Raw genomic sequence first — 71,725 nt, forward strand, 5'->3', positions numbered from 1 at the left:
TCTAAAACTACGCATTCTAAGGTGTAGTAGTTAAACCTACCAGAAGACACCCATTGCTCTTGTTTACAGTGCCTCCCCCACCCTACCCTTGCTCCAAATCACCTTTTTATTCCCTCGTATAAATGGCGTGCCATTCATTTACGCCACAATCGAGTGTCTAAGACGACTATTTTATGAAGTTCCCATCTTTGGTCCTCACGTAGACCACCTCTTTCTTCACCGATGCCGTTTGCCTTTCTGGTCGATCAGGTGTCTGAGCCAAGTCTGAGCCGGAATGTTCATTTTGAAAGCGAAAATGCCACCGGTCTGATTTTCATTTCTGATGTTTCGGGAGTGCGGCTAGCATTGCCTTTATTCAAGTTTCCCCAGTGAATCCCTTCCACTTTGTTTAGATTCGACCACCCTCTGCCGTTGACTGGCCACCAGCCGTTTTCCATTTCTTTACAGTTATGATTTTGACCCCAGGTGCTAAACTTAGAGCCATTATGAGCCTTGAGAGAATCCTCAATAGTCGCATCTGTTGAAGAAGTAAAATCCACTCATAAATGCTTTGAAACTTCAGCTCAATTTTTGTCACGATGCAAAAAACAAAATGGAAACAAGATGTTCGCTAATTTCCGAAAAATGAGTGGGAAAAATAAAAGCAAAAGAAAAAAGCAAACAATCGTGAACTGTATTGTGATATCTGGCTCAGCCCTCGCACTACAGGTCAGATCATCTGAAAGTAAATTGATCATTTGTAATTGATCATTTGAAAGTTTCAAAACCTTTGCTGAGGTTCGGGAACTCGTTAAAGGAAATTCAATACGAAAAATATATTTATTAGTGTAACATGCACCTATATGTGTGTTGTACTGTACTCACAAAGTGCTTATTCTAGAGTGAAACATATCCAACGAAAATAATCGAGGTGATGTATTGATAAACAGGCCAGATGATGTTAAGTTTCGGATAACTGTAATGAGCTCTCTTAGTTACATTATTGGCACTTCTCTATCCTCAAGCTTTGATTTCAAAACGGAGTAAACCAGTCAAAGCTAGTCAAGTCCTGAGAATGATGAATCTTAATCTTTTTGTCTGTCGACTGAAATGCATTACAATCATTTTCTTTTTCCTTTCTCCACTGAGATATTTGTTTGCTTTCGTTACACTACTTCATTTATGGTCATGCAACGAATCTACTTGTCATTATTGTTTTGTTGACTTACTTGATAAGTGGCCAATGTTCAGCCGGTACTCTTCGCTTTCATTTGCAATTCCAAACCACCCATATTCCGCGTAAAAAGTTTTTTCAGAATCTGCGTAAACATTTTTTACAGGATCTACCCCCAGTTCTACTCGAAGCTTGCTGTTTTTCTTCTCTCGGGTCAGCCAATGGATCTTATCCAGTCCGAGCCAAAATTCACCAGCCAGGAAACTTCCAAAACCATGTTTGTAGTCAGCCCGAGTGCAGTTGAAATCAACTGAACCACCTACTCTTCTCTGGAACACTGTCCAGCCTCCACCGTCTGTTGTCTGGTCACAATACACATCAAACGCGTCTGAGTGATCAGGTTTGATTGTATAAACACCACTGATTGTCTGGCCAGATTTGAGCAGCTCAAAACAATTCTTAACTGTTGAAGAAAAATACGAAAGTTTTGTCAACTAAGTTGCTCGCAAATTGGTTATATCAAATAAGTTGAAATTGTAAATCGGCCACCGTAACCAGTTAAAAAGCTGACGTTTCGAGCGTTAGCCCTTCGTCATTGCTCGTAAATAAGTGAGCAGAATGAAATGATCTTTAATGCTAAAACAGTATTGGTAAAACATAACTTAAGAGAGAAAGAAGAAAGATAAAAGAATGATTAAGGAATATAAAGAAAGATACAGGAATAAAAAGAAAATGAAGAAAAGGAAAAAAGAGAAGAACAAAAGCTCAAATTGGAGAAAAAAGAAACAGAGGATCATAGATGAGAAAGGTATTCCTTCCGTCAACCACATCCTCTATCTACATGACGATCGTCTTTGAGTAAACCTAGCTTTAACATTAGTTTTAGTGCGAAACACCCCACAAGCATGATTAATTTGTCTGCACAGCCTGTGCTTAGTAAAACTGATACACTGAAATTGAATTACACGAGTGTTACTTAAGCTCTTTATCGCAATGGTGTGGGAAGGTAATCTTACTTACATCTACGCGCTGAAGATACGATTGCCGTCATCAAAAGTAGTGTCCCAAACAGCAAAGTTGAAATTCTGAAAACGGAGTTCATCCTTTATAATGTGAAGCTCTTTCTTCCTTTAAGCTACTAAAGGTTATAATATGTAACAGTGACTGAAGAAACACCCGTATTTATAATGAAGAGTTCTTTGTTTTAGAATTGATTAGATATTTAGGCCATTGCCGCGAAAGCTATTTTTGTGCACAAAGGCTCGGTACTTGCATTGAAACATAAACATCAAAACTCAGTGAAAGATTGTTCAGAAGTATCTGGATCGACAACACCCCTTACCGTGGGCGATGTGTTTAAGCAGGAGTCTCTGTGGTGGGGCAGAGTTTGTCATTCAAAATCAGGGGCTTTACCGCCGGATGGGAAGAACAAAACATCTTACGCGATAAAGTGATCTCAATTTGATCCTCACAATCTGTGCCTAGCGTTTAGCATGACCAAGAAGTTATGCATTGTTGGCCATTGTCGGAAGAATACGTCATATTAAAGGCGTGCACAAGAGAATTAACAAATTTACTAGTATTTGTTACTGTAAGGTTTTTTTTTGCCGACAATATCGAATATTTGCTATCAATGAGTTCTCGATTATCACTTCCCGTGCTAGATAATTTGAAATAGATCATAACCGATTATAAACAGGGTCATGGGGATCTAAGTTCTCTCAGTTTATAATCTGTTGTCATTATGATGATTAAGATGATAAAGCCGCCTCCACAAGTTTTGCAGCGCTGGTCTTTCCAGAGTTAACTAGTAAATGTCGGTCTGTAAACAAACACCTGGAAAGAATGTTCAGCTAGTTAATCGGCTTAGTGAAAACATAGCCCACGTGTCAGCGGCATCGGGAACGCGACATTCTTCCTAATAAAAAAAAAACGCACACACACAAAGATAATATTACCCCCTTGACGTCTCACTTGACCGCCGAAGCGAAATCATGATTTAACTTAAGAGATCGAGATCGTTGTTCAAATCCATTGGTGAATTGCTCCATATTTCGTTCCATGATAATAGTCCCGACAGCTTGGGATTTTTCCCTGGTCGTTTCTTTTCACCTAAAGCTAAACCTGTTGTGTTATGAAGTTCATTAAAGTGCTACCCACGCAAGGTTACGTTTTTCATAAAGAATTTAATTAAAGGTATTCTTGATTAAAGCTTCAACCTCTTGTTGGTTTTTTTTAACCATCTTTAGATCAAAAGGAAAGTCGTGTAGACTCGAACAGACTTAAAAAAAAATTGTGTGATTTATCGATTCAATTTGGGATATCAGCTTTGGACTGTTACGTCACGAAAATAAAGGAAATAGTCGTCAACTCAAAAAGCTATTGTCTCAGCCATACAATAACAGAAGTTATTCGGGTGATATTTACCTTTTAGCAAATACAAAATACGGATTAACCAATTCTTACAGCTACTGAAAAAAACGCGCGAACAGCTGACAGAGTAAAGTTTCCGAGTGACTTTACAAGTCACGGATATTTCAATAAGGACAAGTTGCGGAGTGATATTTGACTGATGTTTACAGTTGACCGAGCAAGTGAGAACAATTGAATGAGTTATATCTATAAAAAGAATTATAAAAGACCACAAAAGGGTTATCAAAAATTGTAGGATCTCTTAGTCCAAGCGCTCTTTGAAATCCTATTTGTCGATTTTTAAGGCTGAAGTAAACAACGGTACCCCCTTAAAAACCTCATTGGTCCATTTTGCAGTTTGTGACGACCATCGAAAACACACGAGTCAAGCCGGATTTCTACTTGGTCTGCCTCACAGACATCCCACATAATTGCCAGCGAAAAAAAGAAATAAAGCAGATACTTTTTAGTCTTAAGTCACCACCGTGATGAGAGTGGCATCAACCTGTATCCTGCAAAGTTGCTTTATTCTAGACTTCTGCCCTTCATTAAAGCATGCAAAAATGTTCTATAATGTCAGTATTTGACACTTAGAACCTATCCTAACAACTTTTTTCGTATTTTTTTTTCCCGGAATGTTGCGACGGCTTCCAATCATTCTTTCTAAGTCTCGTACCTAGATTCCAAAGATTCCACGGAAAACGGTTGAAATTCATCTTATGCCGGAATGTTCTTTCTTCCTCGTACGCTTCGTGTTTTCAACAACTTATTCTGATGCTGTTTCCTTTTCATAGCAACAAAAACATGATCAGCGAAGCTTACGACGTCATTCCATTCTTTATGACTAAACGTTAAAACATTACGGTTATGTTACCCTTGCGGTAACTAAATATTTTGTGAGCCCACTCACGTCCCTCTTCCAGAGACAGCAGCGGAAATCATGCCCAGCTCTAGAACGACGTGAAACGCACGAATCACCGAACCGAGCAACATAAAATGTTTTGTTTGTTTTTTTATTTTATGAAAATAAAAGTGAGACGTTTAGTATCCAGCTTCTTGTGAGGCTGGATACTAATTTTCGACTATTATAAGTTATTTTAAAACTATAAAGTGATTTAATTCCGAGCACCTTAAAGGTTTTAAATCACTTCCGTTCTGTAGTCGAGTCAAATTCATTTGGTCCAGCATGGAAATAACAAGAAACTTTAGTAACGATCGCGTGTATTGTGAGCAGAAATACGATGTTAGTCACTCTTACAGGTCAAAGAGGTAACGCACTAATTCGGTCGTTTGCAAGAATTATCCTGTCTGTTGTGTGCACTCGTTTGTTTTGGTAGGCTATAAAAACTAACGCTTCTAACGCTTCTGGTCGTTTTCCTTTAACTATATGCAGAGTTGTTTTATTCGTGCCAGACGAATATTCTTTCGCCTCGCTTGCCGATGAAATCAGACATGTGATGGACTCTCTGACTTTTGGAGGCGGCTCATGGATATTGACTTGCTAATCTGAAAATAGATAAAAAAAAAATAAGTCAATGAGACTATCAGCAATTTAACAATAGTCGAGGGCACATGATAGCTAGAGGAAGCAAAAAGTGTCATCTAATTAAGTATGATTACTGTTATTTCTGTTGGAAGCCAAAAGATTTTCAGGGGCTCGAGCATCCATCTGCGTCCGTTCGTATTCAAACACTTCGTTCATGACGAACCCTTCTCATACATAATGGGAAACAGAGCTTTCGAAAATACCTTTGCAGGACGTCGATCCCACAAAAATGCACCAACTGCAAAAACAAATGTAGATACCACGAAAGCGATCACAGTCAAATGAAAAATTGTCAATTCGGTCCTTCCTGCCAGCGTACTTGATTCAGATTTCAGATCTAGAAAAAGGAAAATAGTTTGTTGACAGAGCTATTTATTCTGTAAAAAACTTGATTTTGAGATAGTTTTAATTGCTGCAGGTAGTTGAAGATAAAAGAAACAGTTTTTTTTAAAATGGCTTTCCTTCCTGTCAAAGAACAGAAGTTGCTTTTATTTAGGACAGGGACCATAGCAAACCACAACCTTCATACTAAGGAGAACGCAAGAGAATAACTCAATTAAAGAAGCAAAACGTTTTAAAATGGAGCCTTCTCATCGCAGCTCACTCTAAGACTAGGTTTACACTAGAGGAGAGTTTTTCGGATTCGTAAATGTTTCCGGATTCATCAATTTTGGAGTATTCGGATTCGTAGGCGTTTACACTGAAAGGATATTCGGATTCCTGACCGTTTACACACAACGACAACTCCGGGAACATTCGAAATGGAATGGTTACCAAGCCCAGTGTTGTTTCGTCGTTCGATCGCAAAGTGAAAATGCCTCCCCCAAAAAAGGCTAGAGTAGATCCAGATGCCACTGAGGCAAATTTGAGTTGGAAAGATCCCAAGCAGTCTACGTCGTCGGCGATTAAGTGTGGCTGACGTTAAACTTCCTTGCAATAATAATTTGCGTTTCTTCAGAAATACTGCGGTACACATGATAAAATTTATCGCCTGAACCTACAACAAGATTAGGCAACCGGAGACCGCCAGCAATGTTAGCACCAGATCCATTTTGGTTTCACCGCCAACTCAAAAGATTGCAGGTGCAAATAATATCCGGATTCGAAAAAAAAAGCGGTTACACGACAAAACTTTCCGGATTCAAAAGTTATCGGATTCAAAGTTCTCACTTTAAATTCCGGATTCAAAATCTCCGGAGACACGGCCAAACCGGGAAGTTTTTATTTCGGATTCGTCCACTTTCGTGTAAACGGCAGAATGAATCCGGTACTAAAACGTTTCGGATTCATCATGAATCCGGAACAATTTCCTCTAGTGTAAACCTAGTCTAGATCACCATCTTCTAATCACGAAGTTCTCCCAATCTCACGCACAGGGGACACTTGTTGCATTTTAATAAGTTTTTAAAAGAAGAGAGAGTTATCAGACACGTTTAAGTAGGGAATTAACCGTGGCCGTCAGACGCAATGGACGTAATTAAGCCAGACTTTAGAAGTGCCTAAGACTGAAATTTAAAATTAGTTTTTATCGACGTTGCCGTCAATGAGATTTTTTTTTTCGTGATTAAAGTTTGTAGCATGTTTCATCTTTATCCTTACTGGTGAACTTAATGTTTCTGTCGAAAGATTCAGAGTTTTAAATATATACAGCTAAGAAGGACAAATTGTCACCTCTGTATCATGCTAAAGCTACATCCGTGATTTTGTTACCTAAATCACTGACATGTAAGTTGACCTCGACTGAGGTCCTTTCACCAGCTATGTTATTTGCAATGCACTGATATTTTCCCCCATCTCTCTTCTTCACTTTTTTTTATAAATAGTTGGTAATGAGTAGTTTGTTCACGTCGTACACGAGTGATCTTTGCCCTTGAATTGAATTGGACAAAATATGAATTGTTGTTCTTGATCCACCTGCTGGTTGACAGGAGATGACCAGCGGTAATACAATTCAAAGTTACATCCGAACCGATGATAATGCTAAGGTTCCACCGATCTTCAACAATTTGAGGTACAGTCGGGGTGTCTGATGAATGAAAGTTGGTCGTTGGGGTGGATTGCGTCGAATGAGGATTATTGCCCCTTACACATGAGATGCTTGGCTTTGGATGACTCCTGGCGATGCAGATAAAAATTTCACCAAAACCAACAACAGCGTTTTGGTTCTTTGAATCCTTCGCATCTTGAATAGGTTGGAGGTCTGAGGAATGAAAAATGAGGCAAGTATTATTGCTATGGTAGCTACAGATTCGCAAACTCCTTTGCAACCAGACCAGAAGGAAGAAAGACAAGCCTAGAGTAGCCTAGGACAATGAAAAAGGTGGACAAGAGTCCTTGCTATTCGGTACTTCGTAGGTGAAAAATCAGTAGTTGTTTCTAATATTATAATGACTATAATGGAGATACGACCCGGCATAAGTTGTGGATCTTATTAAATTTCCCATTAAATTCAAGATTCTTGCGTTCCTCTTCACTTTTATGCCTTTTCTTTCCACTATGTATGGTGTTTTGTTTCTATCTCACCTTAGTAATATTCTGTTGGTCACTTCACGATGTAAGTAGCTTTTTACGGAGAAAAATATTTTCTCACTACTTCAAGATATGACTGGAGATAATAAGTAAAACATCCTCATATTCTCTTTCCTTATGAACTTTTCTTTTGACGAAACAAAAATATAAAGCTTTTAAGATAAATTATCTGCACCTTTTGAAAAAATCAGTTATCATTTCCAAAAGTAAAAGATGAATGCCTCTAACCTAACAAACTAACCTAAGAGAGACACTCTTGAGATCCTTTCTCCAGCGCTGTTATTAGCCACGCAGTGATATTTACCATTGTCTTCCAGTTCAGTTCCTGTCAACAAGAGCTGACTACGAACGGTTTTGTCGTCTAACACAATAACCTTCTCCTCTACCCTTGGGTCGGTTTGTAAAGCATATGGATCATCGTTCTTTTGCCAAGAGATGGTTGGCCTGAGACTACCAGTGGCTGTGCAGTTGAAAGTTACAATGGAACCGATAAGAGCACTTTGGTTCTTTGGATCTTCAATAATTTGAATGGTTTGGGTTTCTGAAGAACGAAAGTGAGACAGTAGCTAAAGTTTATACTATGAGAACAAAAACACATGAAGGAAACGTGACTTTAAGGGTGATTAAGGGATGGTTCAAGTGAAAGAGGCGTCGTCAACAGCTTGTTATACGTAAGGAAAGGTCATTATTTTTTTTTTATAGACAGATCAGAAGACTAAGACACCGGCGGACACAGAGACCAACAAGACAAATGAAAGACGAACAATTCTATTTGGTCTTTTATTAAAAATAACGAAACTTTCCTATGAGTTATTTTTCTTAAATTTTGTGTAGCTTTACTATTTCGCAATATTTCGAGAATGTAACGATTAAAATATCTGGGGTCAAAAGTTCATCTATAAAACCCAAGAAACGGACAGCTGATCAAACTGAAAATCTCATTTCGAAAACATGAGACGATGGAATGCTTCTAAAGTTGTGTCTGTCTCTGTTTCATTTTATCTCTCGGCCGGTGTTACTCAAATATTTATATTATATCTCCTTCCTGCTTTGTTGCCTACCTTTCGGACGAATTTCAACTGATTTTCTTCTACAGTGTGCGTGATAACCATTTCCTGCTTCACACATGTAGCTACCGAGTTGCTCTGCCGTCAGATGTTTCAACATCAAAGTACATCTATGTTTTAACACCATTCGTCTACCCTGCACACATCTATGTCCAACTGGCTTGCCCTGTGGGTCGTACCACTGAATGTACTCAGTCCATCTATCGTAATAGTGAGCATCAATGCCCCTGGGCTGCGCTAAACAAGTCAGGTTAACCGCTGTACCTATAGCTAGTTTCTTCGTTGGTGGACTTGCGGAAATCTCTACATCAGGTATTACTGGCGAAGGAAGAAAGAGAAATGCATTTAATCATCCTGTGGCACATGAAGAATTTGAATGCGGTTATTCTGAACTTGAAAAGACGTAGGCGGCAGAGCGGGAGGGCAGGGGGGCTCAAACAAAAATCTGGGGGGAGCTCAGCCCCCTCCAACGTTATGGTGCCGAAAGTATCGCTGGCTCAGCATAAAAATTGGGAACATAATCATTCTCGTGATCTTTTCACAAATCCTTTTATCAGCATCAACATATGACGAAATAATATGTTAGAAAACTTCTTTTGAACAGCTCCGGCATGCGTGCGAGAAGCTTATCAGCTGCAGCACTTCTCCATTAAACTAGGCTGCGCGTCTATAAGAAATTCGACGAGTAAATTTTGTCTGTGCGGGGAGCCCAATCGAATACTAAGCTGAAAATTTTTGACTGAGCCGCAAAAAATGGTAGTAGGTCACAAATCGATTACGGACACACTTGAAACTGTAAAGGTTGCAAAGAGATTTGCCAACGAACAACGCAAAGGGCATTTTGGAAAATTCGAGTTGGGTTATGCGCATGGTTGGGTAAAAGATAAGGCCCCCTACGTTTCAAAATGCTCCTCCAACTCTGAAAGATGAAATACTTCTCCGAGCAAAACCAAAAATACCTCCACAACTTACTTGTCAATCTAGTGTTGCAATTCGTGCCTGCGGCTCGAGGGAGATTCAGCAGACCACTTGTGACTATGAGGACCACCAGAAAAGGTTTAGAAGCGACAACTGACCAAGAACTGAGTTCCATTATAACACTTCGGCGAGTATAGCTGTGAGTCTTGATCAAGTGGCCTTGAAGAAAGATTGCTCGCTTAACATTGGAAAAGAGTATCATTCTTAAAGTAGTGTAACAGTCTTATTCATTATTGTCATGCTCATAATTCCTTTTTTTAACAGCTGAGTGGTCGAGAAAAATTGCTGACACTCGGGGAACGCCACCTGTAACGGTCAAAATTCGTTGCAGGTTTGTCAAAAACAAAACAAACACTAAACAAAACAACTGAATCGAAGAGCGTTTTTACTTGGGAGCGCACTCATGTACATGTTTTTGGTATGCTATCAAATGTTAGGGGTGGACCAGCTATCGAGCGCATTACGCTGGGCGAAAGGTACCAAGACTCAGTCGAACTGTCTTTTTCTTCTTTCCTTAATTAGTTAGTTTTCCAGCTCACAAGTTTACTTAGCTGACACTGGAGTAAACTTTTCTGGATTGACATTTTATTACATAATTATAATAAAACAAGAAATGGAACCTGAATGACTGTTGCCTTTTTTGAAACTTTATAAGATTCCACATAGAAATTTTTTCCAAATTAAAAGTACATTATTGGTTGTAAAGTTTGACTTTCAGAAAAGAGCGCCGACGATGCCGAAGTCAAGCACTTTTTTTCTCAACGATATTCGTCCTCCCGAGTACATGCACCTTGGTGGTCCTCCACTGTCTACAGTAATTCCACTAGACAGCTTTTTTTTTTAATTGGGATCGACTTGGCCGAGCAGGAAGGTCCAATAGTCCATCCAAACAGCACTTTAATTTTGCGATACATCAGCCGTTTCGCGGAGAATCCAATATTCAAGTTGCGATGTAACCACCAGAAGGCCACGAGGCAAACCTGACAAATTGCTATGAACGAGGGTGTGAGAAAATGGCAAACTCTAGGTAGGCAAGCCAGCGTTTCGAGGCTGTTAAGAAGTGCGAGTTACAGGGCGCCATCTTCAGGTTGAAGACAGTTTGGAGACCCATCCAGTGGCAAGAAGAATTTTAAGGAAACGAATGTCGGAAAACAGTATCGCATTTCTGTGATCGAATAATTTTTAAAGTCCTGATCGTGCTTTCTTGTCGAATTCATGAGAAACGAAATCCTTAAACACGTGACGATAATCTTTGCAAAACAACTCTTTGAATGTAGAACCGTCTTCACAGAAATCACATGATTTTTCATATTTTTGTAATATAGTTACCAAACTTGGATACGCTGTAACGGAAGTCCACATTGCGTGATGAAAACAATTTGCATGTGTGGAATTTAGTCAAGTTTAAGACAATGACAAAATTATTCGCGTTGCTTTTCTTTGTTTTAATTATTTGTTCAGCGTAAAACGTCGATCTTGAACAGTTTTGTCCGGTGCAGTTCGTTTAAGTTGACTTCATTCTGTGCAATGTGATAGGCTCCCACACTTTAATTCGTAATGGAGGTTTCTCGGTGATTTCTGCTGATAAACACTCACTTCAACTTTGGAATTCTGTCTCTACACTTCTGCACACTGTCTGCATTCTTTGCAATTCTCTGCTCTGCTCTCTGCTCACTGTCTATTATTCTAAGTAAGCTCTGAAGAACATCCCTATAAATTCACGGTTGATAGAAACTGGTCAGCATGCCAGCTGGCTGCAATTTCATGAGATTATCGAAATCAACTTTCGGTCAGGTAAATCAACATCTGACTGCGTTAGCCAAAAAAAGAACTTCATGTGGGTCCTAAGCAAGGTCAGTGGACAAGTTAAGCACGTCCACTTGTGAAAGATAGGCAAGACTGTCACGATTCGGAAACTCGTTTCTTCAGCTCAAACCTAAATAAACTTCGGAATTTGAATTCATACTGTAACAGTAAACTACATTCTAAATATAAACAAATGACCAAATCATACTTAAGCGAGTAACTAACTGACTAACGAATTATAAACGAACTAAGTACTTCATAACATTTTGAAGAACACCGATCACAATTTCTTTTGAGTTGTTAAATACTTGGTAAACAACGCACAATCAGATTAAAAGATGAATGGGTCATTTCGAAAATTTTGGCATGCCTCCATTTTTAGTCATTCTAATGATTCCATGTTAGGTTTCAAGATTACTACAGGGTCTTTTACTACAGACTGAGGAACAAAATACGAACCAGGTAAGAACTGAAGAATTATCAAAGCGAAGAAAGCATAGTGTTGGTTAAGAGGTAAGAATTTTTCAGCTCTACTAAAGTTGAATTCAGGATGTAAGGCTGTAGCCAGACTTCAGGACAAGACGAGGCAATTTTCGAGCGCCGAAGGCGCGAGCCACTAGGGGGGTCTGGGGGCATGCCCCCCAGAAAATTTTGAAATGTAGAGGTTCAGAAATGGTCTTTTAAGGATTTTTCGTGGCATTTTTCTTCAGAAAAGTCAATCTTCAAGAGAAAAAATTTAAAAAAAGGCCAAAATCAAGACGTGGCAATTGCCCCGTCTTGCCTCATGCTAGCTACGGCCCTGGGATGATACACTAGGTAGAAAGAGATGGAGTTGAAATACGATTGTGGCGTGTGAACTAGGCACTTACCTTGACTAACCTTCGAGCTCTGAGCACTTATTGATGAAACAGCTTTGAAACACTGTTTTGATGCTCCAACCTGCGAAAAACAGGATTTTTCTGGACGTGGGAGTAGAACGCCTTAAGAAATCTAAGTATTCCTTTAAGTCAATACGGTGATTAAACCGACAGGCAGCTTTTTCAGCCGTCAACAGTATACCACCCAGATAACAACTGAATGCTCCTCACGTGGTCCTGTGGTGTTTATCAATTCCAAATTGTAGCTTGTTCTTTAAAATCTGGGCTCACTCAGATATTCTACGAGGCAATTTTCGATGTAGTCTTGAGCAAAGGTGCCTACGCTGGATTGGTCACACTTTTAACTTAGGCAAAAAATAACAGATAAAGAAGTGTCAAGAGGAAGATCATTAACAGTCCTCCGCAGTAGTCTGTGGGCGTGCGAGCGTGCGAGCGTGCGAGCGTGCGAGCGTGCCCTTTTCGTTCCCAACGTGGCATTAGCTAAGAGTGACATATGAAACCTGTAAACTGGGTGCCCTGACACTTCAGTAATCTCATGATCCTTAACAAACAAAGTAATCAAATTTTTTTTAGATGAATTTAGTCAAATTTTCTAACCTAATCAAATTGGGAGCCGTAAGAAGATATGAGTCGGTTCACTTCTTCTGCAATGGTTCGCTTGTCAGAAATTCGACCACGTACTCAAAGGGTCTTTACTGAAGACTTTTTGCCTAATCAAACTTAACTGATTCTTCTTACTTATTGATAGAAACCAAACGGATGTTTACATGTTCTTTTACGTAGGAAGCTTTCTGTTATGACAACCAAAACAATCATTAAAGAAGGTTATGTTGACATAGCCAACATTTTCTCCCTCTAAATTTATTCAGCTCTCTGCTATGGAGATAGGAGAATATCGACGGAATTTGGAGCTCTCAAATGCAAGGGTCACAGAGACCGTGATTGTAAAACACTAAATCGCAGACGGTTTATTCGTCCTTATCCGAGAAGACTAGAACATCTATCCTTTTTTTGATGTAATATAAAGGTAGCAAATTCTCCTCAGTTGTTTTAAGACCCTGAGTGTTGGTCCGGCCGGGGCTTGAAGCCTCGCCCTCCCGCACAACAGTCCGGCGCTCTACCAATTGAGCTAAGTGATTCATAATGAGAAATGAATTTGTAAATAAAGCAAATTAAGAAATGCGTGTAACAGATTTGAACTGATCTTGGGAACCCGCGATAGCTACGGTATGGAACTCCGGAAGTTTCTTTTGACGACTTTGAATCTGGCATCCTCTGAACGTAATCAACTTTTCATAATAAGCAAATATAAGTCCGGATAGCTTAGTACACATGTGGGCTAATTATAAGAATTAACCCACTCTTTGCTCGCAGGATTTAGCAGACATTTATCGCCTGAGGAATATTCAATCCTCTATTCCTCTTCTCCGCAAGGACTTGACATTAAACAGTGGTGGAGGACTTTTATCCCTCATTATCATCGGGATTCAGGACTCTGATTCCAACCCTTCCGTTTCGGACGGAAACCCCCCGTTTTCGGAGATCGTTTCCGGCCTCCCGTTTTATCCACGTGCTCTTCCCCCTCCCTTTCTGTTTTTTTTTTTTAACTTTCCTGTAACAAAGAGAGATTTTTCCCCTTTACTAACAGTATTTTTAGCATGGTCTTTTCATGCTCGTTTGTGTTTCCCCGGTATTTCCTTTTGGACATCTACGCGCGAGCCTGCGGTTTCCTGAGCGCAATATTGCGGCATAAGATCAAGTAAATACCTTTGCCAAAAATGCAGCAGAAACCAGCTTTAACTGTATCCAGTTTAACAGGTTATCCAAGATAGTTTTCCACACACCAGGATCTCGAGATACAGGAAGTAGCAATTTAGAGGCCCTCCTTAGAGGCTTGCGTCCTTGGCCCTTGTGGTTCTCGCAAAAATTGGTCTTTCAGCTCGAATTGCTCGCAAAAATTACACGGGTGTTTGCTTGCTCGTGCTCGCAAAATTTTTGCAATTGCTCGCATGCTCGCATTCTCGTTAACATGTGCTCGATTGCTCGAAATTTCGTTAATCCTGCTTCGTAATTATTTATATTCATATCGGTGACTTTCACCCACGTGACACCACACTTGACAACGGTTGCTAACCGCCATCTTTGTGCCCCTTCAAAGGTAAACAATGATAGTAGATGTAGAAGAAGTGTGAGATATGGTGCATTGTATAGTCGTTGGTTGCGGTTCTAAAAACGGAAAACATAAAGGAAAATTTCATTGTATACCGAAGATTATTTCAAATCAAGGAGAAGAACACGAAGAGCTAACCAGAGAGCGAAGAACTCGTTGGATTTCTGCAGTTAGTCGAGGCGATACGAAGGAAAAGAGAGTGCTCGAGAGCGAACGCGTTTGCAGTCTACACTTTGTTTCAGGCAAAGCCGCTGCTGTTTGGGACAAATACAATGTTGACTGGGTGCCAACTGAAAACCTAGGCAAGCCGAAAGATTTACAGAGAAGCAAGGAGAAAGATCTACAAAGAGAAGCAGTAGAATGTAGGGCCGGACGAGCAAAAGATCAAAGGAAACGTTCTTTGGAGCGCCAAGAAATGGAAGCGGCTAAGAAAAGAAAGGAGCTAGATAAAAGCGGATCAATTATTCAGAAAATTGATTTTTGTATTGACTATTCATCTACTGGTAAGTTACTTTGCTCTGAGCCTTCTTACAGTAAAGATTTTTATGATGGCGAATGTGAGACGGTCGGTGAGACAACCTTACATACGGTCGAAAACTCAACTTCGACAGAGGACTTTGAAATAGTTTGCGAAGGCTCATCAAATACCGACACACAGATTGATGAATTCAACTACATGGTTACAAGCTCTGTTTATCGAGCTCCAGACGAAGGATTTTTTTATTCTTCGGATAAAATCCGTTTTTATACTGGATTACCTTCCTATGAAGTACTTATGGTAGTGTTTGAACATGTAGCTCCCCACATTGCACGAAAACATGCCTCTACAATCCTAAGTAGCTTCCAAGAATTTGTTATGGTTTTAATGAAGCTTCGTTTGGATATGCCATTCCAAGATTTAGCATACCGCTTTGTTGTGTCCCTTTCAAGTGTTTCAAGGATATTTACTTCCTGGATAGTTGCCATGGACTCCAGACTTTCTTGTTTTATTTATTGGCCTAATAGAGACCAGTTATGGAAAGCCATGCCAATGTGTTTTCAGTACACATTCGGACCAAAAGTGACTGTGATAAAAGACTGCTTTGAAGTTTTTATTGAAAAGCCATCGGATCTACTGGCTCGAGCTCAAACATTCAGCTCATACAAGCACCACAATACCATCAAGGTACTCGTAGGTATAACACCCCAAGGAACAATATCATTTGTTTCTCAAGCTTGGGGTGGGCGAACATCAGATAAGTTCATTGCAGAGAACTGTGGTATTTTAGACAAGCTAGTTCCTGGAGACACAGTAATAGCAGATAGAGGTTTCACGATTTCTGAAAGCGTGGGATTAAAAAATGGGAAGCTTGTCATTCCTGCTTTTACAAAAGGAAAGGCCCAACTAGATCCAGTTGATGTAGAAAGATCAAGAGGAATAGCTAGTGTCAGGATTCACGTTGAGAGAGTGATAGGGTTGCTGCGACGAAAGTATACCATATTGGAAGGTACACTACCTACAAAATTTTTAAGTAGCACACAGAGCCAGGAACCTCTAATTTACTGTATATTAAGAGTTTGTTCAGCCCTTGTCAATTGTTGCCCATCTATTGTACCATTAGGTTGACTTGACAATGAAAGCAAGGATTGGAGGACAAGATACTCATATGTTCCTTTTTTTAATACAATTTATATATTTTGATGTTTTAAAAATATTTTTATGGCTAGTCTAGTTGTGCTTTTAATTACATTTTTGACAACCGTATGGATAAATGAAACATTGTTCAAAAAGTCATTCTCATGCAGTCCCTTTCAATTATCAAGTGGAAAAAATGAAGCACTTAAGCATAATTAAGTTTTGCTTAAATCATTATTTGGCTATTCTGAAATGTTATCTTATCAATCCAGTTCTAACATAATTCTTAAAAACTTCCTGATACTTGTGCTTGAATTTAGAATATAATGAAACCATTTTGAATCAAAATGCTAATTGAGCTACATTTAGTAGCAACAAAAAAAGTACATATGACTGCCTGATTTTGGCTTACACTAAATTGACATCAATAATTTCCAGTTTTTGCTAAGATTTAATTTTAGACATTATATTGAACACCATCAGCCCTTAATCCTTGTTTGCTAACGTTATGGTTAAATTACTTTCAAATAATAATAAATGAGTGTGTTTTAATGAATTGACTTAACAAATGTCTTAGACATGTATTTGTAATATATATAAGATTTATTAATTGTTCCAAAACTAAAGGGGGAAGTGACAATAAATATACCTTATTAACCAAGCGTGAGGGCCGTACTGGGAGAATATCGGCCCGAGGTCTTGACAGTATGGACCGAGCGCAGCGAGGTCCGTACAAAAACGACCGAGGGCCGATATTCTTCCAGTACGGTCCCGAGCAAGCTTGGTTAATAAGAGATTTATTATACGACTGAAGTTCAAAGGGACACAAGAGCGGTGTCATTCGGGACCATTCGGGACTGTGCCCGGTCCAATACTTAGAGAATATTGACCGGCAATAGAGCATTTTGATTGGTTGATGTTAGTTATTGGCCCTCTGACTACCTGAGTCGTGTAATAAGTACATTTATTGCAAAGAAGCTATGGCATATTTATGTTTTCACCTAATTAGTACAAGTACTGTACCTAGATATACATGTGGACATTGCTATCAAAACTCTATATTGACTGAACATGTGTTTGACAATAATTTGTACACTTGTGTCAAATGCAACGTAGAATTACAATATGTGACAATTGTTTTCCTACTATTCTGTATGGCAACCAAACATCAGAAAAAAATCACAAGACATTCTTGCCTTTGCAGTAAATGGCACAATCTTATAAATTAGCTATTGTTATTATCTCTGTTACTAAGTAAATGGAAACATTCTTATCCTGCCACTTTTGAAACAAGCTAACAAATGGGAGCGCATTCTTGGAACATCAAAAGTAACGTGGCTGGGGTTTGTAGCAAAAGCTAGACATGTTGCAAAGGCAACAGAAAACACACCACAATCACTGCCATTATTTTGTTGCTGCACAGGTATTGAATTAAGACTGATCGAATGTCTCGCAGGGGTACTAAACCTGAGGGGACCCCGGGTTTTACAAGAAGTTTTGTTGACAAGTTGAGGTTTAGTACCCCCGCGAGTCTTGGTTTGCCAACATGACGAGGTTACCAAGCCGATTTCAACGGTCGTTGTGAAGTGTCTAAAAAGGACTCGGATGTCTACAAACGTTTTAACGTTTCACTGAGGACTCGAAGAGCCGCCTGGCGTCGATCGCAGGGCTGGGATTGTGCGGCTAGAGAATGGAAATGAAAGGTCAACCTTTGCCCTTGAATTCTGCGGTGGATTTGTGGCCGTGGGTACATTTTAGCTCGGGATTTTTTACTTCGTTCGGGAGGCTGTCTGGACAGAAGTGTTCGGCCTTTTCTTCTCTTTAAGAAGAGAAAACCAGGATTAAAAAAAACCGATTAAATCAAGTGAAATCGGTAAAATAACGACACCAGGAGCAAGCAACACACGTATGGAATAAGGTAAGCCGTTTTTATTTAATATTTTCACTTTTAACTATCTCTATGGCTATCTAGTAGAAAATCCCATACAAATCCCTATAAATCGATATGCAAATTGTGTTCCTTGTGTGGTTCTCAAAGAGAGCTTGGGCTGCCTGTGGTTACAGGAGAGTCTTTCATTCGTTGTGAATGGCGAACCTTTGCAACAACAACATGCTTTTCTAAAACCAGGTAACCTTTGACTGAAGCAACAAACCCGGATACCGCTTGATTGTAAGCTTCTAGACTCTTGTAATTTTTAAACTGTTCGGTCGTGTTATAACTTGTCTCTAAAACCAAGAAACTAAACAAGTCCAACTGTTCAACAGAGGTAAATTCTCTGCATCGAGCTCTTCTTCGGGGATCGTGACCGGATCAATGCCTATTTTCGCTATCTTTTCGATATATCGTTGCTTTACATCATCCTTAAGAGACACAGCATACTTGGATAGAACTGGTACCGACATTTAAGATCATTTAGAAGCGATTTTTAACATATGAATAAAGAATTACTATAGAACTAGCCTTGCTCAGCATATATTTCATACGTTAATAAACGAAATGACAAGAAACTAGATTTTGTTAAAATAATGAGTATTTTTGAGTTTTTCTTGTTTTTAATTATGTGCTCGTGGCTTCGTAATTAGGATATATCAACAAAGTTGAAATGGTAAATTGGCCACCGTAATGATTACAAAAGCTGACGTTTCGAGCGTTAGCCCTTCGTCGGAGCTATTTCGAAAATTAGTATATCTATATTTTTGTATTCACTTTTGTAACTGACATCTGTACCTTCGTAATTGTTATTTATTTTTTGTCATTAGAATAATATTACATTAATATGTAATTGACACGTTTCTCATACTACCTGCCTCGATTAGCTTCGCTATTTTGCAGGTAGTCTTTATTTATAACCTAAATTGTGAGTATAAATAAAGCTGTTGTTGACATTTCTTCTAGATAAGACTGCTGATAATGACTCTCATACGTACCATAATGGCACCAAGTTTGGCACTGCTAATACACGGCATAACGCAGCATTAGTAAGTGCAGGAGGCTGGTGGTACAATGAAACGAAATGCTCTGGCCGTTCAAACCTTAACGGTGCTTATCGGAGACCTGGAAACAGCAAACTTCATTGGGGACGTCTAGATTCTAGTGATGCTGTTTATGGCAGCACTCCCTCAACATCTGAGATGAAAATAAGACCAGTAAATTTTTCTGAAAGCTATCTTACCAATTAGTTCGTCCACCAATAATTTTTTATTCCCAAAGAGAAAAAATTCGATGTGAAAGAGTTGATCTTTTTTAAAATATCGTTAAACGATGTCAAAATTGATCAAGGTTCGCCATAGTGAAGTGATATATAATGTCGTCAAAATAAAGGAAAATATTTACACCATGCTTCTACCGTTATTTTTGCCGCCTCATGGAATTGCTAGTTGTCTCTTTAAAACGGTCTGTTATTATAAGTTCGAGTTCGCTAAATCGTTGAACTGGAAAAGGAACTTTTAGCTTCTCACTAATGCTACCCTTGCTTGTAGATGTCAATCGTCTCTCCTGACCGGGTTTGTCTGATACCCAACTAATCAGCTTGAGACTCTGCAATATTTATCGTTCTTTCCGACATGAAATATATCAGCAGGAAGTAGTTTGTGGGAAACATTTAGAGAGCCGGAGCAGTTCCCAGAAGAGCCTCACTTCAAATACATTTTTTATTTTGAGTTTTTCATCTCACAGGCAGCGCAAGCTCACTTCTAGAAAAGCGGACGTGACTCTTACCGTGTTGCACAACGTTTTATATTTATAAAGACACAAAACAAGACAATTTTTTTCTCTCTTTTAAGGCAAGCCGATAACATCCCATACAAATCTTTATAAATATAAAACGTTGCGCAACACGGTAAGAGTCACGTCCGCCGTTGCTAGTAGTGAGCTTGGGCTGCCTGTGATAAGATATCGTAATTTATCGCAAGCATTCCCCAAGTATTCAAAGCGCAATTGTCTAAAATTATACTTAACACCATTAAGCAACGTTCTAATGATTTTAGTCGATACTTGTAAATTGTGTTGCACTGTTTGGCTGATACTCAACTGATCACCTTATGTAACAGAGTCTCTGCAATATTTATCAATCTTTCCGAGATTAAATATGTCAGCAGGAAGTGGTTTATGGGGGAGATTAAGAGAGCCGGAGCAGCTCCCAGAATAGCCTTACATCTAATACATTTTTAGGTTAGTTTTGTCATCTTTCTACGCTCGTGGCATATACGATATCCTAATCTATCGCAAGCAGTCCCCATGCCTGCAAATTTAAAGACACTGCGCAATTACCCATTTTGATATTTAATACTGTTAAGGATACTCAAACGATTCATTCAGCCTAAGTGGAATTTGATATGTTCTTTACGAATTAATTTAGTTACGGATGTGGTTACGTTGTTGTCTATTCTCGATTGGTTTGTAATCAGATATTTTAGCGTCCCCACGCGCGTATAAAAGCCTCGTTTAGCGTCCCTTTAGCCAGTGTATGATTGTATTTCGCCTTGTCCATTCTATCTGTTCGACTCGCCGTTTTTGGTTCTTAACCTTTGGCACAAGCGGGACCGATATGTGAGTAATTTTGCTAGTTTCTTCCTTTGATTAGTTTACTTGTTTTGGGTGGAAGCAGGCTAACGTACAGAGTCGCACAATAATACAATTTATTGTTTTCAATCTAAAGGGGGCGAATCAAAGAATGAGACGCTAAGCTAGGAACGTCCACTTTGTTAATCTTACAATCGATTTAAATCTCGAGTTATTTTGATGTAGCTTATTATGATTTTCGAGTATTCCTGTTGATTGTTGTTAATTTTGATCGCGTTATCGACGGAGGCAGGTTAATTTTTCTAAGCGTTTTTGTTCACGAGTTACGCAACGTTTTAAGTAAATTGCATTGTTATTTCAATTTACGATCGTGATCGTGATTGCCTATCGTGGTTCGCTAATCGTTTATCATCATGAAATCACCGTTAACCGTCAACCTTGGTTTTCCGTGGTTATTGGTACTTGAAGCACACGACCTGTAAGATAGTCCCGTAGCATTAACACGCTTTAGCGACACCCTTCGACTTCGATCTCGTTTGTCGCAAGCGTCACAGTAAAATATCGTCACTTCATTTCGCCAATTGGTTATGAACCGTAATTGATCATCGCTTCAATTTTTTTTTTGCCTTTTTTTGTTATTTTGTACGACATGAAATTGGACAGACGCCTCCAACTGAGCCGGCAGGAAATCCGTTCGTTGGTTTGTTTCGTAGTGACTGAATCGTAAAACGCAGTTTGCGATGGCTTAAGTAAAGTTCTGTGGCACGCCGAAGTCGGAAGTACCACTAAGCGAACATATGATTCAATATTGTAACTGATGCAATTGCCTTTGACACGTCCGAATCATCAACGTGATTGTGCTTTTGAGCATAGACACACTTTTCAAAGAGGAGAGGATAAAAGAAGTAATGATATGTTCTATATGTCTCAGTGGAGCTTATTGAAGCTAAACACTACATTTCCACACCTTATTGATCTCGTCTAATCTGGATTAATTACGCAAATTGTTATCCAATTTTCAAGGTCAGGTAATCAAGGGTAGTCTTGAACAGAGAGTAAATCAAAGACGAAGTGATCCGTTATCTAGACTTACCGATAAAATTACAAAACAACTATTCGCTTACAGAATCTAAAAATAAAACTCAGGCATTCATTTATCTCTCGATCCTGCAAGTTTCTCAATCTCTCGCCTGGTAACTTTATTGATTTATCGAGGAAATGAAATAACTTAAAGAGACCATGTTACGCACGATGGTCAGCCGGCTGAGTTGAGTGGACCGTGTTTTCATCTCCGTGTGAAATGCAATACAATTTTACCGGCAATCTCGACAAGGTTACAGTTTTTCATCCAAGCTAGAGGCTATCTCAATGTACTTAATTAATGTTCAACAGAATAAGCCTGGCATTCTCCTAGGAATTGAAATTAAACGAATCTTCCAGCTTCACTCCTGGTTTAAGCAATTTAAACTTTACTTTTGAAAGATCAAAAATTAAGCACCTTGTTACCAGCACCAATATTTATTAAAGGCTGTTCTATTTCATTTTTAAATATACTTTAATATATCTTAATCGCTTCAAATCTGCTGTTTGTTACTCTAACTTAAGATCGTAAAAATTTTAGTCTTCCAAAGAAATTTAGTTTCTCCTTTTAAAGTGCAAAAGAAAGATTCAAAATTTACAATAAAAAATCTGCTCCTTACCTCTTTCCTATCATTGTTTTCATAAAATGTATTCCTACTTCAATTAAAACAAAAGCATTGAAAGCATTTCAATGGTTGGTTATATATCACCAACTGTTTTTTTATTCACTTTAATCTGCAATGCGTATAGTACTTACAATGCATAAAGTAGTTACAGACCCCTCAATTACATCTAGTCAGCAAAATGATAACCAAGAGATATTTAAGAAAAGTTCACAGGTGTGATCTTCATTTCAGTAGTCGTGGGAGCACTGCCAACAGCCATTTTGGGATGTAGATTTGCCCAATAGATCTCGCCCCCTCTACCAAGCTGATAGATTCCGTTGAGATTTGAGTAGAGAGGTTTTCCACAATTCTTACTGCTGTACGACCAACCTCCACCTAGCTTTTTTTGTTACACATCCAGGACCAGTGGGATCTCTATCTCAAGTACCAAATGGGAGGCCTTTGTGACGCCCGAGACCATCACGTTCAACATTGTTATCTGGATAAAGAGAAGTTGCAAAAAAAAGTACAAATACATCATTATAGGCCCAGTACCAAGAGGAATCTCTGGCCTCTGACATTATAATGCGCTATAAAGGCCGGACAGAGAGTTTTCGAGAATATTTAACCAATCAAATTGACTCGCCTGAACGATTGCCGAGGCTCAGCGTGTAGTTGCTATTCTTTTCCCCAATGGCAAACGACGCGTGTTCAGTGTAAACAACATTCATATTGCTCACTCCTAGATCTACTCGAAGCTTGTTTTCTGTCTCATTCTGCGTCAGGAGGTTAATCTTGTTAAGTCCGCGCCAAAATTCACCAATGAGGAAATTACCGAAGCCTTTTGTTTAGTCATCCCAGGTGCGGTTGAAATCAACAGAGCCATTCTGTCTCTTTTGGATGACTGTCCAGCCTCCACCAGCTGTTGTCTGGTCACAATATACATCAAAGGCACCTTTACCATCAGGGTCGATTGTATAAACACCACTTATGGTTTTTCCCCAATACTCATAAGCCCTTCTGTACAGCTCAGCACAGTTCTTAGCTGTTAAGGGATAAAAAATGAATTTTTAGAAGTACCAAGGAAACAGAATGTACGAGGAAAAGAAGAAAGAATAGGAAATCAAGTAAAGTAAATAATGCAACGAATAAACGATCGATAGAAAATTTTTTACAGTTCTGAACACGTGGAGAGCGCTACAGTGCAAGTAGAATTGTTCTCCGTAAGGAATTGCTGAATTCCAACGCCAACCTAGAAAACCATTCTGCCACTATGTAAACAACCGTCTTATTCAAGGAAATGTAATCCAAGGGTTATCATAATATACCAAAGCATAGATTCTTACTCACATTTCTAGGGTTCTGTGTTGTTGTTTTTGTAACTTATCGAAGCTGCACGAGTTGAAGGTAACAATTGAATCATGAAGAAGAGTGCCACACTGAGCAGCAAAGAAGAATTTTGTGAAGCAGACATGATACGATTCAATTCGTCTCCCAACCTTAAAGCTGTAGATCTCGAAATGTATATGCAACACAGTTGTAGATTGAAGAAATTTCAATTACTCAAACCTGTATTTCTACAGCAGTTTTCCACGTTAACGTAGCAGGACGTAGGAAATATAGACGCGATGAGAATGTGCTAAAAGAAAGGTGTGTTTCCCGGGTATTTTCCCCAATACTCATAAGGGAGAGGTTTCCTGGAATAAAAAGCATCCGTGTTTCTTTGCTTGTATTCACATAAGAGGTTCACAAAGATTTATGAAATATTTTGGGTCAAAATAAGCGTGAAGCTTGCTCTTCTTGTGTGAAAGATATCTCCTTTGCTCACACAAGCATCAAGCTAGCACAATTCTGAGGTGAAGCCTCATTAACCCTTACAAATAAATTAAGTGTTTCATCACTATCAGACTATGATTGTATGAAAGAGATAAGGACTTACAGAAATTAATTTATACATCGTGCGTGATTCATATGTAAAGAGATAATCAACGTATTCATGAGTCCTACGGGATGAAATCTTCATAATGTGCTTGCCATCATCTTCGTACCGCATTCTTGAGAGTTATCGTCACTGGAACACCCCTATATCAAAACTTTCTTAATATGATATTGAGATTGGAGTGTTTGGTAAATTTCTTAAGAGCTCGATCGGAATTCAGCGATAATACAATTAGCGGCAGACTAAACTTTGTTACGCTTGAACACTCCAATTACATAATGAGCGAGGCAAACACTCGACCGTTGACCTTTTAAAGTACCCAAGTATATTTTAAAACAAATATTTTCTAGCAACCGTTGTTATGGGGGCTGATCCAGTTGTGATAACTCACAAGTATGCCCCAAAAAGGTACACTTAGGAGTGTCACAATAGAGAGGAAGTTTAAACCATTTAACGTTCCAAAGATTATTTTATGATTGAGGTGAACTTTATTCAAGTAACACGTTCCGACATTTACGTTTTCGTCATTTTCACTGACTTCATAAGATTCGAACTGCACAAATGAATGAAATAAATCGATTAATATACAGAAGTCTTGTAGAACTTTCTGTTGTTAACTTCCATGAACCATTGCATGAAGGGAATCCTTGTAGAACATAGCATCTTCGGTATTACCCCTGATTTACGTACTCCAATTCGAACGCACGTAATAAAATAAGCTTCCCGATAGTATAAATAGTAGTTGCTCCGCAATCTATTAAAAATCGTGCTTTCCTGATAGGTATGTATACAAAGTTGAGTAATTGAAAAGTCTTAAGTCTATAACTGCTACAACGCAGATTCCAAGCTATAGAGATAACTTCCACCCCATCATGCCTGCTTTACAAAATTCTACCTCTCTGCTCAGTATGGCACTTTTGATTACCATTCAAGTTTTATCTTTAACTCGTGCTGTCCCGACAGAGCACAAAAACAGCATTAAAGGTGATAAAGATATCATTCATCAACGAAACAGAAAAAACAAGACAGGTAAGATTGTGAACTTCCATTCTGGCAACCTTCAAATCCTGATTTAGTTTTTTTCTAGAAGAGGACTCAACTTAAAAAAATTTTGGCTCGGACTTGACAAGATCTGTCGCCTGACACAAAACGAGACAAAAAACAAGCTACGGGTGGACCTTGGAGTGGGAGATATCGAAATTGTTTACGTTGAGCACGCTAGTTTTCACATTAGGGACGAGAATAGTGACTACACGCGGAATCTTGGAAATATTTTGAGTAAGTTGTTCTGTTTCTCTTAGTCAGTTATTTATTTGTCAAAAGTCTCTATTTATGCCTTTACTTTGCATATAGTCAACGTACCTTGAACACGAATGTCGCTGTGATGAACTTTACAAATGATCTATGTGCTCGTGAGTCCCCGATACCTAAATGGCAAAGCACTCGCCTGGTACACGAGGGTTGGAATCTAAGGCACCCCTGAGCTCTAATATAACTCTATCGAGATCACAAAAGCCTTAGTTCTGCCTGTGGCACAACGAAACATCCTACATTGCTTTGACATAAAAAAAAAGAGCTCCACACTTCGAAAATGTTTATGAGTGAAGAGATATTAATGAGACGAATGTGATATCTCTTTTAGATAACACTGTTGATAGAGACTCTCTTAAACACCATAATGGCACTAAGTTTGGCACCGCGGATACACGGTGTGGTCTCGTAACTGCTGGAAGCTTGTGGTACAATCAAACGAAATCATCATGTTTTGGCAAGTCAGCCCTTAACGGTGCTTATGGGAAAACTGGAAACGGAAACATTCATTAGAGAGGTCTAGATCTCAGCGATGCTGTTTGTGGTAGCACTCCCTCAACATCTGAACTGAAAATAAGACCAGTGAAATTTTCTTAAAGCTATCTATCCATTGGTTCATCCTCCAATAATTTTTATTCCCAAAGATAAAAATGTCGATATCAAAGGGAAAATTGCTAGCGCTTTAAGGTTAATACTTTTTTAAAAATATTGTTAAACGATGTCAAAATTGATCAAGGTTCTACATAGTGACGTGATACATGTGTACATTCGGCTTTGTCGTTAGAGTAAAGGAAGTATTTACACGATGCTCCTACCATTATACGTGCCGTCTCATGGAATTGCCAGTAGTTTCTTTAAAACAGGCTGATATAAGTTCGAATTCGCTAAATCGTTGAACTGGATTAGGAAATTCTAGCTTCTCGTTAATGTTAGCCTTGCATACAGCAGATTTCAATCAATCGTCTGTTCTTACCGGATTGAAAAATATGTCATCAGCCTTGCATAACGAAAAAAAACAAAAACAGAAAAAGAATAAAGGCAATCCGTGCATGTGTTTAAGAGCGGAATAATAAGGTTAACAAATGATAAAACCGTCCCCCCAGTGTATGAGTACACGGATTCACAATGATATTCTCCTTCATGGCGTTATGACTGCACGGAAGGACCTAAAAATTTATGATGTTTTGACTAATTAATTCTAGCATTATTTATTTCTTTGTGTATTTTCATATTATCATAAGCACTTGGTGAGCTGTTGAGCAGCACCCGTTTAAACAAAAATATGGCTTACAAATCTTAACTAAGTCTTATTTGTCATGTCAAGTCCTGAAAACGTTTGACTACGAATTACGTGTAAGAGCTAGGAAGGGGGGTAAGATTAAGTTTTTTTAAGTGCGGTAAGTAACAAATATTTGGGAAAAGTGTTCCTGATTCGCGCAATAGGCTACAACCCAAAATCATATGATGTTTCGATCAATATTTGGTTTCTCTTTTGACTCAAACGCTTGAACAGTAGAACTCGCTAAGCACCCTACTTACACAATCTAAGTGGCTAACACCCACCTAATCTACCTTTGGATCATTGGGCTCAAGCCGTTTTAAATTATCATCTAAGTCTTCCCAGTAGCTAATTAAATATGCAGAAACATTTCGACTAATAAATCCCTCACTCTTCGGTGAACAGGCCAAGGTGATCGCTGCGAAATGCGTCGGTTAAAGCCCGTCTTCCTTGATGTGAAGAATATTGGGCGCGATGGAAAGGAAACCACTGTATCGATTCCGCTGAGAGTGGATCTTGGGAAGCAGCCTCATAAGAGTACGGAGGAAAATAGTCAGGACGCCAACAGTCCAGTAGAACAAGATGTCCCTCTTGACGATCTCGACAAGCAGGAACTCTCAACTCAACAGCAAAATCGTGTTTTGAGTATCTCTGCTAACTTGGAAAAGGTACGGGAAAAGTTGCTGAATTCGTACATTGAAGAACAGCATCTTCCTGACAATACTAACTGTGTGAACTGTCAAAATAGTATCGCTACAACACGATGTGAATACGGTGGCCCTCGCCAGTACTTCTGTGTTGAATGTGCACGAGCTCTTCAGGTCAATCGAAACAAGTTTCATGTACTTGAGCAATGGAAGGTGTGTATGAATATTTTGGGGCCGGTTGTATTCTAGCTACTTTTAGTGTAACATATCTTGTTAAACTGTACTTTTATCTACTTCTTACTTTCTTTATTTTAATAGGATGGGGTATTTTCTCCTTTGTATGCAGACGAGGCAACTGTTAGCTATAGCCATACGTGCAGAACCGCAACAGTAAAGCTGTTCAGACTTCTGGATGCCTCAGGTCAGTTCATTTCATTTATAGTGGTTAGAGAATACTAGAATGGTTTAAAAACGAAGCGTTCTTTTTCAATTTTATATGCTCCTTTTTCACATTTTCCTGCCGCTTGCCTAAAATAAAGAACGCTGATGATAATGATACGATTTAAATTCTCTCAATATGTCAGGGCCAGTAATTAAAATCAAACAATCAGATTGCTCCATTGGCTGTCCAATAATTTCTAAGTAGTCACCGAATCAAAATATGGCGTCCAATTTGAATTACCATTGTTTTTGACTTACTAGCCTCGTCTTCATGTGGAAAACACAAAAGGATTATCACATGTGTGAGAGGCTAGTAAGTCCAGAACAATGGCAATTCAAATTGGACGCCATGTTTCGATTCGGTGTATTGGGCTGGGCAATGTCCTGAATGATCCCACATGCAATTAAGTTTTTTAATGATATGGCTTGCCAAAGTCCAAAGAGAAACAATAAAATTGGCTTGCGTCTATCTGTAAGAGCCTTTTCTGTCGTGCTGGAAGAATATTGGCCCTTGGACTTTTCTGTACAGAACTCGCTGCACTTGGTTTGTACTTTCAAGACCTCGGGCCAATATTCTCCTAGTATGGCCCTCGCGCTTGGTTAATAAGGTGTCTACATGGCCCTCAACAAAGTAAGAGGTATATAAAGCTGTATGTAATGTTTTTTTTCTTTTTTTTAATTTTGTTTACTTAACTTCTTAAGTTGTTGATTTATTTTTTTATGAATGTCAGGAAATCATCACCTCAAATATGTACAAGTGTGTGATTGTGAGCCGCATGCTGTCACACTCTTGAAATGTCAGTTCTGGCCAGGGTCACCAGAAAATCCCACCACAGGATTCAGCTTGAAACTGATGGAGTTTGTGGAGAAGGTCTTTCTTCATTGTCAAGTGTCCCTGCTAAACATCACAGAAGTGATCACAGAACTCAATCCTCAGCTACAACCAACACATGTAGGTTTGCTTGCAAACAGTCTTTTTGAGACATGACCAGACTTTTTTTAATTGATTGATTTTGGTTGAACGGTGTGTTTTTTTTTTAGGTAAGCTCATTTTACAGCTAGTATCCTTAATTCAGAATGTTTGAAGAATTCAGGTATGTGTGGTTATAGGTTGAGAGTATCAAAGCTGCTAATTTGTGGACGTACAAGGTCTACTAAGGTATTATTGATATTAGAATTAATATCATTATTACAGTAACTATTATTATTGTTGTTGTTCTTGTTATATTATTATCGTTATTATTATTAATATTATTATTAGTAGTAGTAGTTGCAGTAGTAGTAGTAATAGTAGTAGTAATAGTAGAGGCAGTCAAATGATTTACAAGGGCTTCTTCATATAATTATTATATTTCTTTATTTATTATCTAGTTGCCCAGCTTGAATATAGATCTCAAACTCATGCTCTGCTTTTGTCGCTTTTGTGTTCATGTGATTCAAAGATACACCCTTGCAAGTACCCCTCCTGGGGTTTAGACACAGGTTAACAAAACCACTGTCCATTATTGATTTAAATCTGGTATCCTGGCACCAAAATAAAATTAATATCCAGCAGACACGGTTAGGAGAGAAAGCTACAATATTAATTTCTTAGAAATAATTGGCTAGTAGAGGTTTATTAATGATACCCATAGACGTACAGGCACCTTTGGACTTGGAGGGGGAACTTTGACCTCCATGCCTGAAAAAAATACACAATTTCCTAATGTGTTAGCATTAAACTGATGTAGAACTGCCTTAAAATTGATTCTACTGTTGCCTGAATTCTAAGCATTTTGCCTGACAAATGTTAAAAATTTTTTTAAATGGGGGGGGGGGGGATTTGCAAACCCATCCCCCAGGATTGTAATGCCTCTAATGTTACCCTATATTTTAGCCATGGTCTATAATAGTTACAATGCATGTAAATAATTTGTTCTTAGTGTTTGAAAACATTATCAGGGCTCTCACCTGACTTGAAATACTCTGAACAGAACTTGTTATAGGAGTGTGAGCCACGTGAATCCGTTCGAATCTTAATTGGCTTTGGAGCTGCTTGTACTCCAGAACTTATCTTTTCCTTTTGTCTAGCATTTCCAATCCATTTCTATATAAATGTATCACATTAAAATAAAGTATTTCAAAATGCCTTAAGCTACAATAGCAACCCTTCCCTTTTTGCTCTCTTTCCATTGCTGGCCCTATAGAGGCCCAGTCAGAGTAAATTCCTACAAGGGACATGGCCCAAAAAGTAGCGATGGCAAATATATGAAAGTCTGAAAAAATGAAGATCTTGTTGACCAAAATTCCGACAACAACAACAACAAGGTGGAGAAATATAGACAAAATAACGACACCGTAGGTTTTTAAATTCAGACAAGCAACACAGGGAACCCCCTGGCAGGGCCTGACCCTATTTACATCCATCGAATGGATGATAAATGTAATTATAACATTCAACCACTCTAGATTGAGGATGTAACCTAGACTTCGAGCCAGGATTCGATCGTTAGCTATCAAGCTACCCACTATTAACACTTTCAGGTTAGCCTACTTTTCAGCTCCAATTAGCCAAACTTGTGCTCCGGTTAGCCTCAGAGCACTCAGGTTAGCCTAACTAGCTCTTCTGTTGGCCTACAGGGCACTAGGGTTAGCCTACGTTTAACTAAGGTTGCTTACGTTAGCTCTCAATAGGGTAACACAAAATAATTATACTTTATAATTTATAATAACGGATGAGTATACGCATATCTTCTTTTTCCGGTATATTCTTGATCATTGATTATACTGCAGACTGCAAGCGTATTTCCGAGCATAAAACGGCACAATTATTTAAAAAAAAAGAAGTAAGCTTCCTTTAATTAACGAGGCAAACAATTACCACAAGGCCTCATTATGAATAGTACAATCGTACAGTGAACTTCCTTGACCTTGGTATATGACGGGCAAAATTCTATTTAAAAATCAATCCTTTAAAAGATAAGTTGGTGCAGTACACAGAGTAAGGGAAGTATAATTCTGATGGACAATATACCGCTACATCATTTACATATGTCGGTGTGCTTTGAAGAAAGAAGCAGTCGATCACCACGATGATCGCTATTTTATTATTCAACGAGATGCAAATAAGTGACGGGATATTCCACATACACGAAACATGGTAGTGTTTCAGTCCAACTAATATATATCTTACCTTTACTTGATCAATAGTCTGCCCAGTTTCCTCGGCTGCCACAGCAATCTTCTCCGTATTATCAGAACCGCATGTTTTTATGCCGCCGTCATAATATTCTTGTAGTTTTGACCTTTAAACATCGCTTATTTTATTATATGTTCTTTTGCGAGCTCCACTTGTATCCTTGTCAGTCATAGTGCCGAAGAAGCGCCAAAAGTACACGACAAAGCCGATAATACCTGAACTTCCAAACCAAGAAGAGCTAGCGAATTCGCAACTATTTGGTAAAGGATTTCCCCTTACACATCCGAAGTGAAGGGATTTGATTGGTCGAAGTGTTTATACATATTCAATGAGCTACTGGGAAGACTTAGATGATCATTTGAGACGGCTTGAACCCATTGATCTAAATTTAGATTATATGGGTGTTAGCCATTTAGATTGTGTAAGTAGGATGCGCTAAGTCTGAGAACGTTTAGGCCTTACTTGAAAAACGAAGGCAGTGTGAGCGCGGAACGTTACTCGCAGGAACATCGGTTAATCCCACGTTAAAACAAAAGTCATTTGGCGCACTTTGAGAAGCAGTAGTTACAATGACGATGTTCACGACGATAAAAATGTAACCAAAGTTTATTGAAGCGAAGCCATGAGACGTTAATCAGGACTTGGAGATGAAATCATGCGTAACGAAGCGACTAGAACAGGTAGACTAAACAATTTACATAACGGTTTGAAGTGGTTTCGAAAGCTAAAAAAAAAAAAAAGGCAACGGTAAACCTTGGAAACAAACTCTGGATTCCATTAAAAGGTTAAAAAACTTACTTCTGTTCCGCATAGGAGATTTTCTTCGGCGTTGACTTGTACTTTACATGATGGATATTATTTTGATGAAAAAATATCCTAAACTAAACGTTTTCATGATCACGTAGTAATAACTTTATTACGTAGTACAAAGGACGAATGAACAATAGAATTGTAACTTGGATTGAGAGCAGCACAAAGAATAATACAAATTAATTAAAAAATTAATCAAATTATATCCCATTCTAAAACTGCTTTGATATCGCAAATACTAGTACCTCTCGGTCACTCTTAGGACTCGGAAAGGGCTGGAAATGAAATTAACCTTTAAAAGATTTGTAAACAAAGTGGCAAGGCTAATATATAGATTTAGCCAAGCCTAAAAGCGGAGCTCCCAAGTTCGTAATATTAATGATGACATAAAAGATGTGCATTTGCCAAGACTCGCCTGAGTCACCCCTCCCTTCGTTTCCATAGTTTCCACTACCCTACCCGTGCATTCTGAAGGCACGTACTTACGTACGTACGCTCGTTCACTCACGTGACAACCAAATGAAAAGAGGTTGACCATATTCCATGGGTATGGGGCTCTGCCCCACGCGCGCTTCGCAGTATACGATCACCTACGATACGTAGTACACATGTAAAAACCGGTTTGCTTATCTTCTCTTTGGATTGAGTACAACAGATAAACAGTGCATGTCTCTGATATACTGGGTAATGATAGTCCTGAGAAGGACTGCTGTCGGTAGTATTGACTGACCTTTCCACAACCTGAGCGGAAGTCATCGTCTGAATCAAGATTCCTTCTTAGGACTGCTCTTACCTTAATGACCAGACTACACGATCAGATGTTACACTTTGGCTCAAACAGTTAACTGTAGAACTTAGAGATTTGACATATAACTTTCCAGTGTGAATTGTTACATCTGTAGTGGATAATCTAATACTACGATCTGATGTCTCAGTTTATGGGGAAGATCATACTAATTTTTCTCGCTTTCAGCGTTTCTCAATTATACCTGCGATGAATTTATTCATGGACGTTTATAAAATTCTTGAATTTTGAAAACATTTAAAATCTTGAATAATTTCTCAGCTTCAGGTAATAATGACTATGGAATGACCAGGTTTCACGACGCAATGATCTTAATCAGTACTCGAGGAACTTAACTCAGATTGAATAAGGAAAATGTTTTTTCCTTAAAGGAGTGTTGATGATCTCAATTGCATTCTTTCATGATGAACAGAAATACCAGTGGCCATGCATAACCAGACATCCAGAGAGTATCCTTGCCCTTAAATCTTCTAAGTTCATTTCTGATGAACTATAGACGAAGGTGGGTGGTCTGGGGTTTTTAAGTGAGATGGACTTGAAATGTGGCATTTACAAGCATTGTAAATCATTAAGATATCTTTTAACTTTATGGTCGGCACGCACAAGGAGACTAGTCCCTGCAACTAATCTCCTCCTGAAGATTTTACACGATGGGACTGGTTGCAGGGATTACAGTAGTCCCTAGTATTGTTCATACGCGGGGACCAATTGAACAGAAAGAAGTAAGAACTGGCGTAGAACAGTAACATTCTTTCATGCCGCAGCTTTCTTAAGAAACCAAAATTAATAAGATAGCAATGTAGCATTGAAATAAATCAACTCAGTACAAACCGCAGATTGTTCAGCGAAGTCCAGTTCACACGAAGAGTTTTGAGAACAATTCGCAAGGAATTGTCCCAAAAATTCAAACCAGTTTGCATTTGTGGAACTAGTCGTAAGGACCAAATTTTAGTCCATGCAACTAGATTTTGTGGCAAAAATGGCTAGTTCACACGATCTGGCTTGTTCCCGCGACTTTTTGTGGGGACTAGTCTCCCCGTGTGTGCTGACGTTAACAAATATCTTCAGCGATGTCTGTTAATCATTAGAATTCTAATTCTGCAAACTAGTACGCGATCATATCTGTATTTAGCACAGACCATCGAGCGTGTCCGTCTCTCCACAATAGTTCAGGTTTGTTTCCAGCTAAGTCTATGAAAAGCTCACGGACCAATAATAAAATTGATTTAAGCAATGGAGGACTTTTTTCCGTGTTTACACAACTTCATCTAAACATGGAAAAGCTTAGCAGAAAACTAGGGTAAATTTCCAACTAAACGATTAATCCTTCGGGAGAGTGACTTCGAAAACGACCCTTCTCCCTTCTCTTCTACTTAATTATGCCACGCATCTGTGTACATATGTTCATTTGAATGTTAAACCATTATCTACAGTTGATCAGATTTGTTTTCTGCCCAATCTATGTAAAACTTACAATGAATCAAAATTAACAACATTCAAATTGATATTTAATCAATGGAGGACTTTTCCATGTTAACATAACCTTATCTAAAAGTGATGGCAGCTTGCAAATTTTAAGAAACCTTTACAAGCCCAAGAAGCGGTCAGGAGGTTTGCATAACTCTTGGGACTGAATTGATATTGCCAATTTTTACCAGAAACATTATTGATATACGTTCAGAAGGCTTTTATGATTTCATTTATTTACTGGACATAATTATCTCAACGTTTTCGCGTAATGTTTACCTTGAAATAAATCTAATTTAGTAGGAATTCGACTTAAACTAATTATAATTAATGTCTCTAGGAATTTACTTTTGGATGTAACTGACCGACGGCAAGGTCAGGCGTAGTTTACCGCTACAGACTTTCTACAAACAAAATTTTGCGTTTTGTTTCCATCCAAAGACTTCTCATATTGATCACGTTCCCTGATAAATCCTAGATAACTATACCAAATTTTAACCTTGACTTTCCCTTCACCACACTATGCGACTAGAGCTCCCGTTAAGTAAAATAAATGAGCGCAAATGGTTAAGGGTCAGACATCATTTATCGCCTGGGTGGTCGGAGGATGTTTGTTTTTGACTGGCATAAAGGAAAAACCTAAGAATATTGGAGAGCCTTATAACGGAATCTGGAAAATTTATCCTGACCCAAACCAAATCTTTCCCCTCCCCCTGCGATAAAAAAAAAAAAAATGATTAGTCCCTCGGGGAGGGACTAGTCAAAAAAAGTCCATTGGTCTGATTTTCATTTCAGTTGTTCTGGTGATGTTATTAGCTTTAGGGTTTAAATTTGCCCAGTGGATTAGATAATTACTTCCACGATGAGGAGTAGCTGCCGTTGAGATTTGAGAAAACAGTACAAACATTATCAACTTACCAATACCACTTGCCTCCCCCTAACGTCAGTGCACAGTCATATATTATAGTCAGCTGATAGTCTGTCCCAGGTACCAAATAACCGAACTAAGATCTGCCTCGCAGTGAAAGCAGGTCAAACGAAATTTATTCTATCATTCACATAAACTTAGGTAAACTTGAAGGTTGATGTAAACCCACAAATAAAAAAAAAAAAAACTGCGCAGTTCTAAATCTCCTTCACATCACGTTTCCGTTTACTGAAAAGGGTGGGAAGTGAAACGTGTCGAATAAGACCCACGACTAAAAGGGTGGTTCAGTCTCTCTCCACTGAGTCATAAAACCGCTGGTTAACATGATCAAGAATGAATCCTTCACCTTTTTCACAGAACTAACTCGTGGAATTTATTGCACCACGTCTCGAATTTTTTTTGAACTTACGGTCGTAAAAATGCGTTCTGAAGTTCATGGTTTTAAGGCCGAAAACTTGAAGAGGTTCATTCCCGTAGCAAGTACCAAATCTTTGCCATCAAAGATCATTATATTACACTGGCAATATTAGAGTGATGTAGGAACTAATGAAATTATCACTTGAGAACTCTAAAGCGCGCGGGTGACTTGTGGGAGTATGAAGTTGTCCTCAAAAAGAAGAGGGCATTAATTATAATTAGGTTAGGTCGACTTCATACTTAATGAAATTCATTTTCAGGTCAATTGTGAACGTTAAGCCAAAACGCTGAGATAATTGTGTGCAGTAAGAAGGAAGAAGTCAGTAGCAGTACGCCAGAGTGTTATATTTCATTAATAATTACAGCATGATCATCCACATCAAGGTCATATGTCACGTATCGGTTATATGATCTTTGATACTCAACTACTTCAACTCGATCGTCAGCTTACGCGATGGCCATCAGTGTTGGTGTTTTAGAGGCTGTTGTAAGCTTTTATCGAATTGTTTCGGAGACGGCATTTGAGCGTTAGAGAAGCTGCAATCCTATTAATGATGTAAACACCATACTGGCGATGAAAAAGCTCATCTCGTTCCTTGGTCTAATGGGGTTGTCCAGTAAATAAACATGGCCTTGGAGATTTTGTCGTGTGAAACTTTATCAAAAGGCTCCAAACTCAGGGGGGAAGAGCGAATTCGGAAACTCGAAGCTTGTCTAGGTTCGCCCTCCTTTAGAAAAGCCAACTTAAATCTACGCTGTAAGTGAAAACATTCTATTGCGTCCAGACGATGTCCAGAAAGGAATTACAAGAGTGACATTACGTTTCAATGGAGTTCAGTTGGCATTGTTGCTACTGGAGTCGGTCCAGACTGTGGTCTTTCTGTTTGCAACCTTTCAAGCTTATACTTAATTCTAAAAACCAACTCGGAGTATTGTCAAGAAATCAAAAGAATTTGTGAATTTGAAGATGGGATAGCCGCCCTGTTAGCCCAAGGATAGTGCGCTGGACTGTTGTGCGGGAGGTCGAGGGTTCGAGCTCCGACCGGACCAACACTCAAGGTCTTAAAATAATTGAGAAGAATTTGCTACCTTTCTATAACATCAAGAAATTGTTAGATATTCTAGTCTTCTCGGATAGTGACGAATAAATGGAACTCTCGTCTCCTGCAAGGTTGGGGGTAGGAGACGTTAATTTCCCACACAAGAGATTACTGTGTGATGGATGTCCTCCCCTGGGGTGGGATGGTGGGATGTACAGGCCTCCATTTAAATCAGCTTCAAGCTGAACTGGGCTGGCCTGTCTAAATATTGTAAATATCGTAAATACTTACATAGCGTTCACTGACTCGGTAGATCGAAAGGTAAAGTTCTTCTATCCTTCTGAGAAAAACGTTAGAATATTGATGGGCAATTGTCAGAAAGGAGCAATTGATGGAACGGATGAAACGTTTTCTTTTGCGCAAGTTCATGGCATCTGATCTATGGAGAAGACCCCATTCGTATCGGATATTGCTCCAGGTTACAACCGATCTGTTTCATCTATTAACAAGGAACTTTTGATTGTGAACGAGCTGATTAGCTGATGAGCTGTGATACACGCGTCCTGACATTAACTTGTCTGATATGACCGAGAAAACACTTTTGATTTGACTGTGGATTAGGGGCTGATCCATTGAGATCTAATGGTTGTTAAAGCGAACCTTAAAGGAGTTCATCACTGATTAATTGATTTATCAATATACAGACCCCCAAAGAATGGAGATGGAAAGAAAAGAGAAATAAAGGAATGGAGAAGAACATGTGCGGGATGGTTCCTTCGTATGGTTAGAGAAGTTGACATAATGGTTTGTTTGTTTAACAGTGTTTCTTTTATTTCAGTACTTCATTTGCATAATGAAGCGGAGGAATTATTCCTTACCCCTTGGATTAATCTCACGAATTCAAAAAGAAGCCAATTATAAACGAGACTAAGGAGTACCGGACGGCCTTATATTGTATAAACACCACTTATGGGTTGACCCCTTGTGTACAGCTCAAGACAGTTCTTAGCTGTTAAGGGATAGAAGAAAATTTTCGTCATCCATTGCGGTTATCAAGGAAACAAAATAAAAAAAGAAAAGAAGAAATAATAGAAAATCAAGTAAAAGGAATAATGCAACGAATAAACGACAGTTCTGAACTCACGGAGAACGCTAAAGTGCAACTAGAACTGTTATTCGCAAGGAATCGCTGAATCCTAACGCCAACTTAGAAAAACACTCTGCCAATATGTGAACAACCGTCGTATTCAAGGAAATGTAATCCAAGGGTTACCATGATATACTAAGGTATAGATTGTTGCTCGCAATTCTCGGAAGTTGAAGGTAACAATTGAATCATGAATAAAAGTGCCACACATAGCAGCAAAGAAGTATTTTGTGAAGCAGACATGATACGATTAAATTCCCCTTCCGACCTCAAAGCCGAAGATCTCGATAGGTATATGTAGCACAGGTGTAGATTAAAGAAACTTATATTACTCAACCTTTTATTTATACAATGCAATTTTTCTTAACTAAGCAAGGCGTAGAAACTATATAAACGTAATACGAATATGTTAGCATGCAAGTGCATTTCCGGGGAGTCTCCCAACACTCATGGGTGAGGATGTTCTGGAATATAGCATCCGTATTTCGCTGCTTGAATTAGCATAGGAAGTTCAAAAGATCGATAAACTATTTTCAGTCGAAATAAGCGTGAAGCTTGCTCTTCTTGTTTAGAAAATGTCTTCTTTGCTCACTAAAACATCAAAGCTGGCACCATTCTGAGGTGAAGCCTCGTTAAGGTGGTAATCATAACTTTCTACATCATTTTATGAATGACAATCATGAGTTTTATATGGGGGCCCAAACTGGTCAAAATGAGGTTAATAATTATTTTAGTATTTTAAATAATTATATGTACTTGAAAAGATAATTTTTCGTGGTGGAAAATTTAATTATATGTAGTGTTCATTATAATTATTTTTATCTAATTGTTGTATTTATTTTTACGAGTGTGTCAATTATTTATTTCTCTTTGACAATTAATTAAGGCAAATCCCACAATGCAGTGCGCAGGATTAAAAGTCCCATCAGCCATTGCATACCACCTTTTCAAAATGGCGGAAGAGGGTCGGAAGGACAAGAAGGACGAAGAGATAAAAAAAATCGCAGAATCTGCAATTGAAAACATAACAAAAATTGCAAATATCGTCCAAGGACGGGCTACAACGTCTAACGCTTTGTCAGAGCTGCAAAGAAGATTTCCAACAACTTCAGGACGGACAGCAGCAAGCTCGATCAACACAGGCACAAACAGAGCACGTGCTTTTCGCAGTCGATCTACACCATATTCCAATCGCAATCCTGGGCGACCACACGGCTCATCTACTGTAACTAAAGATGTTATTGTTATAGAGTATGGAAAAGATAGAATTCCGAGCAAATCGGAAAAAGTTGAGCTTGAAAAGTCTGGAAGGATTATTTGTGGATTTGAACTCTCTCGTGAGTGGACGGCTGTTCAACTGGAAAAAGAGTTATCTTATCTTTTAAAAGGCTCAAGCATGGACGGATTTTCTTTTGAAATAATGAAAAACTGTTCAGGTACTTTAGTAAAGCCAAACATTCCACTTGGAAAGAGAATAGACTCAAAACTACTATTGAAGTCCATTGCTCCATCTGGAGGTATATACATTCGCTTGCTAGCTGATTTGCCAAGCGACGACGATGATGACTTTCTTTCATTATCCTCATTTGAATCTCCAACCACTAGAAGTATTACAAGTCTCAATAGCACTCAATCTTTGAACCCCTCTGCAACATCTACAAGCGCTATAACAGCAAGTGCATCACCAGCTGCTAACATAACAACATCTACTGCTAATGCAAGCATTGCAGAGGTGGATCTTACTGATGAAAAACCAGAAATCAGTAATGCTTCAAAAGAGCAAGATGCTGTTCCAGTGCATACTTATCAGGCAAATCCAGTTGAATGTCCTTTTAACATAGACTCAATCATCGACTCAGCCAAGAATCAAGATCTGTTGGAACCAGTAGAGGTATTAAGGTTTTTACAAGAACATATCATTCAAGGTAGAAAGCTGGATATAGTTTCTGTAGAAGAACCTACTGATGGAGAGACCAACTTTATTAATGTAAACAGGGACACAGCTCTTATTTCAACTTTCAGTGAACTAGAGTTTATAGAGAATTACAGGTTTACATTCAAGGTGGGATTTACTGGTGAAGGTGTCGTAGATCTTGGAGGACCAAGGAGAGAATGGTTAAGAATAGTATGCAGAGAAATCAAGGAAAAGTATTTTGACCGAGGACTACGACGATATCTTGCTAAAGATTATTTTAATGTTGGAATCATGTTGGCTTTAACCCTGCTACAAAATGGTCCCATGCCTGCATTTATTGAAGAGGAAATACTAAATGATGTCTTAACATCTAGTCCACAAAGCAGTAATCCTTGCATTGCTGAAGTGCAAGCTGGGCTAGAAAAGCTAGGCATGCTGTCAGCACTACAGAAGCTGCCTATGCTCCACTATCTCTTGAGACCAAACAGTCAACACCCAATTACTGTGCCAAAGTTGCTGGGATTGCTTAAGCCAAAATACAGTGAGCAAGGAAGCAATGCTCTGAAACATGAGAAAGAACTTTATCAACTTTTTGTGAGGTTTCTTAGAGAAGTTGCTAGTGGTCTTAGGTCATGTGGAAATGAAAAACTTCAGCTGAGCCATATTTTGACTTTTGTAACAGGTTCAGCTGAAGAGCCTATTCTTGGGTTTGCATTGGATCCATCAATAGAGTTTGTAAAGACTGATCTTGGAGATGGATTTACACCAACAGCCCACACATGCAGTAACATTTTGAGTATTCCTGTGGCTTCAAGTGTCAACCCTTTGCCAAGTCAGGAGAAGTTATTTGAAATTTATGACCTTGCATTCTCCCAATCATATTTCGGTAGTATGTAAGTATGTCCTGTTATTTCAGTAGTGCTCAAATGCCTACCAGTGTGTTTGCAATGACTGTTTATTATTGTTGCAGTTGGTGTTATAGTAACATATTTACATATTTATTATTGTTGCAGTTCATAGTTAACCTAGTAATTTTGGTTGTTTTGTCAATGACTTTTTAGAAGTATATTTGGCTCAATAATGATAGAGTGTCTTTACATAATCTACATATAAACTTTTGTGTCATTGATGTGTAGAGAGCATAGAGGTTTATACAACAAAAATTAACACAAAACAAGTAATGTATGATTATCACTTACATCACAGCTCTTTTGGCATGTTTGTTACAGTTCAATGTTCTTATTGTTGGCATAAGACTTGCTACAAATAATTGGTCAAGTTAAGTAGAGTGGATGCTAAAAAATGTGTATCAAAATATAACATTTCGTTTTACGTTTGTCTTCCAGTTTTCTAACTTGTAAAATATTTGGAAGGTTTGGGTTTTTATTACCCAAGTGATGTTGGCATCCACTGTATTTTAACAACCTTTATTTTGTTTCAATTCTTAATGCATTAAAAATTGAAACTTTATTTTGTGGAGAAATAAAATTTGTTTGAGATTGCTTTTGCCTCTTTTTTGTCCATGGGAATGGATTATGAGAATAGATTGATAATGCCTTTCTATAAGGAAACCATTTCACAAATGGGACTAATGATTACACATAAACTTAAATATTGATTGAGACTATATACTTTTGGTTTTGGGCTTCCTGTGGTAACAAAAAAAGATGACTTTACCACAGAAGCCCAAAAACCACCAAACCTAAAATATCTAAGTAAAAGAACATCTGCTCTGTAGGTTAACGCTATGAAGTCAGCCATTGAACTCACATTGTCCAAAGCTATATTGAATAACTAAATAAATGTTTGCTGGGTGGGTGGAGAAAAGTTGCATGAAATTTCAAGTATTGTTTGTCGTCCATGTCTTTCTTATAAGAACCTGTTTAAATACATGTTCTTATTCATGATATTTTACTATACAAAATTAAAGATTGCACCACAGAAATTAAGTGAGGAGTCAAAACCATGTTATAATAATGTATGCTATGGGCTAGAGCTCATTAAAGAATAGACAAACTGAACACAATGGTTGTAAATGTCTATACCACAGTTATTGTCATCTTGCAATGGGCATGGCAAACAATTAAGATGACCATCTGACAAATTTACTGATGGCGGAACAATATTCACTTGATAGTCTTCATCTTCCACTAAATATCCATTTTCTGGATCCAAACCAAACTCATCAATCTCTGAAGGTGATAAGGCTGTGTGCCCTGAATGCATATTTTCTAGCATCCCTCTCTCCCACATCTGTAAAGGTGACTGGTTTTTCTCAGTAGAAACAGGATGGTGGTTCATTTGGTCAACAAATTCTTTCAATGACTTATTTATTCTAGCTAGATATACATAGTGGAGACAAAATAGATGTACATCATCAAGAATGTTAAGAAGTCCCTCTTCTTCCATTGTTTCGAATATTCTTGAATAGAATGCCAGAACCCCAGAATATATATCACGATGAGTTCTCTCCACCCTTGAATTGTGAACTGAAGATCCTGTTATTATACTTCCTCTGCTTTCACCTCGGTTTTGAATCATGTATTGTCCAACATAATAGTTCTCCATTCCATAATCAGATCGTACACGAGATGGAAGGCCCCATTGTTCAACCCCTTTTTCAAACAAAGACAAGACTGTGTCTGCTTTATTGTTATTGCAACAGCAAACATATATAAGCAGCCTTGTTTTACCATCTATACACACATGAGTTACAAGTTTATATCTAATAAGCTTATGACCAGAGTCAATGTGCCAAAGACTATTGGGAGTTGGTACCCAGTATTTTCTGCGATGTATTGTCATTCGCCATCTCAGACTTGTACCTACGGGGTCTAACCTGTGTAAGCAATCTGTTACTCGCCACCTTTGGACATGTAGGCCTCTACTTCGTAGTGCACCAATAAAACGCCTTCGGCCTATATTTGGAGTAACAGGGCCCTCACTTGCGTTGCCAGTGATACTTAAGTATATTTGGTCTAGCTCATCATCTGTTATATTTGAAAATCCTTCAAATACATCTCCAAGTCCAAACTCTCTGCGCCTTCTTTGAATTGTAGAAATACTAACTTGAAGCATGTTGGCTATCTGTGTCCAGGAAAAAAATAATGATCGTAAGTGTTCAAGCTGTTCTTTAGTGATGTCGTATTTCTTCCTTCCGAGTCCAGAAACATGAGGAACAAATGGGGCTGAATAACTATCCTCGTTACTTTCATTCGACTGCATTGTCGCATCTCTAAGAATTAGAACTATACTCCCAATGTCATTACTTAAATTAGTCAACGGTTCTTTCAGAGTTTCTCCTGGAAGGCCTGTGGGATTGGGGTCGCCTCGTTCGATGTCACGTTGCAACAAAGACAAAGTACCATTAGCTTCAATCAACTGCTGACGAACTTCAACCAATTCTTCATTTGTAATTTGTATATCAGAGCTAAGAAAAATCTTCAATATCCCCTTTAAATTCTGCAGAAAACTAGAAAATCCACTTTCATTTCTCTCTCGTAACACTCTCCTTCTGTTCGCCATTTTGAAATGCCTATAAGCTGGTTTGCAATGGCTGATGGGACTTTTAATCCTGCGCACTGCATTGTGGGATTTGCCTTAATTAATTGTCAAAGAGAAATAAATAATTGACACACTCGTAAAAATAAATACAACAATTAGATAAAAATAATTATAATGAACACTACATATAATTAAATTTTCCACCACGAAAAATTATCTTTTCAAGTACATATAATTATTTAAAATACGAAAATAATTATTAACCTCATTTTGACCAGTTTGGGCCCCCATAGTTTTAAATGTTGAATGAGTTGAAATGGTCATAATGTGTTTAGCCATCATCTTCATGCCGCATTCTTGAGAGCTATCGTCAATGTAACAGTCCCGTAGCAAAACTTTCTCACGATTATTGAGAACGTGGGTGTTAAATTTAATTTCTTAAGAACGTGATCGGAATTCCATTGCGGCGGATTAAACTTTGTGCTCAAGTGTTAAAATACACAAACACCATTGTTATACTCTCAATCGTTATTTTTCGTACCGGATGGTGTTTGAGCGGGTTGGGACAACTTACTGTTTCCCCTATCCAAATTACAATACAATTGATTTTTAAAGCTAGATGCTAAATAGGAAAGACCCTCCATCGGATGGGCTTAATGTTCAGTTTAGTTCTAAGCGGTCAGTAGTGACATCTAGAGCCAGATGCTTATGTTTCTAACATATAACTTTACAATTTCTCTTCAAAATGCACTGTCAAGATTTTAAACGCAATTGTTTTGACCTCACGTCTTCTGAATGTGAATAGTTTGAAAACAAACATTTTCTAGCAACTGTTGTTATGGGAACTGATCCTGTTGTCGTAACTCACTAGTATTCGCCAAAATGGCATATCTTTATGATTATCACAATGGAGAGGAAGTTCACAGAACTTACGTTCCTACGATCATTTTATGATTGAGGTGAAAACTTTATTTAAGTAACACTTCCTGACATTCACGTGTTTCTCATTTTCACTGAGTTCTTAACATTCAAACCGCACAAATGAATTAAATAAATCGATTAATCCACAGTAGCCTTGTAGAAATTTCTGTATTTAACTTCCCTATCCGGTTAACACAAGGGAGATATGATTCTGATAGAGTGCTTCACTCCTTTTATGGAGTATGACTCATACTCCGTTGCCCAAGAAAATTGTGCAATCTCATTATTTATAAATCCCCTTCGACAGAACCATTTGTATGACGGGAATCCCCGAAGAACATAAAACTCCCTCTCGCATCTTCGGTATTACGCCTGATTTACGTACTCCAATTGAAATGCATGTGATAAGATAAGCTTTTCAACAGTGGAAATAGTGATTGCTCATCAATCTGATAAATATAAATATATGGCTGAGTAGTTGAAATTTCTTCAGTCTAAAACTGCGCTACAACGCAAGTCATTGTAGATTTCAAGCCAGAGAAAAAAGTTCCATCCCATCATGTCTGCTTTGCAAAGTTCTTCTCTGCTCAGCGTGGCACTTTTGATTACGATTCAAGTTTTATCTTTAACTCGTGCAGCCCTGGCAGTGCACCCGACAGTGCACAAAAGCAGCACCCATCAAGGAAACAGAAACGAGACAGGTATGATTATGAACTATAGTATATTTTTGCAACCTTCAAATCCTAATTAGTTTTTCTTAAAAAGAGGGCCCCATTCAAAAAAATAATGCTTCACACTATGATTTTTTAGTAAGAACTAGGTTTCTATGACTCCTAGGTGAAAGTCAGACTGCGAGACTTCCCCACGCATTTGACCTCTTTTGAAGTCATCATTCGTTTCATATTGATCAACTCATCAGAATCGTTGATTGAAACATATAACGTGCCTGTCATTATTAAGTCTACCCCATTGATTCTCCTTTCTTAATTTTATTTTTCTGCTTTCGTTTTCTTCCTTTGACACTTGTGAATGCATAGGCAACATAGAATGATTTAACTCCGTATTAATTCAACTAAAAAGACAAGAATTTCATGTTTATGTATTCATACTTCTGCCAACTTTCCTTAGCTGATAACTGTGCCGAGCTGCAACAAAAAGGTCAAACAATCAGCGGTGTTTTTACGATTGACCCCGATGGCTTAGATGCAGTTGATGTATATTTCGATCAGACAAAGGCCGGTGGGGGTTGGACAGTATTCCAGAGGAGAATGAATCCATCCGTTAATTTCAACTGCACCTTAGATGACTACAAAGCAATTTCCTCATCGGTGAATTCTGGCTCGGACTTGAAAAGATTCGCCGTCTGACACGAAATGAGACAAAAAATAAGCTACGAATGGACCTTGGAGTGAGAGATATCGAAACTCTTTACGCTGAGTACACAACGTTTGGCATTGGGGACGAGAAAAGTAACTCCACGCTAAACCTTGGCAATCTTTTGATTAAGTTTCTCTTAGTCAGTTACATATTTGTCAAAAGTCTCTATTTATGTCTTTACTTTGTGTATATAGGTGTCGTCCATACGCGCCTGTATTGTGTTGCAAGTTCTGTTAGCAATGTCGACGTACCTTGTACATGAACGTCGCTGTGATGAAATTTACAAATAATCTGTGTCTTCGTGATTCCCCGATAGTTAAATGGCAAAGCACCCGCCTGGTACACGAGGGTTGGAATCTAAAGCATCCTTGAGCTCTAATATAACTTGATCGAGGTCACTAAAGCCTTAGTTCTGCCTGTGGCACAACAAAACATCCGCGACTGCTTCATCAGATAAAAAAAGGAGCTCCACACTTCTTAAGTTTTGATATGAATAAAGATTTAATAACGAGACGAATGCAATATTTCTCCTAGATAAGACTGTCGATGGAGACTCTCTTACGCCCCATAAAGGCACCAAGTTTGGCACCGCTAATACACGTTGTAATCTAGTAAGTGCTGCAGCCTGGTGGTACAATGAAACGACATGTTCTGGCGGGTCCAACCTTAATGGTGCCTATATATGTGAAAACTGGAGATGGCAAAATTCATTGGGGAATTCTAGATTCCAGCGATGCTGATTACGGCAGCACTCCATCAACATCTGAGATGAAAATATAAGGCCAGCAAATTTTTCTTAAAGCTATCTAATCCATCAGTTCGTCAACCAATAATTTGTTACTTTCAAAGATAAAAACCAAAGGTTAAAAAGTCCATATCAAATGACAAATCGATAGCTCTCTAAGGTTAATACTTCTTTAAAATAATGTTAAACGATGTCTAACTTGGTGAAGGTTCTACACAGTGACGTGATATGTCATGTGTGCATTTGGTTATGTCGTCAGAAAGAAGGGAAATATTTACGCCATGCCTCTACCGTTATTTTTGCCGTCTCGTGGAATTGCTAGTTGTCTCTTAGAAACAGACTGTTGTTAGTTTAAATTCGCTAAATCGTTGAACTGGAATAGGGATTTTTAGCTTCTCGTTAATGCTAGCCTTGTTTGTAGCAGATTTTAAACAATCGTCTGTTCTGACCGGGTTGGCTGATACTCATGCAACTGATCAGCTTATGCAACAGAGACTCTGCAATATTTCTCATTCTTTTCGACAAAAAATTTATAATTATGTTTATTTGATCATTGCAAGTCTCGACCACCTCATGTCAAATGTACAAAGTGGATCTCGTTACCTCAATCATAACAGCGATAAATTTCTACAGACTTTTTCAAAATTCTTAAGTTTTGAAAACGTGCCATAAAATCACGCAGGGTTTCTTAGCTTGAGGCAATGGTTATGAAATGACGAATTTTGCACGATGCAATGATCTTACAGTTAGTGCTCGAGGAACTTAATCAGCAAAGAAACCCAGTAGGAGGAAAATGTCTAGAATATGAATTCCCCTCGCAGTCCTTTTACCTTGCTGTTTCTTTAAAGTAATGGTGAATACAAGTGTATCCTTTTATCGAAGAACGGAAATGTCGGTGGCCATAACGCAGAAACGCTGACAGTATCCGTGTCCTTGACTCATTCGGGGTCATCTCTGACGAACTGTAGGTGATGATGGATGGTCCGAAGTCTTTTCATATTTTCAATAAGTTGGACTATCTATAAGCACTGTCAAACAATACAGCTATTGATGAGATTGAAAAACTTGAACTTCAATAAATCGTAATTTCTATATTTTCAATGTGTTAAACATTAAGACCTAGAAAAGTTAATCAGAAGCAGGCGCATTCATCTGACGAAAGCTTTATCTCGATCACGACAGCCGTCGATTCTACCTTCTTAATAAATTACGCAATCATATATGCGTATAGCACAGACCATTGTGCTAGAAATTTTAATCGCTTTGTTTCCTTTTTCCTTTTGACCACACATCAAAGTTGCCGGTTTATTCAACTCAGGTTTGTTTAATGAAAGCTCCAATTTTAAACTCCAAGTAAGCTTTATAAGTCTAGTGACTAGACGTTAAATAAACAAGCTGTTCAACCCGGGATAAATATATTAATTTATTAATCTCAAACATACACATGTGTATCGGCCGTATACACACTATCTGCACACATTCGTCTGAACACTTTGACAAAACGTTAACAAAAATTAGTTTTTGAGCTAGTTTTAAATTATCATGCATGGCATGGTCAGATATAGTTTACCGGTTCAAACTTCCTACGAACACAATCTTACGTTCTCGTCTCCGTTAAAAGACCCATTAAATTAACTGTGTTCCCTGATAAATCTTAGATAACTTTAAGTGATTTTAAATTTGACTGATTCCCAGTGAATATTGTGACTAGTTCCGCGATGAGGATGGAGCTCCATTTTTTAAGAGGGCAACGTGAACCGACCGAGAGCGTTATTCATTTTCCTTCTTTAGTAGTTGAGCCCCTAGTACTTGCATTTCGTATATCTAGTGAACAAATATGACTGTTGATTTTTCACGCTGCAGCTTCTTAAAACATGGCAACCTTTTTTCAATTCTTGCTCCATATCAGGCTGAATACAACGGTAGGCGCCTTCTTCTAAGGCACTCCCTTGGTAAGTAAGAGTTAAGAGTTAAGAGTTAAGAGTTAAGCGTAAGAGTTAAGAGATTCATCGCGTCCCTCACAGTCGTTATGCAAAATAACCTTTCACACACTGCTGGAGGTTTGCGTTGTGCGCAAACATCCGGAGGAGTGCACGGCAGCACTCTCTCCACTCTTTCATGAACACTTTCCTTTCGTTCAAAATTGTCTGAGAAAGTAGACGTTCGTTGAAAAGGACAGACTGAAAATGCATAATAAACTGAGGCACTGTGTATTAGGAGCTAGAGTGACTAGAGCTCTTAACTGTGCACTTAGCTAAGTGATCCGCTTTAGGGACTCCCTCGAGATGCAACCAATGTCTATAGCATATTTGCTACGTATTAAGCGTAAAAGTTAGGGAGGAGGTGGGATTAAGTTTTTTAAGTAACATAATTAAGAAATATTTAGGAAAACTGTTCACGATTCGTGCAATAGCCCTACAACCTAAGATCATATAATGTTTCGATCAACATTTAAATTATTTTCTGACTCAAGCGCTTGAACACGAGAGCACGCTAAGTCTGGGCAACGTTAAGCCTTGGATCAAAAACGAAGGTAGTGTGAGTGCGGAACGTTACTCGCAGGACGATCGGTAAACTCACGTAAAAACAGAACATTATTTAAGAAACGGTAATTACAGTGATGTTAACGTTGTTCCCGACGAAAAAGATTTTATAGAAATTTATGGAAACGAAGCCATGAGACGTTAATTAGGACTTAGAGATAACGAAACGATGAGAACAGGCAGAGTAAACGATGTAAAAAACAGTAGAAAGTGGTTTCGAAAACTAAGAAGTAAATACAAGGAAAAAATATTATTAAAACACCATGAAAAAAGAGCACTTTTTCGTAAAAGTTTTCCAAGCTTTCTGTTTTATTTTTTTCCGGAACACAAAAAGTTGTACAAACTCGAGTTCAAAGCAATGTGTAATGATTAAAACACAATTCATAGAAAGGAATAAAACCTTGGAAACAAACTCTGGATTCCATTAAAAGATGTAAAAGTTTAAAGTGCTTCTGAGACGAAAATTGATGTTCTTCAAAACTAGTTTTTTTATGCCAACAATTAAGGTTTAGGTCCTAAACGAAAAGAAAAAAAATACAATTGAGACCTACGACGGCAAGAAATGTCCTAGAAAAATTTGACTAAAATTGGCTAAATTCATCCGCCATCGTTCAACAACTGAACCAACGATATTTTTCAGCGTCTTTACCCGTTGTGACATCATAGTATCCCTTTCGTCGAGGCTCTGTCAAAGTAAATAAAGGAATTCATCGATAATGCTCGAAAACGTCGCCGTTCTTCATTTTAACCGACAGTAATAGTCCTGTTTCTTTCGATGAAAGGACCATAGATGATTGTTGTAGCGGTTGAGGAAAAATATTGGATATTTCGCGCTCCGTATGACGAAGAAGTAGAGCCACATGCAACCGAGGAAAAGGCCGGCGCTCATTAGGACGGTCTAAACGTGGCGCGTTTAAACGTGGCTTGTGAAGAAGTGAGGGACCTTGAGCTTCAAAAGCGGCTCACTGGTGAAGCAGAAGTTTATAATACAAAGTCTAGCATATACGCTCTTAGTTACTCTTTTGTAACAGGATAAAAATATCTCTTGAAAGGCTATCTTTATTGTGTTTCAAGGTGTCTTCGAGCATCACTCTTCCAAGCAGTTTACCCTTGTTCTTATTGTGTTGGAAGTTTAAATATTTTCCCTTTTTCCTACTATGACTTTAGACTATTCTGCAACGCTTTTCCTCGCGAGACTGTGGATTACAATGGCTTCGAAGAAGATCAGTAGCCTGTTCCTTTCTATGAATTGTGTTTTAATCATTACACATTGCTTTGAACTCGAGTTTGTACAACTTTTTGTGTTCCGGAAAAAAATAAAACAGAAAGCTTGGAAAACTTTTACGAAAAAGTACTCTTTTAAATCTCTGGGAACAAAAGTATTTTGTCTAAGCTGTTACCGTGACACCCAGGAACTGCAAATTCCAGAAATCCATGTACTTCTGCAATGTCCGGGCATTTCAAGGAAAAAGCCGCAAGCAGGGGCTTTGCTCACTCCTAAATTTTGAGTTGGACACTACGCAGTCGCTGTCCTGTGAAAACAAATCAAAGTGTTTTTAGTTTTCGTAGTACTACAGTAATAATCAAGCAATGTGTTTATGTAGTTTGTATATTTAATGGCCATATTTAGTGCAGATCTGGAGTTTTCCACTTGCTCAACCCCCTAGAGGCTATGTTAACAAGGAAAAGTCCTCCATTGCTTAAATATCAATTTAAATGTTATTGAAATTTTTTTTTCATCGTGAGTCTTTCATAGATTACGCCGAAAACAAACCACGATAGGAGCTTTCAAATTTCAAGAAAGCTTTGCAAACTCAAGAAGCAGTCAAGAGGTTTGCATAATTCTTGGGACTTACCTGATATTGCTAATTTTTACTAAATACATCATTCATGTACATACAGAAGGCTTTGATGATTTCATTTATTTACTGCACATAATTATGTCAACGTTTTCGCATAACGTTAACAATTGACCTTAAAATCAATCTTATTTAGTATGAAGTCGACTGAACCTAATTACAATTAATGCCTCTAGGAATTTATTTTTGGATCTAACTGACTGACGGCAAGGTCAGGGGTAGTTTACCGGTATAAACTTTCTACAAACAAAATTTTGCATTTTCTTTCCATCAAAAGACTTCTTAAATTAATCCCTTCACCTAATAAATCCTTGATAACTATACCAAATTTTAAACTTGACTTTCCCTTCACCACACCGTGATGGTTGAGGAACAGTGTCAAATTCTTTATGCCATTTGTTTCTTAACCTTTCTGTCTGCCTTTCTGAAGCAAGATATCCAGGAATCTTTCTCCTCAAATTTCTAAATATTTCCTTCTGACTTACTGAATCCTGCGTTCCACTGGTGTTTTCAAAGTTGTGAAATCAATTAGGGATAAGGAGAAATCGATATGATATCAAGCACCAAGTTCGTACTTTTCACCAGTATTCTTGTTGATCTACGCCAACAGTCCATAATACCCAAAACTGATGGGTGTGACCTTAAACCGCCCGCCATAATCTACGGCTCGCCGTCAATGATCATGAATTTCCTGACATACAAGAACATTGACGAGTAAGGATAAGGATACTCTCTTTACATGATGTCCTTTGTCTCACCGTTGCCTTTGTTAATACTTACGTTTGAGACTTACAATAAAGAGCACGTACAATGAAAGGAATCCAGGATTATCATGTTACTCACAGTCACTTTCCTCCACCTTTGTTAGGTGTTTAATTGAAGTACTCGGGTCATGCAAATTTCGTCTCCGATAAACTGTCATCAATCATTTAGCATTGCCTGAGGCGAAGTCGTGCCGCGCAGTCTTTGTATATGCTCAAATTATTCACAACATTGTGTACATCCATTTCAGATTTAATGAAGTCCTTCAGGCAAACGCAAACGCAAACGCAGTTTGCAATGGCTTAAGTAAAAGTTTTGTGGCACACTGTAGTCAGAAGTACCTTTCAGTGAACTTACTTGACTTTCATCCAAGACAAATGACTGGATTTTGTAACTAATGCAACTGCCTTTTACACCTTCAGAATCATCAAAGTGATTGTGCTTTTGAGCATAGACACACTTTTCAAAAAAGAGAGGATAATAGAAGTAATGATATGTTCTATACGTCTCGGGGGAGCTTATTAGAGCTAAACGCTATATTTCCGCACCTCATTGATCCTGTCTAATCTGGATTAATTACGCAAATTTTAAATCGATTTTCAAGGTCAGGTGATCAAGCGTAGTCTTGAACAGGGAATAAATCAAAGGCTAAATGATCCGTTATCAACATTCACTAATGAAATTACAAGAAAACCATCCGCTTATAGATTCTAAAAATCAAACTCAGGCATTCATTTATCTCTCTAACCTGCAAGTTTGTCAGTCTCTCGCCTGGTGACCTATTTCATTTATTGAGGAAACGAATTATTTAAATAAAAAGACCATGTTCCTCAAGATGGTCAGCTAGCTGAATTGACCGGGCCATTACTTCATCTTCGTTTGAAATGCGACACAATTTTACCGGCTATCTCTACAAAGTTAAAATCTTTCATCCAAGCGTGTGGCTATATCAATATACTCTATAATAAATGTTAAACAGAGTAAGGCTGACATTCCCGCTAGGAATAGAAATTAAACGAACATTCCAATAGCTTCACCCGTGGTTTGAGTGATTTCAACTTTTCGATTGTATAAACACCACTTATGATTTGACCCCTTGTAAACAGTTCAGCACAGTTCTTAGCTGTTGAGGGATAAAAATGAGAGTTCTGTTCTTCACTTAAGAGTATCAGGGAAAAAGAATAAACGAGGAAAAGAAGGATTACAAGAAAATCAAGTAAAGGAAACAATGCAACGAATAAACGATCGGCACGATTGAGCTGTCGAATTTAACATCTTGTGATGCGAAATGTATAATACAGTATTAAACTCATGGAGAACGCTAGAGTGCCAGTAGAATTGTTCTCCGCAAGGAATCGCTGAATCCTAACACCAACACAGAAAAACATTCTGCTAATATTATAATCCAAGGGTCATCATAATACACCAAATCATAGTTTCTCACTCATATTTCTCGGATTCTGTCTTGTTGTTTTTGTAACTTATCCGAAGCTGCACGAGTTGAAGGTAACAATTGAATCACGAATTAAAGTGCCGCACTGAGCAGCAAAGACGAATTTTGTGAAGCAGATATGATACGATGAAATTCCTCTTCCGACCTTAAAGTTTTAAATCTCGAACAGTGAATGTAGCACAGTTGTAGATTAAAGAATTTCTATTACTCAACTTTTTATTAATACAGTGCAATTTTCCTTAACTTAGCAAGAGTAGAAACTATGTAAACGCAATTGGAATATGCTAGAAGACAACTGTATTTCCCGGGAGTCTCCCAATACTCATAGGGGAGGATGTTCTGGAACTTCTCTGCTTGAATTAGCATAGGGAGTTCAAAATATTAATAAAATATCTCAAGTCGAAATACGCTTGAAGCTTGCTCTTCTTGTTTGGAAGATGTCTCCTTCTCTACTTACTCAAACTTCAAAGCTTGCACAGTTTTGAGGTGAAACCTCAGTGACCCTTAAAATAAATGAAACCTTCCATCACGGTCAGATTATAATTGTATGAAAGAGATGAGGACCTGTAGAATTCTGTATCTTTACCTTTTTAACTAAAACATCATGTGATATTCACCTTAACATTTTTGCATCATTTTATGAATGACATTCATAAGTCCTAAATGCTGGATGTGTTTCGCCGTCATCTTTGTACCGCATTCTTGCGAGTTATCGTCACTGTAGCGGCCCCCGTAGCAAAATTGTCTTATGATATTGAGAACGTGGGTGTTAATTTCTTTAGAGCAAGCTCCGAATTCCGTTGTTATTACAAAGAGTGGGGGACTAAACTGTGTTACGCTCGAACACTCCAATTACATCGTGAGTGAGCCTATACTTGACCGAGTACCTTTTAAGGAACTCACTATTTGTCGTACGTGATACTCTGAGGGCGTTAGGATAACTTAGTGTTTCCCGCATCCGAAATGCAATTGATTTTTAAACTTTTAAGCAATTCTTTCAAAGGGATGTTGCACTCTCTCATTCGCTCACATTTACCGCTATCTGATATAAACGGCTCAATAAAAAGCTCATAGTATTATCTGTAAATGGGCTATGGCTTCCTCTAAATTGGAATGATTATCCATATCGGATGGGTGTAATGTTCAGTTTATTTGTTAGTAGTCCGTAGTGATATTTAGAGCCAGATGCTTATGTTTCTATTATAGATGATTATTAAATTTCCCTTGAAAATGCAGTGGTACGATATTACACGCGATTGTTTTGACCTCATCTTTCCTGAATGTGAATATTTTCAGAACAAAAATTTCTAGCAACTGTTGTTATGGGGGCTGATCCAGTTATGATAACTCGCAAGTATCCGCCAAAAAGGCATATCTTTATGATTGTCATATTGGATCATTTTATGATTAAGGCGAAAAATTTCTGACATTCGTGCGTTTGTCATTTTTACTGGGTTCTTAATATTGAAACCGCGCAAACTAATCAAATAAATCGATTAATCTACAGCAGCCTTGTAGAACTTTCTCTTTTTAACCTCCCTATCCGGTTAATACAATTGAGGTACAATTCTGATGGAGCGCCTCACTTCTTTTATGGAGTATGAGGTTTCCGTTGCCTATGAATATTGTCTCACGCTAAAAAACCCCATCGACAGAACCATTTGTATGACGGGAATCCCCAAAGAACATAAAACTCCTTTCTCGCATCTTCGGTATTACGCCTGATTGAAGTATTCCAATTGAAATGCATGTAATTAAATAAGCTTCCTAATGCTATAAATGCAAGGTTGAGCAGTTGAAATTTCTTTAGTCTAAAACTGCGTTACAACGCAAGCCATTGTAGATTTCAAGCCAGAGAAAGAAGTTCCATCTCATCATGTCTGCTTTACAAAGTTGTACTTTCCTGCTAAGTGTGGCACTTTTGATTACGATTCAAGTTTTATCTTTAACTCGTGCAGCCCCGACAGTGCCCAAAAACAGCATCCATCAAGAGAACGGAAACAACGAGACAGGTATGATTCAGAACTTTCATATATTCTGGCAAACCTTCAAATCCTAATTAGTTTTTTCTGCAAGAGGATCCCACTCATAAAATAAATCTGTCTGACGAGTGCGAAAGCACGAAACTCAGAGTTACAATGAATCATATGTGTTTCATTTTAGTCAGTTTGAATTGTATTACTTCATATTATGTTTTCTCAGTAAGAACTAGGTTTCTATGACTCTTGGACAAAAGCGAGATTGCGAGACTGTTCCCCATGCATATGACCTCTTTTGAAGTCACCGTTCGTTTCACATTGATCAACTTATCAGAATCGTTGGCTGAAACATGTAACGTGCTTGTCATTATTAGTCTACCCCATTGATTCTACTTTCTTAAATTTCGTTTTTGTTCCGCTTTTGTTTTCATCTTTTAACACTTATGAATGCATGGGCAGCATAGAATGAGTTAACTCATCACCAATTCAATTAAAAAGACATGAAATTCATGTTCATACATGCATATTAATATTCAGTTTCTGCCAACTTTCCTCGACAGCAAAGAACTGTGATGAGCTGAAACGAAAAGGTCAAACAATCAGCGGTGTTTTTACGATCGACCCCGATGGCTTAGGTGCATTTGATGTATATTGCGATCAGACAACGGCCGGTGGAGGTTGGACAGTATTCCAAAGGAGAATGAATCGATCCGTTAATTTCAACCGCACCTTGGATGACTACAAACGTGGCTTCGGCAATTTCCTTATTGGTGAATTTTGGCTCGGACTTGACAAGATCTACCGTCTGACACGAAATGAGAGAGAAAACAAGCTGCGAGTGGACCTTGGAATGAGAGACATCAAAACTGTTTACGCTGAGTACGCGAGATTTGGCATTGGGGACGAGAATAGTAACTACACACTAAACCTTGGCAATCTTTGGGGTAAGTTTCTCTTAGTAAGTTATATATTTGTCAAAAGTCTCTATTTATGCCTTTACTTTGCAAATAGGTGTTGTCCAGACGCCTGCATTGTTTTGTTAGTTCTGTTATTGGTTTCAACGCACCTTATGCATAAGTGTCGCTGTGATGAACTTTATAAATGATCTCCCCCCCCCCCCCCAAGCTCGATCGATATCACAAAAGCCTCAGTTCTGCGCGCGGAACAGCAAAATGCCCGCTATTGTTTTGTCAGAAAAAAAAGGAGCTACACACTTTGAAATTTTTAAAATGAATGAAGAGATAATAATGAGACGAATGCAATATTTCATCTAGATAAGACTGCTGCTACCGACTCTCTTATGCACCATAATGGCACCAAGTTTGTCACCGCTGATACAAGGTGTGATTCAGGAGGCTGGTGGTACCATGAAACTGACTGTAACAGAGAGTCAAACCTTAATGGTGCTTATGGGAAAACTGATAAAGAAGGCAAAATTCACTGGGGAAATCTAGATTCCAAGGATGCTGCTTATGGCAGCACTCCCTCAACATCTGAGATGAAAATTAGGCCAGTACATTTTTCTGAAAGCTAACTTATCCAGTAGTTCGTCCACCGATAATTTGTTACTCCCAACGAGAAAAAATTAGAAGTCAAAGGACCAATCACTAGCTTTTGAGGTTAATCCTTTATAAAATATCGTTAAACGATGTCAAGATCGATTGAATGTTTTACATAGCGACGGGATATATCATGTGTACATTTGCTTATGTCGTTAAAATAAAGAGAAATATTTACACCATGTTTCTACCATTAGTTTTGCGGTCTCATGGAATTGCTAGCTGTCTCTTTAAAACAGACTGTTATTAGTTCGAATTTGCTAACTCGTTTAACTGGAATAGGGAATTTTAGCATCTCGTTAATGCTAGCCTTGCTTGTAGCGGATTTCAATCAATCGTCTGTTCTGACCAGGTTTGGCTGATACTCGACGGATTTGCTTGTGCAAGAGAGACTCTGCAATATTTATTATTCTTTCCGACAAAAAGATGTCAGCAGGAAGTGGTTTGTGGGGGGGGGGACACTTAGAGAACCGGAGCACTTCCCACGATAGCCTTACGTCAAATACAATTTTTAGGTTAATTCTTTCATTTTTATATGCTCGTGGCGTATAAGATATCGTTATTTGTCGCAAGCACTCCCCAAGCTTGCAAATTCAAAAGTCACTTTGCGCAATTGTCCAAGATTATACTCAACACAACCGAGTCACGTTCTAATGATTTTAGCCGATACTTAAAAATTTGTTGCACTGTTTCCCTCTCTTCTAACCAATTGAGCTAACCGCCTCCCGGTCAGCTCAATTGGTTAGAGCGCTGGATTGTGTTGTGCGGAAGGTCGAGGGTTCGAGCCCCGGCGGGACCAATACTCATGGTCTTAAAATAAGTGAGGAGAATTTGCTACCTTTCTATAATCAAGAAATGGATAGATATTCTAGTCTTCTCGGTTAAGGACGAATAAACCGTAGGCCCCGTCTCCTGCAGAGTTAGGGTCGTTAGGTAGATAGATAGATAGATAGTTTAATCTCAAAAACATTTGCAGCCCAAGGGCTGAGTTACACAATTTTACAATCCAAGAAGTTTAAAATTTAAAATTCAAAAACCTAATTACACATCTTATTATACCAGCAGTTTACAATATTATAACATGATAATAAATTAAAAAAAATATATTAGCTATAATAGTAAATTAATTAAAATAAATGTAAATTAATGAAAAGTATCTACATTATCATCATCAACATTATTATTACTATCATTATCACGCGTACCGTAACAAAAGTAAAGGATATCGTATCGATAAAAATCTAGCCATTAAACTTCTTTGCCATAGCAAATATAAAAGTGTTCATCGTTCTGGAAGTGCGAAGGCGTGGCATATTAAATTGGCGCTTATTTTTGAAGTTATAGCTGGGTTTATGTATGGGTGGAAGAAGCGCCTTTAACTTATGGTTAGGGTTGTCTAAGATACCTTTAAAAAGCTTCTGACAGAAATTTGTAATTCTCTAAGATAGGTCGTATTCCTAAATCTTTAGCAACCGCGCAATCACCCGCAGTTATAATGGAAATTGACCGTTTCTCAATACGTAAAAGTTCATTCTTCAGATATTGCGGAAGCGCATTATAGAAGACAGGTATCGCGTACTCTGTTACAGATCTTACACATGATGTGTAGAAAGGGGTAGGACACGTTAATTTCCCACGCACGAGATTACTGTGTCGTGGATGTCCACCCCTAGGGTGGGATGGGTGGGAATTGGCCCTGAAAAGCCCCCATGGGGAGTGGTCAACTAACCTCTGTATGTATCTGTATTCCATCCATACTCGAAGAGGTTTATTAAGAGTTAACGTATCCTCGCCTCTAGACTGGAAGTATTCCTCAACTCACCATTGCAACTCAACATATTCTAATGAGTTGAAAAGAGATTTGATGGCCAAAATAGAGACAATTGATAATTCTGTTGATTTGATCATTGCAAGTCTCGACCACCCCATGTCAAATGTGCAAAGTGGATCATACCAGCAATAAATCTCAACAGACGTTTTCAAAATTCTTGAGTTTTCAAAACGTGTTTCAAAATCACACAGGATGTCTTTGCCTCAGGCGACGTTTGCATGACGCAAACCTTACAGGACCTTAAAGCTTCCCTGGAATTTAAAATTGGAGCTTTCATAAAACAAATTCTAGAAAATTAGAGAGGGTACAGGAACGGGGCCTTAGGGCTGTTTACTGTAAAAGCAGATCATCATATATCTATCGACTTAAAAGGGCTAAATTAACAACCTTATATAATAGAAGATTACATGATATAGCCGTGTTAATGTATAAAGTTAAAAACGATCTGTGCCCAAATAATATTAAGAACTTGTTTGACATTAATAATAATAGATACAATTTAAGAAACAATGATTTCATTGTTCCCAGAGTAAGCACAACACGTTATGGTAAGCACTCTCTTAGGTACTTAGGTCCAGTAATCTGGTCTAAGTTAGATGGAAAAACAAAAACTCTAAGAACGCTACAAGAATTTAAAAGTGCTTTACATACATTAGATATACAAAGTTTAATCTCCTCGGACAATTGCAAGAGCTGTATTTTATGTAAATCTTAATATTTTATATTATCAGCATTGTATTTTTAATCTTTCAAGTAATTTTAATTACACAGGGTGGGGTAGTACATATATACAGGGTCAACTATACGGGGCAGGAGTGCATAATTTATGCATTTTATATATAGTAGCTTAGTTTAGTTTAGGTGTCCTTATTTAGTGGGAGACTGCTATTGATTTGACACATTGATAAAGTTTATTATTATTATTATTATTATTATTATTAAACCGTACCTGGGTTGAATAAACCGACAATTTCGATGTGTGGTTAAAAGGAAAATAAAGAAAAAGCAATGTGATTTCTAGCACAATGGTCTGTGCTACACTCATATATAATTGCGTAGTTTATAGAAGTTAGAGTCGATGGCTGTCATAATGGAGGTAATGCTTTCGTCACATTAATGCCCCTGTTTTCTAATTACCTTTTTAAAGTCTTAAGGTTTAAAACAATTTATTGAAGATCAAGTTTTTCAATCTCATCAATAGCTCTATTGTTTATCAATGCTTATAGACGGCTCAGTTAGAGTCCAACTTATTGAAAATATCAAAATACCTCAGGACTATCCATCATCGTCTACAGTTCGTCACAGATGACCCCGAATAAGTTATTTGTCTAGTGACTAGACGTAAAATAAACAATCTGTTCAACCCGGGATGAATACATTATTTTATCGAACTCAAACATACACATGTATATCAGCCATAAACACACAATTTGCACACATTTGTTTGAACGTTTTGACAAAACGCTGACAAAAATTAATTTTTGAGACAATTTTAAATTAGTATTGCATGGCCAGATATAGTTTACTGGTTTAAAGTTTCTACAAACACAATCTTAAGTTCCTGTCTCCGTTAAAAGACCCATTAAATAGTAATATAGTAAATGGGGTGTCTAGAACATTTTAAACTTAGGGGTCCAAAATCCAAAAAAATGTTCTCAAAAAATATGATATCAAAAGTCTCAATCTAAAAATGTTTATAAAAAATTTGAAAATCCGGAAATGTGAAAACTATATTGAAAAATATCTTCAACAAAGTCGGAATCCAAAAACGCAGACTCATGAAAATTGAAAATGGTGAATCTAAAACCAGTTCAAACCGGTTCAAGCTTGTTCAAACTTGTTTTTTCAAATTTGGGGAATCCCCGAAATAAAAACACTTAAAGAAAAAGCACGCATATAAAATATGAGTATGGAGAATACCAGATAACAAAATCGGAAAACACTTAAAGAAAAATCACATATAGAAAATATGGAAAAAATATATTTACATATAGTATAGATAGGAATAGAACGGAATTACAGAATCTGACAAAAGAGCAGCTCATTAACATAATAATGAATTTGAGACCTGTTCCGGAAGATCGACCTTCACCAAAACTAAGGAAAATTAGACTTACCTCATCATCAAATAATGTTCAATAGATGGTTCAAGATTATGAAGAAAACATTATTGAACCACCTCTAGAGTTTAGAGATGATTATAAACCAGTGCCCAAACCAAGAACAATAATTGAATCTCCTCTTGAGTTTCGAGATGATTATAAACCAGTGCCTAAACCAAGTACAAAGAATAAAGGCTGATAGTTTCTAAAGAAACTCTTTGGGGGTGCGTCAGTGGGGGTAACAAAGTAATTTGGATATATCGACAAAGTTGAAATGGTAAATTGGCCACCGTAATGATTACAAAAGCTGACGTTTTGAGCGTTAGCCCTTCGCTCCGACGAAGGGCTAACGCTCGAAACGTCAGCTTTTGTAATCGTTACGGTGGCCAATTTACCATTTCAACTTTGTTGATATATCCAAATTATTTCAAGAACAAAGAAGCCTCTCCCTCTACCAAAGACAAGAAAACCGGTCCCTACCAAGAACAAGAATTGGTGAAACAGATAAAGCTTTAAAAGGATATAAAAAAATCATTTGAAATGAAAACTGTATGTAAAATGTTGCCTTATTGTTGCATAAAAGCCTAAAACTAAATTCAGTTGGATGACTACCGGTTTAGAAAAGCACTAATATTTCACAGTATTTTACCTGTGTATCGCTAGTTGTCTCCTCGGATTAGCGCACAGTCTCGCTGTAATTAGATAAACATTTCCTACATATCCCTAGAAAACCAAAATAATAATACTATTTTAACTCGGAAGCATGACAAAACTTATATTTTATCTCATGCTGTGTTCATTGTAAAAAGTAGCCGGTATTCCGACACAGCATTACTACAATCAGTTACCTTGTCCAGTCTCTCAAAGCACACTGAAGTGTAAGTATATTTTTCTCGACATCTCTCTGAATACCCCTTTGTACGGTTTCTGTTTGCTCTGATGCTCAGATTATCTACAAGCTTTACTTGGCCACCGTCCAAAGCCAACTTCGTTTCTGTGCTCGGGACAAATTGTGAGATCTTCTCCGCACTCGTCGAACAATCCAACGCGGGCCAAACATAATTTACCGTCTTCCTATAGTCCTTCCCAGGAGGCTTTAAAACTGTTCACAATAAGAATAGATCTAGCGCTCTTGTTTCGAGCAGAAAGGTTACATTCTTTCTTAGAAAATTGCTGGAAAGAACAAACACACGAATTTAAAATCACCCGTCTGTATGAAATGTCTGCTGGTGTGGTTAGGCATGGGAGGCGTGGGAAATGTCGGTGTATGTGCGTGTCAAGCAATCCTCTCAGCGCGTTACCAAAATAATAGACCGGTTCATGATGGGAGTTGCATGATGGTAATTGGGGCATTCAAAACAATATGCTTTCTTTGTTCATGCTCTAAAATTATTCGCGTCTTGCGCGTCTATTTCACTCACTATTATACAACTGTTTACAAATTTTAAGAAAAGAAACCTTCAAGAAGACATCAAGATAGAAATAAGTTTGAAAATCGCCGATCTTAAGCGGAATTGAGCCAGTTGATCATGCACAACTATCGATGTTGTGTTGGGGGCTGTGATAACGATTCAAGATATCCTGACAGAAATGTTAAACGAGGACATATAGAAGGCGAACTTCGCTGGCATTTCTTTCCAAAGGACGCTAAAAAGAGAGCAGAGTGGACTGCACAAGTTTCGAACGGCTGGATATCATAATCAAATAATCTGCAGTAGTTCAAAATGCATGTTGACTAAAATGTGTGAAAACTGTAATAATTAATGTTTCTTGAACATGCTCTTACACTGAACAAATATGTAATAATCTATTGGATGGACTAAGTATAGTGGCCTTGTTAGAAATTAGTTGAAATGATGTAGGTATAATATTTTTATCCATCAAATATATTTTTTTATATCATTCTATATATTTCTGTGCAACTTAAAGATCCTTTTTGGTAAAATATTAAGAAAAAATGGGAGCTTTCAATAAATTATATCATGTGTTTATTCCATTTTTTCCTGTTTAATAGATGACAAAATGCTAAAATGGAATATGCAAATTAATGCATTTATAAAAAGTGTAATTTAGTAATAAAAGCCCACATTCTTTCTTTACAATATCGAGTTGCTTTTAAGTCTAATATTATTATCAACTGTTTGTGCAACATCAGTCATTGGGTGCCTGTTGTAACTTACATAATAATAGTGCTACAGTACATAAACTTAATTTCCTAATGCAAGTTGAAGGCGTGGCTCGCAAACAAATGTGGAATCCTCTTTGTCATTTACAGCTACACATGCACAGTGGTACCACATGGTACATGATTCACATTCGATACTGTTATCATTGTCATTTGCTTCAAACTCGTAAGGTTCTAGGCAGGGCTTCTCACACTTTAGACAGTACACAAGTGGTCTGAGGCGAGGTAGTACTCTCTGTAGATAGGTCTTGAAAAATAAAATAAGCTTGGACATTAAGTCTTGCCATACTTGAGGGCTAAATTCAATAGCCTCAATATGTGGTGAGCCTTGAGTGGTCCAAACACAAAAATAGGTCTTCTTGTATCCAGTAACAGCCATCTGGCCTTGAACTCGGCAGTAGTATTTGGGCTCATCCTCGGTGTAAAAACCTGTGAATCTCACGAGTGACGTAAAACAAAGACAACAAAACATTATAAACAATAGCGTACAGCAAAACAATACCTCATGAAACAAAGAAAACCTCGACAGGTTTTTACACCGAGGATGACCCAGTATTTGTGTGACTGTTTCAGTTTCAACTTGCCATCTTTTTCCTCTAGAAAATCTGGAAGTAGGAATAGGCCTTCCTTATCTTGTACTGACCAATGTAATTGCTTGAGAAAGCTTTCATGTTTAAAATGTAGCTGAAAACATTCCAAAGACTAGTTTTGGGCTACTTTTTTAAATCTTCGTCCCAGTCAGCCATTTTAATTTAATCTTGTTGGATCTTGAAGCGTTCCAGCAGTGCTGTATACTGCGATTTCAGAGTCTTGGCGATGTCTTCAGCAGACTCTTTTACTCGGTAGTTTTTTGCTCAAACGCGACAACGTACGAGTGGCTAAATCGGAGTATGTTCCTGTCGAAGATAAAGCTCGTTGTCGAAGGTAAAATTTTAGTTCTTTTGTCTTCATATCCAGGAAATCTTCTAGATGTTTTGTTGCCATCTTGACATAAACCGCGTTGCGTTCGACGGCAAGTTCGCGTTGAGTTTCTTCGTCGAGTTTCCGGTTTTGTACACGATATTTTGCTTGTCTTTCTTGATAATATTTGTCTTGAATGAGTCTTCTCTCGAAATCTGTGACCATTTATGCAATAGCGAGTGAAATAGACGCGCTAGACGCGAATAATTTTAGTGCATGAACAAAGGAAGCATTCAACTGTGTCCGCCATATCGTTTTGAATGCCCCAATTACCCATCATGCAACTCACATCATGAACCGGTCTATGCCGTCAGAAAACAAAAATGGTCTTAAGATATTGAATTTGTATCTTCGATATACTTGATCATTAATTTGCTTTTACTGCAAACAAATAAGTGTTTTTCTTACTTAAAAGGGCCTAAAAGTTGCGGTGCAATAAAAAAAATTAATAAATAAATAAAATAAATAAATAAATAGAATAAAAATCGGCCAGGCTTCATATGATTTTTAAATAAGATAAAACTGAAATGAAACATGAAAATGGTTTTTCGAAATACTCCTAAAGATCTTCTCGAAGTTTTCCTTGCGTTATGGAGACTTCTAAACAAACCGACACCGTAATTACGATATTCTGGCACGTGTCACGTGGCCCTCCCACGCACGCCGGATTGCCGTATTTCAAGAGAGAATTCTTCATCTAAAATGCAAACATCACACGCTTTTACTTTTGTAATTGGTTAGATCATCAGTTTTTCAAGCTAGAAAGAATTGAAATGAATCAAAATATGGCCGCTTGTTTGCTTTTCCCCTCTATTTTAGGGGTATTTTCCGTTATTTTGGCAAAATGGTGAAAATTGTCAAGTTTGATTGATGGCTTACAGGACCCCCATTGATACCAGTGCTCAGTACACCGAAGGGGTTATCCTGTATGAATATTATTATTATTATTATTATTATTATTATTATTATAAAACAGACAACCATATATTTTTACGTTTGTACATAAAGATCCAGGTTTCTGCTTTTACTTAACGAAATATTTTGTGTTGGCTTGAGATTTTCGAGAAACATACACATCATGAATTCACTGCATTTTTGGCACGGATTTTTGCAGATTTTTTAACAAAAACTTAAAACTAATATAGCTCTCTAAAAAATTAGCATCTGGATAAACCGTTTGATCTGGGTCGTAGGTTTATTGTGGGAAACAAGTAAGCCAAATTTGAGCGAATTCAGTGGGGGGTCGTGTAGACTCGTCTGCATGGCTTTCAGGTGGACACGTTCTTAACGTGAGCTCTAATCGAATAGCCCCATGACGACTTGAACACGGACAAAGTGTGTAATTCTGCGAACCCCACTCAAGTGGGGTTCGTACATATGTATGAACTCTGTCACGTTCCACTCGGAGTCTTCGATGGAAACTGTGTATAAAACCTGTTTGGATGCGGTCGGAGAAACTAAGGATAGATCGAGAAATTCGAAGCGAACCACTTTAAATTTGGAAAGATTTGTATGCCGAGTGCCGGGAAGCGTGTTATCAACGAGCATCTTGTTCAAAATTCAAATGAATTAAGGCTGATGGTTTCGAAAGAAACTGTTTGGGGCTGCGTCGGTGTTCAAAATTCGTCCATGTCGACGCGTAAATGGAAGCTGGCAGTTTTGATGTGTTATGAAGCTTCACCTGCTCCTCTGTATAAGTAAATATGCTTCTCTTTCTAAGAAAAAGCCGATGTAGTTTAGTAAATGGTTTTAATCTTTGAAATTCAGAGAGATTTCGTCCATGAAAGATTATGCAAATTCACGCCTGAAATCAAAGCGAACCGTAATTTGAGCTTTTTGTTTACAGAAGTTGGAAAGAGTACCATATAACCCCATACATTAATTATGCATTCAATTTCATTAATTTTGTATGCATCCCATTGTTTTTTAAGACAATGACTTATTCTCATGGGTTTAGCATATATACATTACTAATAAGTACTTAATAAGTACTTACTGCTTCAATAAAAGAGAAATTGATTGAAAGCGGCTTTTTCGTCTCCATTCCTTTCTCACGTTCTTCTCCCTTCTTTCCTTTATTCCCAATTCCCTTCTCCCCGGTTTTTTTTTCTTTTCTTTCCTTTTTACCTTCTTGGCAGTTCTGCTGAGCCTTGAACCATCGTTCCTCAGACAACGCGTTATTATCAGACCATTATCAAATCATAGCCTTACCACTATGCTACGCAAACCAGTTAACCAAAAGCTACTTTTTCTTTTACCTTTCAGTAAAAAATTTTTCATAACAATATGTGCATTGATATAATGCACCAAAGGTCCCCTTTGCACAAAGAATGCATTTCTTCTTCTCTACGATTGGCCAAATACCACATAGAAAACAAAATTTATTCATACCTCTTTCTAATAACATCAACGAAAGAAGAAGATAGAAAGAAGAAGAACAACAACTCGGAGACGGAGAGACTGAATTTTATTCGACTTTCTCGAATATTATCGGATCACGACCGGTGCATACAGTGGTGTAAGGATCACAACCTGCTTGCGACGTCGGTAAAATGTCCTCGAGCTGGGTGCAGCAATGAACTTAGCTGGACGCGACGTGCTTCATCGCGAGACGGATACGAGTGGCGATGTTTAAAAAAGGGTTGCGATGGAATGGCTTCATTGCGCCGGAATTCACCGGTGCGCACACACAGGGCATCGAAAATACATGGTGGGGAATCAAGCGAGGTTTGCCCCAAACAGGAACATCCAAAGGACTTTTCGATGGCTACCTACAAGAATATATGTGGCGTCAGCACTACGGAAACGATCCCTTTGGAAACATTATCGAACATATCGCCCAACTTTATGAAGTCCAGAAAGACTAGATACAAAGGTTTCTTTGCATCGCTGTATGCACCGGCCTTCACGAACAATTTTCATCACTAGGACACGAAAGGATAATGAGAGAATCAACCAAAACCACAAGAACAGGTAAGACACACCATTTATTTAAACTTTGCATTGATAAACTTCAAAGCCTGACCGTAGACTTAACGTTATTTTCCGGCCAATTTTACGCCTTCAAAGCGAAACTGAACATGAAATTATATTTCAAAATTAAAAACCTCTGGAAAATGCCTTAAATTTCTCGTTTTGCAAAGTCAAAACGCGCCGAATTTACCCTGTTTCAAAAAAGACTTAGAAAAAAAAATCCAAATTTTGAAAACAGAGACTACTAGTCTCTGCAGAGTTTTATTGTTATCGTTATTGTTTTCATTGAACAAAGACTGAATGCATAATTAATGTATGGGGTTATATGGTACTCTTGCCCAGAAGTTTGTGTGATATATAAAAGTAAAGTCGGTCTTCTCAAAGCGAAGATGTTGTACACTGAAGGGACTTTTATGTAGGTAAGAGGTGCTTATTTCATTACTGGTCTTTCTTATTTCGATGTCTTGTACCGTTTCTCTTGATTTAGAGCACAATTCCATTTTTGTTCTCGTAGCCGAACGTAAACAAACGAACTGAATACATTTTGGACCGGGCTGGAATCCCGTGATTTTAATGTTGATGACCTTTTTTTACCTGATAGAAAAAATTATAGTGGATGGCCGATTTATAGTGGATGGACACTTTAACTAAACACCTACAAAATTAGAGATGATGTTTACTTTAATGTCACCGTCGCTTTAGAGTGTCTTGGTCTCCAAAAGCACGTAAAAAAAACATGGCTTCAGTTTTATTGACAAGTTTCTTTCTAAGAATGGTAAGTTTCCTTCACCTTTTGCATAAGTTATTGAAATGGTTGTAAAATAAATTTATTATGAATAATTTTTAAACAAGAACTTCATCAACTTTGAAGTTGTATTGGTTATCATTTGTATGTTAACAGTGGTGGAATTTATTTAAGCAAACACTTAATTAACATGTTGATGAAAATAATTTCTGGTTTCGAAAATATTATGAGCCACAGTACGGTATACTTGCATCCAGTCACAAAGGACAAAAGACAACCACACTCTGATATAAGTCTTCTCCCCAGGCATTCAAAACAGCTCTGTGCTCAACAGCAGTAGAGACGTTATTAGTTATGCAGCATTTGTGATGTTAGCCATGAGATACCAAGGTACAGAAAACAGCGTTGAACCTCTACGAAAGCGATTGTTAGGCCCAATTCTACTTCCACCTACTGGACTGATTGGCACTCAAGCACCCATTGTAGAACTATTATGTTCACTATGTAGAACCTTCATCAATTTTGACATCGTTTAACAATATTTTATTATTATTACGAATCAACTTAACGGCCTGCTCCCAGATGGCTTGCTAGCTCAATTGGTAGAGCGCTGCATTAGTATCGCAGAGGTCAGTGGTTCGAATCCCGTACAGGCCTGATTTTTTTCAGGTCTGATTTTCGCTATTGCACAAATAGCGCTATCTACTGCGAAGGATCGTGTATCATACAGACTCTGCAATATTTATCATCCTTTCCGACATATTTGTCAGTAGGAAGTGGTTTGTGGGGGCACACTTAGAGAGCCGGAGGACTTCCCAGGATAGCCTTACGTCAAATACAACTTTTAACTTAATTCTTTCATTTTTATACGTTCGTGGTGCATAAGATATCGTAATTTGTCGCAAGCACTCCCCAAGTCACTTTGCGGTGCAAGATTAAATTCAAAACAACTGAGTCACGTTCTAACGATTTTAGTCGATACTTAAAAATTGTGTTGCACTGTTTCCTTTTCTTCCATCCACACCCGAAGAGGTTTATCAAGAGTGAACGTATCCTCGCTTCTCAACTGGAAGTATTCCTTAACTCTAGAAAAGAGCTGTTTTAGGAATTTAGTATATTTTATAAGTGATCTTGCAATTGCGAAATCCACTCAATATATTCTAATAAGCTGAAGAGAGATTTGATGGCCAAAATAGGGACAATTGATAATGCTGTTGATATTATCATTGCAAGTCTCGACCGCCTCATGTCAAATGTGCAAAGTGGATCTCATTACCTTCATCAAACCAGCAATACATCTCAACAGACGTTCTCGAAATTCTTGAGTTTTGAAAATGTTTCAAAATCATACAGGATGTCATAGCCTCAGGCGATAATTATGAAATGACGAGGTTTGCATGACGCAACGATCTTACAGTCAGTGCTCGAGGACCTTAACTCATTCGAGGTCATTTGTGACGAACTGTAGACGGTGATGGATGCTCCGAGGTATTTTGATATTTTCAACAGATTGAACTCTTAGTGAGCTATCAGTAAGCATTAATAAACAACAGAGCTATTGATGAGATTGAAAAACTTGATCTTTAATAAATCGTTTAAAACCTTAAGACCTTGAAAAGGTAATGAGAAAACAGGCGCATTAATGTAACGAAAGCGTTACCTCGATTATGAAAGCGGTCGACTCTACCTTTTATAAACTACGCAATCGTATATGCGTATAGCACAGACCATTGCACTAAAAATCTTAATTGCTTTGTTTTATTTTCCTTTCGACCACACATCGAAATTGTCGGTTTATTCAACCCAGGTTTGTTTTATGAAAGCTCCAATTTTAAACTCCAAAGAAGCTTTATTTGTCAAATGACTAGACTAGATGTGGAATTGCTTACAACATCTGAAGAAAAACGCTGTGGGACCAGATCTCATTCCCTTTTGGATTTGGAGGGATCACGCTGAGATCTTTACAAGTGTCATTCATAAGATCTGGAATGTTTCCTTGAAAACTGGCAAGTGGCCCTTCTCGTGGAAAAGGGCCCACGTGATCCCCCTCCCTAAGGTTGACATCCCTAAGGGCAAGCAGGGTTTCAGAGGAATTAAGATCACGCCTGTAATTGTACGTGCGTTCGAGAAATCTGTGTATAACACCCATGCACGAGACATTGTCGAACAGCATCTGAGTTCAACACAGTTTGCTTATAAGACAGGGGGGAGTTGCACTGATGCGTTCTTGAGCATGCAGCATATCATCTACAGCTATTTAGACGAACAAGACTGCAAAGCCGTCCGAGTGTTTGCAATGGATTTTAGCAAAGCATTTGATTGTGTCAATCATGAACTCTTATCATCTAAGCTTAGGCAGTTGCCATTGAATCCCCTTATTGTGAACTGGTATTTAAGTTTTCTCGAGAAACGCCAGCAGCGAGTAGTTTATAACGGTTTTAAGGGACAGTGGCGTGAGGTTAATATGGGTACAACACAAGGCAGTGTCAGTGGGCCATACCTTTTTAACGTGTTTATTAATGATTTGGAGTTCAATCTAGAAGGTCGCCCAGCCTTGTTTAAATATGCTGATGACTCTACAATCATCGTCCCTTTTTGGGGAAACGGACAGCGTCGCACTGACTTGGTGGATCAGTTTCTTAGCTGGTCCAGCCGCAATCGCATGACATGCAATCCAACAAAATGCAAGGAGATTATTTTCCGTCAGAAAGGTTTCAATCAGGGCATCACGCCAGTTAGGGATATACCGCAGTGTGCAGAGTTATCCATATTAGGTATTACTTTCCAACAAAATTGTAAATGTAGTAGTCACGTGCGCGCGAAGGTAATTAAGGCGAACAAGTCATTATTCATATTAGGATCTTTACGTAAGGAAGGAATGTCCCAGGAGGAAGTAGATCACCTTTTTAATGCTATAGTTTTACCAAATTTTTCTTATGCACTGCCGGTTTATGGTGCCTCAGACTCCGACCTTTCTATAATACAGAATTTTTTGGACCGGTGTTTGAAAAGGAAGTTTATGTCCAAGAATGTAGATATCAGGGATTTTCTAGAGAAGGTGGATAAGGCACTCTACAAAAAAAGATCGAATGACCCCGAATGCCCGTTTTTCCAGTTTTTACCTAAGGAAAAAAACATGAGATACAATCTTAGAAATACGTCAGTCTCTGTCCCTAGAATCCACACTGAAAGGTTTAAGAACGTTTTTAGTAATAGGATAAAATTAAATATGACATGTAATAGTTTCCCTTGTGAGTTTATGTTGTAACTTGGAATATATGATTTTATCTTAAGAAATAAAGATTATGTTATGTTATGTTATGTTAAATAAACAAGCTGTTTAACTCGGGATGAATATATTGCGTTATTAATCTCAAACATACACGTGCATATCAGCCGCATACACACTATCTGCACATATTTGTCAGAACGTTTTTACAAAACGCTAAAAAAGATTAGTTTTAGAGATAATTTTAAATTAGCATGGCATTGTCAGATATAGTTTACCGGTTCAAAGTTTTTATGAACACAATCTTATGTTTCTGTCTCGATCTGTTAAAAGACGCATTAAATTAACTGCGTTCCTTGATAAACCTTGCTTAACTTTAAGTGACTTTAAATTTGACTGATTCCCAGTGGATATCGTGACTAGTACTGCAGTGAGGATAGAGCTCAAGTTTCTAAGAGGGCTTCCTTCTCCTTCTTAGTGGTTGAGCCATGAGTACTTGCATTTCGTATATTTAGTGACCAAATATGACTGGTTTTTTTTGTTTGTCAGTTTTGGCGCTGCAACTTCTTAAAACAGAGCAACCATTTTTCAATTGTTGTTCCATATAAGGTCGAATACAAATAAAGACGTCTCTTTCCTAAGCACCCCCTTGGTAAGCATCTGCGTAGGAGTTAACCGATCACATAGGATCAAATTCTTTATCGAATTATACTGCAGTTTATATTCTCACTTGTGTACGTAAGCACAGGTGAGTTATTTTTCGAGACTCGCATGAAGATTACAAAACAGTCTGATAAAGTAAAGCAATTTTAAGAACTCACAAGAAAAACGCAAGAAATGACAAATGAGTTTCAGGAACATTGATAGCCGGGAGCATCCAATGCTAGGGTGTAACATTTCGTAATCTTTGATTTCAACATGAGGAGGAAACGTTATGAAAACTTGACATTTCAATTAGCCAATGAATTCCTTGCATAAATTCCCTTTTCGAGTCGCTTCCGTAATCATCAACCTGTGTTGGTCCAAGTCCAATGCTGGTATGGAGTTATCGTACACTTGTGTCGCTAACAAAGGTTATTGTTGGACAAAAATATTTAGCAGCCGTAGAATTAAGAGCGTGTCCACGAGAACCAGGCAGGAGGCGATAAATTTCAAATTACCAATTTGGCTCAAACTTGGCCTAAATACTAAGTATCACGAGTTAACAAATGCATGAAAATCATAGTTTAAAATATTTAATTCCTTGGGAGATATAGGGTCTCCTTGGGAGATGTAACGGGGCGGGCGCTGACTTCAATCGATTCTTTCGGTCT

The 71,725-nt window shown here is 38.1% G+C and overlaps 5 protein-coding genes and 1 long non-coding RNA gene across 8 annotated transcripts in view; 3 read left to right on the plus strand and 3 right to left on the minus strand.

The window, feature by feature from the left end:
- The window catches only part of LOC148741032 (ficolin-2-like), a 2,893-nt gene extending 585 nt beyond the window's left edge, over positions 1 to 2,308 (minus strand). Inside the window, exons 1-3 of the mRNA XM_088732950.1 lie at positions 2,174 to 2,308; positions 1,209 to 1,616; positions 1 to 517 (exon numbers count right to left, since the gene is read on the minus strand). The exon at positions 1 to 517 is cut by the window's left edge and continues 585 nt beyond it. Coding sequence (XP_088589076.1) covers positions 279 to 517; positions 1,209 to 1,616; positions 2,174 to 2,255 — 729 coding nt within the window. The 5' untranslated portion in view covers positions 2,256 to 2,308 and the 3' untranslated portion in view covers positions 1 to 278. The remainder of the gene's footprint in view (positions 518 to 1,208; positions 1,617 to 2,173) is intronic.
- A 6,334-nt stretch (positions 2,309 to 8,642) lies between these two features.
- On the minus strand, positions 8,643 to 9,800 carry LOC148741033 (uncharacterized). Its single transcript, XM_088733004.1, has 2 exons — positions 9,680 to 9,800; positions 8,643 to 9,025 (listed from the first exon to the last, which is right to left on the minus strand). The coding sequence occupies exons 1-2, from the start codon at positions 9,798 to 9,800 to the stop codon at positions 8,673 to 8,675; spliced, it is 474 nt and encodes a 157-aa protein (XP_088589130.1). The 3' UTR covers positions 8,643 to 8,672.
- Positions 9,801 to 14,455: 4,655 nt separating this feature from the next.
- LOC148741034 (uncharacterized) lies at positions 14,456 to 16,710 on the plus strand. Its single transcript, XM_088732855.1, has one exon. It carries the CDS (start codon positions 14,565 to 14,567, stop codon positions 16,143 to 16,145), a length of 1,581 nt encoding a protein of 526 aa, XP_088588981.1. The 5' UTR covers positions 14,456 to 14,564; the 3' UTR covers positions 16,146 to 16,710.
- A 10,572-nt stretch (positions 16,711 to 27,282) lies between these two features.
- LOC148741035 (uncharacterized) lies at positions 27,283 to 46,002 on the plus strand. Of its 3 annotated transcripts, XR_015991567.1 has the most exons (7): positions 27,283 to 27,750; positions 27,856 to 27,958; positions 28,710 to 28,930; positions 29,020 to 29,072; positions 37,328 to 37,427; positions 44,749 to 44,811; positions 45,239 to 46,002. XR_015991567.1 is itself a non-coding variant. In XM_088732777.1 (4 exons), the coding sequence occupies exons 1-4, from the start codon at positions 27,316 to 27,318 to the stop codon at positions 29,134 to 29,136; spliced, it is 807 nt and encodes a 268-aa protein (XP_088588903.1). In that variant the 5' UTR covers positions 27,283 to 27,315; the 3' UTR covers positions 29,137 to 29,381. The 3 variants fall into 3 exon arrangements, 2 of the variants coding, with proteins under 2 accessions (XP_088588903.1, XP_088588908.1); XM_088732777.1 differs by lacking the exons at positions 29,020 to 29,072; positions 37,328 to 37,427; positions 44,749 to 44,811; positions 45,239 to 46,002 and adding an exon at positions 29,089 to 29,381; XM_088732782.1 differs by lacking the exons at positions 37,328 to 37,427; positions 44,749 to 44,811; positions 45,239 to 46,002 and having other exon boundaries at positions 29,020 to 29,160.
- Positions 46,003 to 46,790: 788 nt separating this feature from the next.
- On the minus strand, positions 46,791 to 54,540 carry LOC148741036 (uncharacterized). Its single transcript, XR_015991573.1, has 4 exons — positions 53,467 to 54,540; positions 53,307 to 53,352; positions 50,176 to 50,307; positions 46,791 to 47,260 (listed from the first exon to the last, which is right to left on the minus strand). It is a non-coding gene; the product is annotated as an uncharacterized LOC148741036 (long non-coding RNA).
- Positions 54,541 to 54,578: 38 nt separating this feature from the next.
- LOC111341953 (angiopoietin-related protein 7) lies at positions 54,579 to 56,563 on the plus strand. The gene is made up of 3 exons (XM_022949001.2): positions 54,579 to 54,861; positions 55,389 to 55,772; positions 56,103 to 56,563. Exons 1-3 carry the CDS (start codon positions 54,726 to 54,728, stop codon positions 56,360 to 56,362), a joined length of 780 nt encoding a protein of 259 aa, XP_022804736.2. The 5' UTR covers positions 54,579 to 54,725; the 3' UTR covers positions 56,363 to 56,563.
- The last annotated feature ends 15,162 nt before the right edge of the window (positions 56,564 to 71,725 follow it).

The sequence above is a fragment of the Stylophora pistillata genome, chromosome 1 (assembly GCF_964205215.1).
Source record: "Stylophora pistillata chromosome 1, jaStyPist1.2, whole genome shotgun sequence".
NCBI classification, from domain to species: domain Eukaryota; kingdom Metazoa; phylum Cnidaria; class Anthozoa; order Scleractinia; family Pocilloporidae; genus Stylophora; species Stylophora pistillata.

Excerpts from the sequence above, each read along its gene's own strand:
- LOC148741033 (XM_088733004.1), bottom strand. The coding sequence starts at position 9,800 with ATGGAACTCAGTTCTTGGTCAGTTGTCGCTTCTAAACCTTTTCTGGTG. Across the intron at positions 9,026-9,679 it reads TTGCAACACTAGATTGACAA|TAATACCTGATGTAGAGATT; the intron begins GTAAGTTGTGGA and ends TTCCTTCGCCAG.
- LOC148741034 (XM_088732855.1), top strand. The coding sequence starts at position 14,565 with ATGGTGCATTGTATAGTCGTTGGTTGCGGTTCTAAAAACGGAAAACAT.
- LOC148741035 (XM_088732777.1), top strand. The coding sequence starts at position 27,316 with ATGCGTCGGTTAAAGCCCGTCTTCCTTGATGTGAAGAATATTGGGCGC. Across the intron at positions 27,751-27,855 it reads ATGTACTTGAGCAATGGAAG|GATGGGGTATTTTCTCCTTT; the intron begins GTGTGTATGAAT and ends TTATTTTAATAG. Across the intron at positions 27,959-28,709 it reads CAGACTTCTGGATGCCTCAG|GAAATCATCACCTCAAATAT; the intron begins GTCAGTTCATTT and ends TATGAATGTCAG.
- LOC111341953 (XM_022949001.2), top strand. The coding sequence starts at position 54,726 with ATGTCTGCTTTACAAAGTTGTACTTTCCTGCTAAGTGTGGCACTTTTG. Across the intron at positions 54,862-55,388 it reads GAACGGAAACAACGAGACAG|CAAAGAACTGTGATGAGCTG; the intron begins GTATGATTCAGA and ends TTTCCTCGACAG. Across the intron at positions 55,773-56,102 it reads AAACCTTGGCAATCTTTGGG|ATAAGACTGCTGCTACCGAC; the intron begins GTAAGTTTCTCT and ends TATTTCATCTAG.